The sequence below is a fragment of the Vigna unguiculata genome, chromosome 11, assembly GCF_037176805.1.
Source record: "Vigna unguiculata cultivar grain cowpea cultivar isolate G323 ecotype 2 chromosome 11, ASM3717680v1, whole genome shotgun sequence".
In the NCBI taxonomy this organism is placed as follows: domain Eukaryota; kingdom Viridiplantae; phylum Streptophyta; class Magnoliopsida; order Fabales; family Fabaceae; genus Vigna; species Vigna unguiculata.
Window position 1 is genome coordinate 18229902 of NC_140802.1, and position 55349 is coordinate 18285250.

General features: G+C 36.0%; 1 protein-coding gene across 1 annotated transcript; it reads left to right on the top strand.

Moving 5' to 3' along the window:
- Positions 1 to 21460: 21460 nt before the first annotated feature.
- On the top strand, positions 21461 to 29662 carry HGO (homogentisate 1,2-dioxygenase). The gene is made up of 9 exons (XM_028055166.2): positions 21461 to 21716; positions 22256 to 22486; positions 24232 to 24311; positions 24862 to 25029; positions 25132 to 25307; positions 25445 to 25514; positions 25621 to 25775; positions 25922 to 26005; positions 29235 to 29662. Exons 1-9 carry the CDS (start codon positions 21529 to 21531, stop codon positions 29448 to 29450), a joined length of 1368 nt encoding a protein of 455 aa, XP_027910967.1. The 5' UTR covers positions 21461 to 21528; the 3' UTR covers positions 29451 to 29662.
- The last annotated feature ends 25687 nt before the right edge of the window (positions 29663 to 55349 follow it).

Here is a 55349-nt window from a genome sequence, read left to right on the forward strand (position 1 = left end):
AGTTTGAGATATGGACGTATTTCAATTTCACATCAAAGTTTAGGAACTAAAAACATATTTAACCTTATAAAAAAATATTAGAAAAAATAACATAAATTCTAATTAAAGCTGACTTGTACTTTATAAAAAATTAAAGAAAATAAATTTTGACATATGGCCAGATTGAGCCACAAGTCAAACAAATTTTTGTCTCCTCCTTAAAATAAGTCCATTAAGGACAATTTCTGAAATAAGTGTGGGGGAGACAAATCGTAGTTAGGATTTCCTTGTTTTCAATATAACATATTGACATTGGATTTTTAGGATTTGATTCAGTAATTGGGATGATTATAATTCTGGAAAAATAGAAGTCTTGTTGATATGAGTGGTTTGTTTCTATGATTTGCTAATTTAGTTGATTTGAGAAATTACTTGATCAAATCTTTTCTAAAAGAGTTTGACCTTGTGAGTTTTGAGCCTTAATGTAAAGGATGGACTGCCATGTGTCATTCCTATTTTTCTTGAGTGACTTGCTCATGTTTTGTTTATACTCAAATATTTAGCTTGATTCTTTTTGTTTTTCATCTTTTAGGTAAATATGCATGATTTGATATGATTGAGGCAATTATTGTATCTAGCTGCTTGGCCAAAATAGTCCACCATGATATTAATCCATTGGTAGTCCCTTTGAGCTTTAAACCTCTTCTTCTTAAGCCCATTGTAAATCCTTAAAAAGAAAAGGCCATATTTTACCTTCAGATGAAAGAAAGGACCTAGTGGATTATGTTAGGAATGGTTAAGGAATAAAGTGTGTGGGTGAGTACCTCACCCACAAATTAATAAAAATGGCAAAAAGGAAGAAAAAAAAATGATGAAAGAGTTTTGAAAAAAAAAGAAGTAGAAAAATGATTCTTTTGTCAAAAAGAGCATAAAAAGAAAAAAAATGGTTGTTTTTGAATTTTAAATCCCCAAAAATCCTATAATTTTTCCTACCTTTTCCATGGCCCCATTATAACCTGTAAAAGGTCCTCATGACCTTTAAATGCATGTTTTCTGGAAGTTTGTGAATATTAGAGTCTTGTTAAATGTCTTGAGTGTTTACTTACATGAGTTTTTGAGTGAAAACACAAGCCAAAACACTTGAGCAAATATTTGTGAGAAAATACACATTTTTACTTGAGTGATCTCTTTCATATTTGATTTTCTTGTAAATTCAAAAGATTAACTCAAATGTGAAAAATAGAACTTTTCCATTTGTATATACATGATAACTTGATTTCTAGAAGATTGATGTATTCCAGTGATGTTCATTTCTTTGGTCCATTGTTGATATGCAATAAAAGAACCTAGAACAAAGTTTTGAAATTATTTAATTTTACCCAGAAGTGCAAAAGGATAAGTGTGGGGATGATGAGTTCATATTTTTTTTCCCTCATTTAATGTTTAATTCTGGATTTTTATTGGATTTCGGTTCTTAAAAGATTGATTTAATTGGGATTTCCTATAATTGAGTTTGTTGAGCATGAAATACAAAAACATGATAAAAATAGCTTTTTAGTTGCATAAATGTTCTTTGGATATTTTGAGATGTGTTAGCGCAGCTGCAACTAAGTTGAGTTCATGGACGTGTGGAAATAAATTGCTTAAAGCTTAATGACACCTTAAAGATAAATCCAAGAATAAGAAATTATCAAAATCACAAAAATGCAAGCCAAGCATTGCATGTAGATGGCAAGAAAAGCTTGAAAAAGTGAAGAAGTTTGGCTAAACCAAGAAGAGAGCAACAAAAAGTTGGACCTTGCAATTTTCTTAATCTTTATGATAGAAGATAATTTGAAAAAAAAAAATCTTTAGATATTTTATTTGATATTTTTAAATAATCATCTTATTTAATTATATCATAAAGTATCAAAAGATAATAACTATCAAATCTTTTTAAATATGACAAGATCTTCTTAAATCTTTTTAGATCCACAACAAACAAATATATCTTGATGATATTGGATTGTTTAGAAGATAATTTGAGGAGGTGGAAAAGGGATAATTTGGAAAATTAATACAAATATTAGTTGGTGATAATTTATCATATATCTTTGAGTAATTAATTTATTTAATTATATTAGATATTGATATTATCAACCAACTATATTTGTCAAATAGTCTACATCTCTCCAAATATTTTTAAATATTTATCTTTATCTTTATTTTAAAAGATATTTGAGAGATGTTAGCAACAGAAAAGCTCAGTCCAAGTCCTATATAAAGAGACCAAGGGAAAGCAGAAAAGGGAAGCTCGGCAGATCGGAATTTAGGAACCCTTAGGGGGGGACTAATTTCTTTCTCTCTCCTTTCTTCTTCTATTTTTATTTTATTTTGTGTTTCATGGAGTGCTAAATTTTTGGGTTGATTCCATTATAATTTCATTATGGATTTTGGGGTTATAATGAAATAATTCCTTTGTTCTTTTCATTATTGTTAAGGTTTTAATTCATCTATGTCTTTTATCCTTGAATCACGTGAAAAGTAGTTGTTTTTACATCATAGCGAATTAGTGAGATGTTTTAATCTATATGCATATCAATCATATGAGTTTAAGGGTTTTTAATTTGAATTGAGAATTTACTTTGATTAAATTTAGAAATTTTCATGTGATTGAATGAGTTATTGCCAATGATGGAGAATGTACTTTGATCAGAGGTGAAAACTTTAACTGGAATTAATCAAGAATGTACTTTGATTAATTAGCTTTTTACATGATTTTAGAGGTAAAAGAATGGACATGATTAAGGATAGTAATTGTACTACACCTAGGCTGCTCAACAAAACACACCAACACTTCTCATCTCATCCTTTGTTGCTATAGATACACCGACAAAGGCTGGGGGACTGGTGTACTACACCTAGGCGGCTTAGTCCGACTATAGCCATAAGACCCGTACACATAGCTGCCAAGGATGCAAATGATCAACATACATATGCCAAGCAAATGAAAGTAACTAGCCTAAATCGCTATAAGAGCAGCCCGTCTAGGCCACTAAATAAGTAGTCGGCCTAAGCCGGTATCTTAAAGAAACTAAACAAGAACTTAGCATAGCGCTACCAGCAAAACCCCTAAGGCCTGCGATAGTCGTGCTGAGTGACCTAGACTAAGGCCCAGGCCCACCTAAGGCCCAAACAGAGGTCCGGCCCATGACGTGGCCAGACGTAATTAATAACCTATAAATATGCATGCACCCCAGCAATTAAAGGTACGCATTCATTTCTCCCTTAATTACGAGATTTGACTTTCTGAGAGTTCTTTGCTGACTTGAGCGTCGAAGTCTCTTCCGCAGGTAACCCCTCTCGGGTCCAAACCGGTCCACACCAAAATACCCACATATGACATATAGCAGCCGGGAGGAAGCCTACTGAGGAGACTGCAGATTGAGGTAAGGTAACGTTTGTGTCTAACATATCTTATTTGTTCTTCGCAGGAACAGTAACATTTAATTGAGAACATACTTTGGTTAAATTTATTATGATTAATCTACAAAGTTCTTACTTTTGATTGAGAATTTACTTTGGTTAATAGTGAGAACACTAAAAAATTAATTGAGAATTTACATTGATTAATTTGCAAATCTACAAGAATAATTAATTAAGGAATAATCTTTAGATAACCGATGATGAATCTATTTTGAAAAAGCAGTGGAATCAATCTATTTTTCTTTATCATTGTTTTTTTATCTTTTTATCTTTTTAAAATTTTATTTCTTTATTCCTTATTTTATTTGATTAACCATTTTGTATAGTTTTTATAAGAACTAATTTGTTAAAAATCAATTATGTGTTCATTGGGAGACGACTTATGTAACATCCCGACCGGATATTACGAGTTTAAATAATAAAATAAAATATAAAAATAAAATCACATTTATTATAAATCCATTTCCCAAAAACGCGAGAAATTTCAAATAATTTATTTCATAATAAAAATAACTCTAAGTTCAAATCTTCTCAAAATTCAATAAAATACCAAAACAGTTTCACAATAGTTTACAACTTTATTCCAAAACAATAAATAATAAAACTTTATAAAACTATTCCCATGAGTTTTCCCTGGTTCGCTGCTAAGCCTCACCAGATCCACATGCAACATCATCTACTCCCGTGTATCGCGTACACGATCATCGCCAAACATAAGCAGATAGGGTGAGCTAACAAAATAAACATATATATGTGTGTGTGTGTGTGTGTGTGGCACAATTATATATATCACACTAACACACCAAAGGAATATTTTCTTTGATTCCATACCACATGGCCACAACCATGTCATTTGTGTTCTACGTCTTCTAGCGAGTACCTCAAGATTTCTTGTTGCCATACCTATCAGCCACAACTGATAGAGCACGTGCGAGAAACCATGCTACGAATCACACACCGTAACGCTAGGTGGAGTTCCCAAATATGAACATAGTTCGCAATGTCTCAAGACTACCAAACTCGTCAGCTAACTACTGAGGAGTGTAATCTATCTAGACCCATCCGTACTGGCCACAACCAGCACACTTACACCGAGCAACACTCGCCAACCCGAGCTTAACTCAAGGGTTCCTCATGTTCATTCGCCATCCCGAGCTCAACTCGAGGGATGTCATTTCGAGCTCAACTCGAGGAATGTCACGTGCTTAACCCCTATCCCGAGCTCAACTTAAGGGATACGTTCTGAGCCATAACTCAAGGAACACTGACAAGTCGACCTTTAAGGTATCCTAAAAACCTTGTAGATCATGCAAACAATACCAGCAAAACCAATTATGCTGCAGCAAAATCGCCTGGCGCTACTCACAAGGCGCCAGGCGCAATGGCGGGGACACGTACCGTCAGGCACCTCGCACCTTAGATGCCTCTGACCTTGCAGGTTTCGCCTGGCGGGACGATTCCTACCGCCAGGTGCCACATGTCCAGTTCCATTTTGTATTGGTCATTATCGCCTGACGATCTAACACTTCTGCCAGGCGTCGTATTAGTACTTGCGTTGTACTAGTCTAAAGTCATTCAAACTTGGCTCTATTCCTCATTCCAGACTTCCAAGCTCACCATAAGTTATTACAACTTATTTATATCACTCCTCAAGTGACTAACTCCTTATCAAAGCTCCTACTTCCATTTAATTGCAACACCCCAATATGCTAAAAGTAGGCTTCTCTTGAGTTGACCCTACTCATAGGTTCTATGCCACAATCAACTCATTTTCCAAGTACTAGCTTTGTCTCTAAATTTCCCATTCACACTTACCTAAGAGGTCTACCAACACTTCCCTCATAAGTATGAACCAATTGAAAGAGTAAGTCCTATTTTTGAGCCTGCTTCACAAAGCTTGACTAGACCCATAATTTGCACTCTACCACATTCTATGTAAGCCAAGTCTTAGAGTAACCCATACCACATCAGATCAAACAACAATTTTTCTCAGTTCTTATTCCCTGACATGATCTATACCTCCCTCTATTTTCTTTGTCACTACACCCATCAAATCTAAGTCCTAACCAATTACTTAAATTCATGCCTTGGGTATTATTATTATCCATTCAAAATATCAATCAAAACCCCTCGTTCTATTATGCTCGAGACTGGAACAGAGTCTGATTCCTCCCTGCATCCAGCAGCCACACAATTCTCCAAAGTATGCAACGGCGCCTAGCGGCACACAGCCTACCGCTAGGTAGTGCAACCAAATTCTGGAAAACCAAAATTCCTCCCTGCACCTACAGTGTTATCAGACTTGTATTTCTAACCCTTTTTATTTCTTTGTAATAATGTTGTTGGGTCAATGTTAGTCATTCTTCAACTTGCCAGTTCATAACGTGCAGGGCCCAACAAATTCAATATGGTCCTTCTACTTGCACTATCTTCTCACCGGCCAAGATAGAACTAAGCAAGCCAACCTTTTCAACACCCTCTATCTTCTCACACATCTGGAGTTGTAATGGGCCAATAATCTTATGCAACTCGATTACACCAAAACCATGACCCAATAGTGCTTGAGCGTTTTCCAACAACAACCTGAGTGTCTTCCTTGTAACACCCCCACTAGGATGATAATAAAAAAAAAAATTATCTCTCACTTATAGCAAAAATATAAGAAATATACATTGTGATGCCATTGGCTAACAATAAAAAAACATCTTCGTTCATTAAGTACTAAAAAAGTACATATCTTGTAGTTACAAAATTATAAAATTGTGAAACTAAAAATGGAAAAGAAACTTCATTAAAAGGATTGACTAATATAACTACTCCTACAATTGTTCACACCACTCTCACAAGAGTAAAGCTCACAAAAGCACACCAAGGTGTCTCTCAAATTCAATATTAATCAATCATTTTCATATGATCTAGAGGTTATGGCGGAACTTTAACAAAAACTTCAGGAGTGCCAAATTAGATTTTTCATACATAAATTTTTTTTTAATTAAAAAGAAATCTTCATTTCGTGTACTCAAAATAAACACACACAATAGTAAAATCTAAGAAAATATGACTATCATTCATTATCATATCATAAAATAACGATAATTATCACTAAATATAAAAAAAACACCTAATATAAAGTAAATTGAAGTATATGAAGTAATCTGTGAAATAAGTTATGGATAATAATATCAAAATAAATTATTTTAAAATTTAATATAATAAGATATAAAAATAATTTTAAAATATATATAAAAAATAAAATGAGAAAAGTTTGGGGGAGTCGTGGCTCCCCTATGTCATAATCAAGATCTATTTTCGACTACATGCTCCCATAAATAAGCATGGTTAGGGACCTCTTAGCAAATACAAAATGTTATGTTCTAGAAACTAGGCCAACCTAGGTAGCCCATGCTCTCTTCTTTGCTCTCCAAGAGTGCCCAAGCCATATAGAAGGTCAACAAAAGTCTCCCTTGCTCTCCAAGGCTCTTTCACACGTTTTTTACCATCTAAAAGGTCAACCAAACTCCTTTTCTCTTCAAATGCATTCCCACACGTTGGGCCAAGCTCAAAGGCTCTTCTTGATCCATCTAAGTGTGCTTGTTAGCAAAATAAGGGTGTCCAAGAGTAACCCTACAAAAACAAATGAGTAATTTATGAGTCTAGAATTTATTCTAAGACAAAAAGAAGAAAAACTAAACCAAATAAAAGAAAGAAGGTGAAAAAACTTTCCTCCTAAAAAACTTATTTTCCTTAAGCATGTGTCTCCATTCTTTGTAGGGGTTAGGGGCTCATCATCCTCCCTTTCTTGATTGAATTTAACTTCACGTGAGGAAGTAATGTCTCCTTCCTCCCATGGCATCTCATCCATCCCTAACTTTGAAAAAACTATCATTTCTCCCTTTATAAGTCTGTCTTTGTCCCTCATTTTTGGTTTGGAAAGGTAAGAGAGAATGAGAAGAAGAATGACCAACTTGCTTTGGGACTCTCTTTTTATGGCAAGTAACACTTTGGTGGAAGCTTGCTCTTTTTCTTTCTTTTCTTCTTTTTATCTTTTCTTTTTCATTTTATTTTGGTCCTCATTAACCTCTAGAGAGGATATAGGTGCTAAAGTGATCTTTCTCCCATGAAAGTGAAAAGAAAACTTGTTGGTATGAAGGTGTGTTTATCAAATTGTCATGGCCTACCAAATCATAAATGTGTGGCTCCCATGGGGACAACATCACAAAGCACCACTTTATCCATGTAGTTTCCTATGAAGAAGTTAATTAGGACTTGTTTATTGACATCTATTTCTCTGTTCTTACTTATCAAGTAACCTTGTAGGGTTTGGCATGCGGAATGGCTTATAACCAAGCTTTTCAACAACCCTTGTGCTAACCACATTTGCATTACTTCCTTCATATTTCATTATATTATAAATTGCATCCCTTTTATAGGATGAATTACGTAAGATCCTCTAAATTTCACAATGAGAAATCTCTTTTTCTATTAAATTTATATATATCATTATATTATAAAGTTCATCCTTTTATCAGATGAATTAAGCAAGATCCTCTTAATTTCACATTAATTTTCAAAATAGTCTTTAATACCCACTATCATTACGTTTAATTTCTATTATATGAATGCTTATTTTATATATTTAATTAAAAGATAAAAAATACAAAGAAAACTTAAAAGATCCTTCGATGTCAATCATTCCCTCATATCTTTTTCTTGATGTGCTTGTTCCATTTGATCAAACCTATCATGGAGATGTCATTTTGTTGTTTCATTAGTCTCTCCAAATGTTGAGTTAAAGATTACATTTGGATTTTGTGAAAGTCCAACTTGTTATAGTTCTTGCTCAAGTAAAGAAATTATAAATAACAATAATTCTTTGCCTTTGAACACTTCACGTATGATTACTGTCTACAGTCGGGTTTCACACAATAAATTCTTCTTTTCTTTTAATTCAACAATATCGTTCTTTAATTCACACAATAAATTCACACATTGTCTTTTACAATATCGTTCTCTAATTCAAGGTTCTTGAAGCATCAAATAATCAACAATCAAGAATTGATATTACCAGTAAGAATTATAAAATTTGAAAAAATATTTAACATCGACCAGAGAAGTAATAAAAAAAAATTTCACCACCAATAAACAATAAACAAGAATGACAATGAAAAAGTGTATAGAAAAAATAATAATAATAGAGAACACATTTAAAATTTAAGAATTTTAGCAAACAATATGGACAAGACGATTGGTATAATTTTCTTTTTTTTTTTCTTAAAAAAAATAATAGTAACATATGTTAGTTTTGAAATGGTTGAAAAGCCAAGAAGGGGGGGTTGAATTGGCTAGTTAAAACTTTAGGCTATTTTTGCAAGCTAAAATCCTCCTTTAATTGAATCAAATAGATCACCAAGTTAGGATGCAAACAGTACTGGACTATACACTTTCAGTCGATCAAAAACAGAGTTAACAGATTGATTTTACTAAACAGATTCTGTTCTGGTATAATCAATCAATTGAAACTGAAAAACAGTCGACTGAAATACTGGGAAAAATGCAGAAATGTGAATTTGAATTTTAAACCAGAAACAATGCTCAAGAATGATCAAGATCAGTTCCAAATGATTATACAAACATGCTCAATGCTTCAGATGCTATAAAAACATGCAAGAACATGAAAACGATGATTAAAGCACAAGTTCTTGAAACTTTAAAATGAAAATGCAAGAGAGAAAGGTTAGAGAAGAGAGGACACCACGAATTTCTATACTGGTTCACTCAAACCTGAGCTACATCCAGTTTGTCAAGGCAACCTGAGCTTGACTTTGCACTATTTCAAAAGTTTTACAAAGAATCCACCCTTACACTTCCAAAATATGCAAAAACACCACAAAAGACTCTTGAATCACACAAGAATCACACCAGCACAGCAAGAACCCTCTTGCAGACCTGGAAACCACCAGGCACACTCACAAAGCTTGAGAAAGATCAAACCTTTAGTGGTAGCACAGCCTTGCCTACCACAAACCACTTTCTCCAAGCTTCAAACCAAGCCAAAACCTTCAAGAATTGATCCAAGATCAATCTTCAACAACTGCAACACCTATGATCACGAAGGAGAGAGTTTCCACACGTTTCCAGAACCAAATCGTGCTCTAAAATGATCAACAAACCTCTCTTTCGAAAATCATAGCTTTTATAGTCAAACTGTTACGAAATTCAACAGGTTGATTTTCAAATCAATCGGTTGATTTCACTTGACTTAAGTGAAATCAGTCGATTAAAAACTAAATCAACTGATTGAATTTGTTGCAGTTTAAGACTACTGCAGCCAACCTTTTAACCTGTTAAAAAACCATTCAACAGATTAAAAGAGACATTTTAACCTGTTGAAAAACCATTCAACAGATTAAAAACACACCAAAGACCAAACTACATCTAATTAATGCTTTAAGGTCTACAACATGAATTACAAACTACAAGTACACTTTCTTCATGATGTAACTACATGGAGAGCACATGTTTCAGCCTTGATCACCATGGATATCATCAAATCTCTTTTCCTTCATCAATGTAGGCTTCATTCCAATGTTTATGGCTTCAAGATAGTTCAAAAGAGCTTCATTCAATCTTCATCAAATCTTCAAGAAGCAAACCACCTTGGCTTCTCATGTCAACAATCTCCCCCTGATTTGATGAAGCCAACCTCTATTCCATCTATCCTCTTCTATCTTCCATTGCAAAATGCTTCTTCCATTTTTTTGGAAACCAATTGATGAAGTAACACCTTAGCTTGAAGCTTGTGAACCTGAAACACATTTTACAACAGCAATACACACAAGCTAGCAAGTATACAACTGTGATCATGCTCCCCCTATCAATAATATGGGTTCAAATTTAGATTTGATTATTGATTCCAATTTTTAATGCTTAGTTTAATGTGATCAATTATCCATTTTCCAATTTTCCAATTTTTCTCCCCCTTTGGATTCATTAAACAGAACAGATGCATAAAGATAACAAGCATTGCATATCATTTGATTAATACTGGAAGGAAATACAGCCAACAAAAACTGAAAACAGAAAACAGATGCATAAAGCTGATACAATCAGCCGACTAAAATGAAAAACAACCAACTGAAACTGACAGAACTCAAAACTGAAAAATCACAAACACAAGAATGCAATGCATGATCCTAAACAACCATCACACTCAGTCATCCTGAGGGTCATTTCTGGTCTGGAATGAGTGGAGCATATCATGGATATCATGGATTTGGCCATCCAATGCATTGAACCTCTCATTGCAATAGTTGTGATGTTCATGTTGAGACACATTGAGCTCATGCAGCTGGTTCAGCACCATCCTCTCAAAATGTGAGTACACAGGGCCTCTATCTTCTGGAGGATTGTAGGGAATCAAGTCCATAGGTCCAGCAGTTGGTTCTTCCTCTTGATTTGCACCACTTGGACCGGCTTCATGGTCATGTGCACCACCAACAACAACTCCAACAGTTGTCCATCCATTTCCCACCTTGATAAAGCCCGTTTTGTGCAGATTTTGGTTGGAGGTATGGTTTAATAGTCCAGTTCCTCTAGCTCATCTTCTACATCAATACCAAAGTATTCAATGAATTTAGACACCAAAACCACATATGGAAGTCTAAAATCCGTGAGCCTCTTGGCCTTGAGCATGTGATCACGAAACACATAAATCCAATCCACTTGAATGTTGTGTTGAATGCAGTACATGAGTATCAAATCTCCCTCATTCAATGTTGAATGGTTGTTACCACGTGGAACAAGGATTTTTGTGACAATCATACTAAGTAACCTTTGATCCACCTTGAGACCACCAACATGGAAGTGTTTGATTTCAGCAATAGGATTCCTCAAGCATTGGCCATAGTATTGCATCTTGTTGAATTCTGGAACAGCCCCAGTTTCACCTTTTCTCTCTTGCACACCTCTTGGTTTGAGTCCAACCACATCTTTCCAAGCTCTCTTGTTGATCTCCATTTGAACACCCTTGATGCTGGACAGTAGGACATCATTTTTGAACTCTAAGTTGGTGAAAAACACCTTCACCAAGTCTGGATATGTTTTCCCTGAAAGTTCAAGGAAAGACTTCAACTTTTGATGCTTTAGTTGTTGGAATAGGCTCTCAAAGCCTTCAGTCCTTAGCCATGAGAACCTCAGCACCTTAGGAATGTTGATCTGCTTCCTGTTCATCTCAATGAGGAACACTTGAATGTTGTCCTCATGATCCTCAAACCATGCTTCAATTCTCCCATGGCTTTCATGATTTGGAGAACTTGGAGTAGGAGGAGTGGAGTGCTCATCATCAGATTGAGTAGCCCTTTGGGAACAACGAGGCATGATGAGTGTTGGTATGGCTGTTTCTAAGAGATGTATGATGCAAATGCAGCAACACAAGTGCAATATTTATAATTCAACAAACTGATTTTCAGAAACAGTTGATTAAATGGTGCTAATTTTTCTAATTAATTCGTTTTATGTTAACCAAATCAATTTAATGCAGTCCAAAACAGTATCTCGTGCATTCATGATGTTTTCAATGTGTTTTTATGAGAGAATCAATCAGTTCAAATCATGTGAGCTGCATGCACATTGGAATTGTACACAAGAATGCTTTTTGGTCAAAGAATTCAGTAAAAGTAACACATGGCTGATGAAATGGGCAGTTAAGAGCAGATAGTACTTGACAAAAAGATGCTTGCTTTGACTAAGTCAGCTTAACAATTCAATTCGTGAGTAAAAGCACAGTTTAAGTGAAATTAACACGTTGAAAATAGAATCAGTCGACTAAAACAACATCAGAGCATCAAAGATTACATACAGAATCTGGTTAAGTGAAATCAGCTGACTGATTTTGAAAATCAATCGATTGAAAATCGTGAAATTGAACTTCATTTTTCCAGATTCAGTTTTAATGAAATCAACATACTGAATTATGAAAATAGCAAATCAAAAATCATGGCAGATCAATTTTTCATCATCCAGTGGCAGTTTAAGTGAAATAAACATGTTGAAATATAGAAACAACAAATTGACAGATCATGAATTTTGCAAACAGAGGCAGATTTAAGTGAAATCAACACGTTGAAATGCAAAATCAACAGGTTGACTATGACAGTTTTTAATTTTTGCATACTGCAGCAGATTTTTATGAAACCAATGCATGAGTACATAAGATTAACATGCTACAAACACATCAGACCACATTCTTGATGTCTAAAATACCTAGTTCAGTTCTTAGTTTCTTAAACCTATCTCTAGCCAATGGTTTTGTAAACAAATCCGCCAATTGATTTTTCAGTTTTAACAAATTTGATTTCACAATCTCCCTTTTGAACATGATCACGAATGAAATGATGCCTAATCTCTATATGCTTGGTTTTAGAATGTTGTATTGGATTCTTAGTTAAGTTGATTGCACTAGTATTATCACAATACAAAGGTACCTTACTTAGGCTTACACCATAGTCCAAAAGTTGATGTTTCAACCATATGATTTGTGCACAACCATGTCCAGCAGCAATATATTCAACTTCAGCTGTGGAAAGTGCCACACAAGCTTGCTTTTTGCTATTCCATGAGATTAGACTTGATCCAAGCAAATGGCAAGTACCACTTGTGCTTTTCCTATCTAATTTGCACCCTGCATAGTCTGAATCTGAAAAACCACTAAGAGATATGTTAGAATCACATGGATACCATAAACCAACATTGGTTGTTCCTTTGAGGTACTTTAGAATCCTTTTTGCAGCCTTAAAGTGTGATTCCTTAGGATTTGCTTGAAATCTAACACATAAGCATACTCCAAACTGAATGTTTGGCCTACTTGCTGTAAGATAGAGCAAAGACCCAATCAACCCTCTATATTTGGTTGAATCTACTGGTTGACCAGCCTCATCTGCATCCATAAGGCAATTTGTTGCAATTGGAGTGGCAGCTTCTTTGCAATCCTCCATTTTGAACTTTTTCAACAAGTCAAAATAGTATTTTGATTGATTTAAAAATGTTCCATGCTTGAGTTGCTTGACTTGCAACCCTAGAAAGTAGGCAAGCTCACCCATCATGGACATCTCAAACTCTCCCTGCATTGCTGCAACAAACTCTTCTCACAATGTGTTATTATTTGAACCAAAGATGATATCATCAACATACACTTGAACAAGTATAACATCATTATCATGTTTTCTAATGAAGAGTGTTTTATCCACTGCTCCTCTAGCATAACCTTTTGATAAGAGAAAATTGCTTAGCCTTTCATACCATTGCCTTGGTGCTTGTTTTAAACCATATAAGGCCTTTTTCAATTTGAAAACATGGTTAGGATAGAGATGATCCTCAAATCCAGGAGGTTGTGATACATACACTTCTTCATTTAGAAAACCATTCAAGAATGCACTTTTCACATCCATTTGATGCAATTTAAAGTTACACATGCAAGCATATGCTAAGAGTAATCTCACAGCTTCTAGCCTAGCTACAGGTGCATAAGTTTCATCAAAATCAATGCCTTCTTCTTGATTATAACCTTTAGCAACTAGTCTAGCTTTGTTTCTTACTATATTACCATCTTCATCCATTTTGTTTCTAAAAACCCATTTGGTTCCAATTATATTCATATCATTAGTTTTAGGCACTAGAAACCACACATAATTTCTTTTGAATTGATTGAGTTCATCTTGCATAGCCACAATCCAATTACTATCATTCAAAGCATCATTCACATTCTTAGGTTCAATTTAAGATACAAATGCAACATGTTCACAAAATACAATCCTACGTCTAGTAGATACTCCCTGTTTGATATCACCTATGATGTTGTCCTTTGATAAACCTCTAGGCTGGATCCAATCCTTGGGCAATTTGCTGTCTGCAGCTTTTTCAGTCGACTGTTTTTCCTTTTCAGCCAACTGATTTCCTGCAACAGTGGACTTTTCTGCAGCAGAAATCTGCTCCTGCAGTATATCTTCCTCATCTGCATTCTTTGACACTTGATCTTGTAATTTTGGGTTAGTTTCATCAAATACAACATGCATAGACTCTTCAATAGTCATCAATCTCTTATTATAGACTCTATATGCACAACTTTATGTAGCATAGCCTAGAAAAACACCTTCATCCGCTTTTGCATCAAATTTGCCAAGACTTTCTTTGCCATTATTTAAGATGAAGCACTTACATCCAAATACTTTTAGGTAACTTAAAACAGGCCTTCTCCCTTTGAAAAGCTCATAAGGGGTTTTCTTCAAAATTGGCCTAATCAACACTCTATTTAAGACAAAGCAAGCAGTGTTGACTACATCAGCCCAAAAGTACTTAGGTAGTGAGTTTTCATTCAACATAGTTCTAGCTAGCTCCTCAAGTGATCTATTTTTCCTCTCAACAACACCATTTTGTTGTGGTGTTCTTGGTGTAGAAAAATTATGTTTGATACCATGCTTTTCACAAAAGTGTTCAAACTTTTCATTTTGAAATTCCCCACCATGATCACTTCGAATGGACACTATCTTGGAACTCTTTTCATTTTCAAGCATCTTGGCAAGTCTTTTGAAAGCATGAAAAGTGTCATTTTTGGCAGCTAAGAACAAAGTCCATGTGTACCTAGAGAAATCATCAACAATGACTAATGCATAAAGATTGCCACGAAGACTCATGGTTCGAGATGGACCAAATAGATCCATGTGAAGCATCTCTCAAGGTCTTTCAGTTGAAACAACATTTTTGAATTTAAAAGAGACATTAGTTTGTTTTCCTTTTTGACATGCTTCACACACTCTATCCTTCTCAAACTTGAGTTTTGGTAGTCCCTCAACCAACTGTTTTCTATTCAACCGATTGAAATGCTGCATGTGTATGTGACAAAGTCTTCTATGCCATAACCAAGTATCATCCTCTTTTGTAAGCAAACAATGGATGCTAAATGATGCATGATGCAAGTCAAGTAGATATATATTATTGACTCTCTTGCCTATCAAAACAATACTACCATGTGCATCATATATCAAACAACTATTTGGTTCAAACATGACTTTAAAGCCTTTATCACATAATTGACTTATACTTATCAAATTGTGTTTGAGTCCTTCAACCAGCAGCACATTCTTTATGTTGAAAGAGGATCCATTGCCTATGACTCCATTTCCAAGGATTCTTCCTTTGTTGTTGTCTCCATAGGTTACAAACCCTTCCTCCTTCAACTCCAACTTTGTAAATTTGGTTTTATCTCCTGTCATATGTCTTGAACAGCCACTATCAAGGTACCACAAATCTTTATTATCACCTTTCATGACCTGCAAAACAGATTTGGATTATTTGGTACCCTTTGATAGGTTGGGTCCATCATGGTTATGCCTTTCTAGATCCTTTTGGGATCCATTTCATAATCCCTTTAGGAACATCATATTTTCTAGCATGACAGTTCTTAATAACATGACCTTTTTGCATACAATAGTTGCATGAAATGAATGCCATGTCACTTGGCATGCTTTTAGAAAAGAAACTAGAGAACTTCTTGGTTTTCTTTTGAAAAGAAGGATTGAAACCAAGTCCAGCTTTGCCAAACACACAATTTTGTGAACCAAGAACAGCCTCTAAGTTTGCTTCTCCTCTTGTGAACCTTGCACGGGATTTTATAAGGTATTTCACTTGATTTTTCAAAACTGTGCAGTTTTCACAGGATCTTTCAGCTGATTGATTTCTAAAATAGTCAATTGAATTACTGTAAATAATTTCCAAATGTTCAAAATCAGTTTTTAAATCAGCTGTTTCTTTTTCCAGTTGACTAACTTTGTTTTCTAGCCAATTGTTTAAGCCTTTCAACCGATTGTTTAATGCAGAAATCTTGTTTGCTTCATTATGCAACTCTTCAAAATCATGCAACAATTGATTATAGTCATTTAAGTCTATAGAACTTACTTGGCTTGAAGAAGATGACTCATAACCAGCCATGAGACACAAGTTGGCTTCTTCACTCTCATCTTGTGAGGAGCTACTTGTTGTTGAATCATCATTGTCCTCCTATGCAATGTATGCACGTTTCTCCTTTGGCTTCTTCTCCTTTTTCCTATCAACACTCTTCTCTTTTTCTTTGTTAGCATTTGGACATTCAATCTTGATATGTCTTTGTTTTCCACAGTTATAACATGTAAAATTAGAAGAGTTTGATTCATTGTGTTTGGAAGTATACCTCTTGGGATTACCTTTGATACCTTTCCTTTTGAGATACTTACCAAACCTCTTGACAAGGAGATTCAAGTACTCACTTTCACTTGATTCAGCCACATCATCCTCAATTTCCTCATTTTTCTTGGTGCTAGTCTTCAAGGCTATGTTCTTAACCTTTTTCTCACTTGACTCAAGCTCATTAAGCCTTTGCATCTCAGTCTCATGCTCCCTAAGCTTACCAAACAATGCGGTTGTAGTCAAAGTGGATAGATCTCTTGTTTCTGAGATAGCTGTGACCTTTGGTTGCCAAGATCTATCAAGACACTTTAGCACCTTGATGTTTAACTCTTCCTTGTCAAATTCCTTACCCAAGCCTATGAGATGGTTGACTATGTGAGTGAATCTCTTTTGCACATCCGCTATGGATTCTCCTTGTTTCATCTTGAATAGCTTAAATTCTTGAATCAAGGCATGTTTTCTAGTTCTCTTAACATCATTGGTTCCTTCATGAGTCACTTCAAGAACCTCCCATATTTCCTTGGCACTCTTGCATTGTGAAACACGAAAAAACTCATCCATGTTGAGAGATGAAGTGAGGATATTCTTTGCATTGCAATCATATTGGGCTCTCCTCCTTTCTTCCTCATTCCATTAAGTCCATGGCTTATTAACCTGCACATCATCAACAATATGTTTAGGAGTATATGGTCCATTTATGATTGCATCCCATATCTCTTGATCTATTGACTCAATAAATATTTTCATCCTAATTTTCCAAAATTGGTAATTAATCCCACTAAACATAGGGGGTCTATGAATTGAGGCACCTTCACCAAAGGGTAACTTGTTTTCAGCCATTTCAAGTAGTTCAAAACAGATTTAGGACCTTACTTGATCAAATTTCAAGTACCTTGCTCTAGATACCAATTGTTAGTTTTAAAATGGTTGAAAAGCCAAGAAGGGGGGGTTGAATTGGCTAGTTAAAACTTTAGGCTATTTTTGCAAGCTAAAATCCTCCTTTAATTGAATCAAATAGATCACCAAGTTAGGATGCAAACAATACTGGACTATACACTTTCAGTCGATCAAAAACAGAGTTAACAGATTGATTTTACTAAACAGATTCTGTTATGGTATAATCAATCGATTGAAACTGAAAAACAGTCGACTAAAATACTGGGAAAAATGCAAAAATGTGAATTTGAATTTTAAACCAGAAACAATGCTCAAGAATGATCAAGATCAGTTCCAAATGATTATACAAACATGTTCAATGCTTCCGATGCTATAAAAACATGGAAGAACATGAAAACGATGATTAAAGCACAAGTTCTTGAAACTTTAAAATGAAAATACAAGAGAGAAAGGTTAGAGAAGAGAGGACACCACGAATTTTTATACTGGTTCACTCAAACCTAAGCTACATCCAGTTTGTCAAGGCAACCTGAGCTTGACTTTGCACTATTTCAAAAGTTTTACAAAGAATCCACCCTTACACTTCCAAAATATGCAAAAACACCACAAAAGACTCTTGAATCACACAAGAATCACACCAGCACAGCAAGAACCCTCTTGCAGACCTGGAAAACCACCAGACACACTCACAAAACTTGAGAAAGATCAAACCTTTAGTGGTAGCACAACCTTGCCTACCACAAACCACTTTCTCCAAGCTTCAAACCAAGCCAAAAACTTCAAGAATTGATCCAAGTTCAATCTTCAACAGCTGCAACACCTATGATCACGAAGGAGAGAGTTTCCACACGCTTCTAGAACCAAATCGTGCTCTAAAATGATCAACAGACCTCTCTTTCGAAAATCACAGCTTTTATAGTCAAACTGTTACGAAATTCAACAGGTTGATTTTCAAATCAATCGGTTGATTTCACTTGACTTAAGTGAAATCAGTCGATTAAAAACTAAATCAACTGATTGAATTTGTTGCAGTTTAAGACTACTGCAGCCAACCTTTTAACCTGTTAAAAAACCATTCAATAGATTAAAAGAGACATTTTAACCTGTTGAAAAACCATTCAACAGATTAAAAACACACCAAAGACCAAACTACATCTAATTAATGCTTTAAGGTCTACAACATGAATAACAAACTACAAGTACACTTTCTTCATGATGTAACTACATGGAGAGCACATGTTTCAGCCTTGATCACCATGGATATTATCAAATCTCTTTTCCTTCATCAATGTAGGCTTCATTCCAATGTTTATGGCTTCAAGATAGTTCAAAAGAGCTTCATTCAATCTTCATCAAATCTTCAAGAAGCAAACCACCTTGGCTTCTCATGTCAACAACATAAAGAGTGCATGAACAATAACATATAAATGTGTGAACAGTAGTACATAACAATGTCGTGAATAGTGCAGAACAGTGAGTAATTAAAATACACATATGTACCGCACCTAGTCGGCCTAAGCCGAATAATAACAAGCACCATGTAGATGCTAAGGTACCCGGACTAAACCACTAAGAAGCGACATTGATAAAACAAGCCGAAAACAACAATAGCGGCCTAAGCCGTTAAAGGGTAACCGGCTTAGGCCGACAACTCTATAAAAACAACCAAGGACTTGGCAAGAAACATAACGCTCCAATAAAAGTCACCGGTCCCCAATAATCGAACTAAGGGCCTGGGCTAAGGCCCAAGCTCACCTACGACCCAAGCAAGGGCCCAGCCCATGACGTGGCCATACATAATTAATGATCTATAAATATGCATGGACCCCACGAATTAAAGGTACGCATTCATTACTTCCGTAATCACCTGATTTGACTTTCAAAGAGATTTCGCTGACTTGAGCTTCGGAGTCCCTTCTGCAGGTAACCCCTCTTGGAAGAGCCCTACTGAGGAGATGGCGGACTATATGGGTAAGGTGATACTTGTGCCTAACTTATCTTATTTATTCTCTGTAGGAACAACATATGTTATTTTCACATTTATTAAAAAAAATATTTAATGTCTTAGTTACAATTTAAGAGATTATATTCATTTGAAATTAACGAAAAAAAATTGTTTAAAAATAAGAATATTATTTTAGTATAGGTTTTACCTATAATAATCATTTAAATTACTTATAAACAAAAAAAAATATTTATACAAATAATTTCTTTAATGTATAAACAATTTCATATAATGTATGAAGATTCACACTAAAAATGATACTTTATTTAAAATTAATTATTAAAAATATTGGTTTAGTTACTCGAATGATACCTATTTTGGTAGGGGTGCATCAATTTGGTACCTCAATTAGATCCCTTTTCGAAAACAATTATTAACGCCATTAACGGTGTACCATGTATCAATCTGTTACGTTTTTTTTTACTTTTTTGGTCACTGTCAAATCCCTAGTGTGACACATCGCAATGTCAGTGACACATGACAAGACAATTGTCTTGATTTCAATTCAATCTTCATATATATCTTTTTATTTCAATTTAGTCTCCACTTTTATGTCACTGGTTCAATTTTGTCCCAAATTTTTTTAATAATTGAAATATATTTTTTAATCCATTTTCTTATAATATTAAAACTAATTAAGTATAAATACTTTTAAAAGATTAAGTACCCTGATAGTTATATTAAAATTTAGTGGCAAAAGAAATGTTATATTAATAGAACAATATATGCACCCAATTTTTTTTTTCAAAATAGAACAATATTGTCTCTCTCCAATATGAGACCAAATCTATTATTTGTATAAATATTATATGTTAAACTAATATTTTTTTATTAAAAATGACTTTTTAAAATATTACATTATTGTATATTATTAACCCATATTTTGTTAATAATTTATTTTACCACTAAATTTTAATATAAATATCAGTAATTCATTTTGTAAAAATATTTAACTTAATTAGTTTTAATATTATAAAAAAATGGATTAAAAATTATATTTCAATTACTAAAATAAATTGGGACAAAATTGAACCAAGGACTCAAAAGTGGTGACTAAATTGAATCAAGGAGATGTATATGAGAATTAAATTGAAATCAAGAGAACTCTTTTGCCACCACGTGACACTAACATTATCACCTATCACACCATAGACTTTGACACGTGACAACAAACAATTTTTGAAAAAAAAGAAAAATTAAAATAATTTAATAAAATATAAAAAAGATAAAAAAAAAAATAGAGATTGGATGTCAAAAAAATTTGTATCCGCAAGTATCCGCGGATAAAACCTACAATGGGTAAAAAATGGATATTGTAAATGGATACCCGCGTGTAACAAGTTCGAATATTTTTAATATTTACATGTTAACGGGGCGGGTACAAATATCATATTATCCATGCTCGTGGATACCCGTACCTGCTATACTCTAATTTAAATTAAAAAAACATGATTAAAATTTTAACATATTAATTTTGAATAAGTTTTTTTTATCAATTAGTTTTAAAAAAAATCATTTCTTTGTAAACTTTCATTGAACAATATTTAAATGGATCATTTGGACTTTGTTTAAAATTTATTAATGTTATATATTATATTTTATTTGAATTTATAATTAAAACATATTATTAAATATTTATTTTTATTTATTTATAAATATTTACAAATACTCATAAATAGCCGTGATGTTAAAAAATTATACGTGTATCCATACTCTATCCACCTCTCATCTTAAAAAAAAAAAAAATGGTATAATCCCAGTAATTAAACCGAAATAAATTCTATTAAACATGCTCTAAATCGTATTCTATTACCGAAAAAGGACAAAAAATAGCTACCATGTCACCCCACCCATCACTTTCCAACTCACCTTTATCCTCTTTTTAACTTTCTCACGACTGGAGAAGCTCAATTCTTTACTCAACCTTCACTTCTCCCCTCCATCTTTCTCTCTGAGTTCCGTGAATCATGGACAACCCAATCGCCGGCGACGATTTCATCTACCTTTCTGGCTTCGGAAACCACCTGTCCTCCGAGGCTCTCGCCGGAGCTTTGCCGGCGGGACAGAATAGCCCTCTCATCTGCCCCTTCGGTCTCTACGCCGAGCAAATCTCCGGCACCTCCTTCACCTCCCCTCGCAACCGCAACCTCTTCAGGTCAATCTTAGCTCTTCTATAACTACCGTATGTATTGATTTCTGTTTATGTTTTGCTGTGTCCTTCAAAACATATGTGTAGAAATTTATCACCATTGGAAATACTAGTTTAGTACTAGTAATATCTTTTTGATAAATCCTAAACTGGAGCACACAATTGAAGTTAGTTTGCAAATTTTTATGCTGTAAATCCATAAAAACCCAATACATCCATTTCTAAAGTATGTATTAACGAAAAAGATGGGATACATATACAACAACACTTTATAGAAGATATCTTTTGTTTTTATTTGTTTCTATCATATTATTTGTTATACCAAATAATTTTGTTTTACAATCAATATTTCTCATTTAGAGCATAATACCACTTTTTGCGTACGATCTTCCCCTTACATCATTCGTTACATATGAAATTCTGTCTTTTTTCTGTTTCCTCTCTCTCTTGACTGTACAAAAGTGTTGCATAAGTATCATTTTTTTTAAATGGTTATTAACTCTTATGTCTTCTTCTGCCTGTGCTGGCTTAATTATTTGTTGTAGTTGGTTTTACCGGATCAAGCCATCAGTGACCCACCAACCGTTTAAACCTAGAGTACCTAGTAACAGGAGAATTTTGAGTGAGTTCAACAACTCCAACAGTTCAGCTAACCCAACACAGCTTAGATGGAAGCCCATGGATGCACCTGATTCACCAACGGATTTCATTGATGGGTTGTCCACCATTTGTGGTTCTGGCAGCTCTTTCATGCGCCACGGATACGCTATTCACATGTAAATAATTGGTACCCTTTGATTAATACTATTCTTGTTTATCTAATTGGTTTTGTGCTAGTCAATCCATTTTCTTTTCCGTTGACTTTTTTGGCAGGTTAGGTTTCCTAATCAGAACAACATTATTTGTGAGCTTAAGTCTCTTAAATCACAAGCACTATAAAAAGATGCATTGATGTCACAATTTATTAAGTAGGTATTGAAATAATACATGTTGTGATAAAAGTAGGGTGGTTTATCACAGTAAGAGGGTCTCCAGCAGTATAGCTGCCGCCCACAACGAAGAGATCTCAACTCTTGGTTGGACTTTACATTTGGTGTATACGAAGGTGGTGGAAAGAGATGTAACTAATTGACTAAAATCCTTCATTAACAGTGAGGTTGTGGTTGCTTGGGGAGAAATCCTTTTAAGATATAGTGCCCCTGCTATGTGGGATTGATATTCCAATTTTCGGAGTCCGAGTGATTGGCTGATGTCAAGATGGGTTGTTATCCCCTCTTTCCTTACCCCGTTCTAGGAGATACCAATGAATTATTAGGCTGCCAAAAGCCAAGGCGCCGTCATAGTTCATATGTGAATAATCTAGGTTATTCTAGGAACTTTTCGGACTCGGCTTTTTAGTTACTCATTCAAGCTGTTAAGTTAAATAACCAAACTCAAATTTTTAAGTAGGCTTGTATTTAAATGAGTTCAGTCCAAACTTTAAAACTTTGACTTTAAGAATTCATGCGTAATTCTTTTATATAAAAGTTTAGAATGGAAGCTATTGTTGTTTATGTTTCCTTTAGATGTTAGTACACTTGTTTCAAAGTTCAAGTTCTATTAACTATTATGATGTTGCATTTGTGTAAAACACTAGCTTCTGATTTTGATACATTACTTTTTCTCTAGGAAAGTATTTATGCATATTTTAATTAGTAGATTAGTATTAACATAAAGTTTAGATGCTATACTGATCAAGTTAAATAATAATTTAAGAATAGTTTCATAGAAACAAAATTGATAAAGTTATTAATGAACTAAACAAGCCAAGTTACGGCTTAATATTCTTTAAACGAACCAAATTCAAGCTCCTACTTAAGCTCAATTGAATAAACGATTCAAATTTAAACCATAAACTCTTTACTAGCCGAGTCCAGGCTTTAAGGGCTTGTCTCGATTTTGCTCGTTTACACTCCTAATAATGCAATATGAGTCTTAGTTCTCCTGCACTACTTGTGTGGCTTGAAAGGCAGAAATGAGATATGAGGTCCTAGTCTGAAACAATAACCGTGGTCTGAGCAAGGATGAGTTAAGGTAGCAATTGACACTGACTGAAAAAAATGGAATAGAACAGTTAGTTTTTTAATCACTATTCTTCTCGTTTTCACATTTTTAGTAGAACCAAATATACTGCGTTTTTAACCTTTTGATTTTATACATAAAAAACAGAACTCATTTTATATTTTGTCCTGTTCCTGTCTGTCTTCTACCTAACACTATCTAATACGAAGCAAGTATTGCTTTAACTTGTTTATTTGATATATTCTATTTTGTGTCTGCCCTAAGTTATGTCACCACCATACACTGCTTTCTTAAATTCACATCTGGGCTTTATTTTTCTTTAATTTTGGTAGCCTAAGTAAAACAATACTAATTTGGGTAGTTCATAGATAGTGATGCTAAGCTTCCAGATTTGGTATGATAAATTTAAATTTTGAAAGTAACATCATCACTTTAATAAAGGGGAAAGTATCGCTTATAGGTACGCTGCAAACAAATCAATGGAGAATTGTGCCTTTTGCAATGCTGATGGTGACTTCTTGATAGTTCCCCAACAAGGAAGTAAGTCACAATAACAATTTCCTTGATTGTTCAATATTCACTTAGAAAGTGGTCTTTGGGGTTGATTGCTTTGTACTTACGTGCATATAATCCTTTCTGGACCAATATAATTTCCCTCTTGTCTATGCTCAATGAACTCAAGGTGCTTCCTTTTCCATTTCGAACATAGAAAGTATGTTTGTTCTCTCTCTTGACTTGAATATAAAAGAAATTACTTAATTGAAGGATGCATTTAGACAATAATATTGTTTCCTTAAAATCACTGGTGCAATAATCGTGTGAATGGGTACTTAAGGTTTATATTTTCCGTGATTTCTTTCATTAGAGTTTTTTTTTTATTCTTGTGTATAATCTTATTATTATTATAAGGACAAACTGTTGTATGCATTTTTGTTAATTCTTCCTTGCATTAATTTCTGCTTTGGCATTGTGGTTAATAAAGTTTGTATGATGCTTGTTCTCTAATGCTTCCCATGTATCATGGGCTTTTCAGAAGTATACATTTCCATATATTTTATTTAGTTTTTCATATTGGCTTCTGAAATTGTAGGACTCTTAATCACTACTGAATGTGGAAGGTTAAAAGTTTCCCCGGGTGAAATTGCTATACTACCTCAAGGTTTTCGTTTTTCTGTGAATCTGCTTGATAGTCCATCGCGGGGCTATGTTGCTGAAATATTTGGTACTCATTTTCAACTTCCTGATCTGGGACCAATAGGTATCTTCCATCTTTTGCTCTTAAGAAATTTAAACTATGATATTTATTTGCTGAAAATTCAAGGTATATAGAATTAAAAGTGAGTTTTTTTTTATATTTAAGGTGCTAACGGTCTTGCTGCGCCAAGGGATTTCCTTGTTCCTACTGCATGGTTTGAAGATAAATCCTATCCTGGGTACACTATAGTGCAGAAGTTTGGTGGTGAACTCTTTGCCGCAGTTCAAGATTTCTCTCCCTTCAATGTTGTTGCTTGGCATGGTAATTATTTTCCATATAAGGTTGGTGATTTTCTCTTCCAACATTGTTTTCAGAGAATGACTTGTGATTAAAATCATATTATTCAGTTTGCTACGGGTATAATTTCTGTGAAAAAAATTATGCATCTTAATTTGGCGATTATTGTTTTTGCTTGCAGTATGATTTAAGCAAATTCTGCCCGTATAATACGGTTCTGTTTGATCATAGTGATCCATCAATCAATACTGGTATGCATCTATAAAAGTAAAAATTTCCATGACCATTGTCTCTTTTTTTTTCATGGAAATTGTTCTTTCTTTATATTTTTTTGACAACTTCTGTTTCCATGTGCAGTGTTGACAGCACCAACTGACAAACCTGGAGTGGCATTACTTGATTTTGTCATTTTTCCACCCAGATGGCTGGTTGCTGAGCACACTTTCCGGCCTCCATATTATCATCGCAACTGCATGAGTGAATTTATGGGCCTCATTCACGGTGGCTATGAGGTATGTCATCAAAATTTGACTTTTAATCACTATTTGATGGAAGAAGTAAATGGTAATATGTAGCTTTATATGGGAAAATATCAAGACTAGTTTTGTTGTCAGTTGAGTCAGAATGTAGTCTATGACTAACACGTTTGTTTGTTTAGGCCAAGGCTGATGGATTTCTTCCTGGTGGTGCAAGTCTCCATAACTGTATGACTCCCCATGGTCCTGATACCAAGTCATATGAGGTATGGTTTTTTCAAACAATCATCCACAATAAGATTACAAGTACAAAAAGTAAACCTCTATTCTAATGGGTGAGTTGGGCCCTGTAACCCATGTACCTACTCAATAGGCTAACTGCTTGGTTAAGGTTGATTTAGTGCACACCATTGGATACATCAAACTCCCCACTACACTAGATATTAAACACAACTCATGTATTCCTTCTCAAATTCTGGAAGAGTAGTACTGGTTACAGATAGATGAATAGGTGATGTCAATGGAGTAGCAACTAACTTGGCACCACTCATGCCATAATGGTCTGGGGACTTCTGAATATACTTTTCTGATCCAAAAATAACTTCTTGATATACAAATTCTTCGTCAAACAAAGTTCAAAAAGTTGTTTCTTGAAAAACAACTTACTACAGATGATGAAGGATTATCTTGTTCCTTTTTAAGATTATTGAATATGGTGTGAGTTGATTAAGAAAACTAAGTGAAATCCCCACTGGACATTAAGATAGCAAGCTATTTAGATGTGAAGGTTCCTTTCACAAAGTTCAAGAGAAGAAGATGATGGGTTGATTCAAAACAAAAAGGAAATGGAAAGCACATAGACCATAGAAAACCAAGAACAATTAAAGGAAGAAGAAAACATAAAATGGAAAGGAAAGAAATGGTAAAAATGTGAGAAGCACGCCACTACAAGGCTAGGCTATAAGCCATGGCAACCTTGAAGATGAGTGGATGTGTGCCGCCACTTGCTATGCAAGATAAGGCTTAAAAGTATTCACTCCCAAGGGAGGAAACTCTCACAAATGGTTGAGACACAAGAGTGTTTTAACTTCAAAATGTTCAACCCTTTTACATGTCTAGGAGCACCTCTTATATAGAAGAGTCTAGGGGCCTCTAAGCAAATAAAAGATACCTAAGGATGTCTCTACAAAAACCTAACCCTAGCTTCTAGAAACTAGGTCAAATAAGGTTACAAAAAATGAGAGACAAAAGAGCTAACTATGGTGTGTGCAAGGCTAATTTCGTTCTAGCACAAAAGGAGACAAAAAATGTGTCTCATATGTCTCCAAAAAGTGGCCAAAGTGTGCTAAAAACAAAGGAGACCAAAGGTACATAAGTACACTTGCTTCATGCCTTTTACTTTATGCTTTATGCCTTTGCTTTACTCTCTCCTCCACATTATTTATGCTCCCCAATCACCATGCGCCACCTAGCATTGCTTTCTTACTCCTAATTAACCTACAAAGCAAATAAACATAGATTAGCATGTTGGCTTAAGTCAAGTCAACTATAGTCAACAAGTCAAACCTAGTCAAAGGTCAACAAGTCAACTAAAGTTGATTCAACTAAGTCAACTTTGGGAATCAAAAATAACAAACACAAATGAAAGGGATGAAGGATTAGTGAACTTCCTTTCTAAACATGCTTAGTGTTCTTAAGCATGTGCCTCCATCCTTAGTTGGGGTCAATCCTTCATCAACAGACATACTAGGTCATGAAGAACCTCTTTAGCTCCAACCACAACCCAAAAGTAGATTCTTTATTTGCAATTTCATAAAGAATTTTATTGAGACAAGAGAATTAGGAAGTGAGTTTTCTCTTAAGTTCTCATAAACGAATCTTCCATGTGTTGTCCTCGCAGAGAGATGTGTCTAGACATCACGATTTTTCAACAATACATGCGTATAGATGTGTCATAGATTGAAGTTATTCTTTCCCTTTAATTTCTCAGTCTTAATTGTGTAGGCCATCTTCTTGAAGCTTTTCTTCATGACAAGATGAACAAACAAAGTTGACTGATCTTAATCACGAATCAACCACTATGGATGCAAAACGGATCAGAGAACTAAACCTCTCATACCAGTTGTTGGGTATTAGAGATCAAAATGTTTGCAAACAAAAGCACATGAAACACTGGATTTAGGGAATGCAGAATTAACATCTAAGGAAAGATAAAGAGATTAAGAAAAATGATAATGATTCTATATAAACCTGATTGATGGACACACAAGAAAGAACACGGTGATTCCAGAAATAGAGTATACAGGGATGGAACAATAAATTACATATATATATATATATATACATATATGTATACATATATGTACATACATATATACATGTATGTACATATATATACATATATGTATGTACATACATATATATATATATATATATATATATATATATATATATATATATATATTAACTAACAATAATCATCTAATAACAATCATGACCGGATGCTGACGCTTCAAATGATAGACTATATCTGCTAAATGATCCTATTAGATGCACTAACCAGACAATGCTATTAGATGATGAACTAGATGAAGATACATGACAAAACTCAACAATTAGGTTAGCTGAGTTAGAATTTGGTGTTCTGTAGTCTATGCCTATCGCATTTGTTTCTTCAAGCCAGGGCTGATGGATTTCTTCCTGGTGTTGCAAGGGTGTTAGTCTCCATAACTAATTGACTCCCCATGGTCGTTATACCAAGTTATATGGTGTATACTTTTTCCAAACAATCATACACGATAAGATCACAAGTACAAAAGGTAAACACCCTATCTAACGAGTATTCATGGGTCCTAGTAACTCAGGAATCCGGACTAAATTGACCAACCCAAACACATTGATTAAGTTGATGACCTTTGGTTTGGTACTGGGTTTTTTTATTTTAAATTTTAAAGTGCAACATACTAATTTGATATTTACTTTTTAATTACTTTTATGCATTTTTTCATTTATTTATTTATTCATTTTTATTATTTTAAATTTTAAGAAAATTCTAAACATTTTAATAGACCAACCCAAAGTATTGTAGTTGATCAAAGATAACAGTTTTACCCAGACTTGTGGACACTCTCCCCCGTTCTAGTGCATGTGTTAGTAGCCTTCGATTTCCCTAAATCTTCATTTTAATTTATTTATTTTGAAAATTTTATTTACTTTAGTGAATGGTTGAACCCACATTCCATCCTTTATAAAATCATTTCTTATATCTTTTTAAACAAAAGCTTCTTTTATAGCATCATATTTCTACATTAGACACGAAAGTTCTTACCAAAGTGACGTGGAACCCGACATGCTATTAGTACTTTATAGAGCAAAATGCCGTGTCTAATAAAGTAGAAAATGGTTTCATTATGTGCCATTTATTAAAGATGCAAAAGTTTTTACATTGGTGGATTCAGTCTTGTACTAACCTATATGTTGGGATTTAATTTACAGGCTACCATTGCTCGAGGTAATGATATAGGACCCTCCAAGATCACAAGCACAATGGCTTTTATGTTTGAATCAAGTTTGATACCCCGGATCAGTCAATGGGCCCTAGAATCACCCTTCTTGGATCAAGACTATTACCAGTGTTGGATTGGCCTGAGATCTCATTTTACAGTAACAGAGACATGTCCTGAAAACTCGAGCGTGCGGAATGGACAGTAAATGGGTGCCGCACAGCTACAACTGTATCCCCAATAACTTTGATCTTGTGCATAAAAATAGATGTAATTATAAAATATGAGAAATAATACTTGTACAACAAATTGTACAAGGACTAACTAATCTATAATCAGTTGGTTGGTTGAACACGACACGCGATTGTGTGTTATAAGACTTTGATTGCAAATTTCATTAATAAAATAATGGTTTAATTACTCGGATAGTACCCACTTTAATAGAAATGTGTCAATTTAGTATATGCTAGAAAAAAAGTGTCAACTGTGTTCCCAGTTTTTTAAAAATGTCTCAATCAGATCCATCCCCAGTTATTTCATTTTATTTTTTAAAATTTTTTAATTTTTTTAATTTTTTTGTAAAATGTTTTTGTTGACACGTGTCAAGAATTTTTGTTGTAACATGTGGCAATGTCAGTGCCACATGGTAGGACAATCCATGTGTGACAAATGTCATTGTACTAGTTCCTGCAGTGAAAAAACAAGATAAGTTAGGCACAAGCGTCACCTTATCCATGTAGTCCACTATCTCCTCAGTTGGCTTCTTTCCGGTTGATACATGTTGGCTTGGACCCAGATGGGGTTACCTGCAGAAGGAACTCCGAAGCTCAAGTAAGTCAAAGCTCTCAAAAGGTCAAATCAGTGATTAATGGAGTAATGAATGCGTACCTTTAATTATTGGGGTCCACGTGTATTTATAGAGTATTAATCATGTTTGGTTATGCCCCCAGAGGGAGGTCCAAGAAGACCCCCACCAGAGGAGTTGGCCGAGAGTAATTGGTCGACCAAAGGCGGTTATGGGTGGGTGGCTGCCGATGTCCGTAATCAATCATCTTTATTCTGGTGGTCTCGCTTGTTGAACTCTTGGCTGAATTGTACACCTGTCATCGCAAAGGGTGTAAGCGGGGGTATCCTTTCCTTGGAGAGGGTTAGCGCCATCGACCGTGTGTTTCACGGGTCAGAAGGGGCAACAGAGAAGTTCTTCTACATGTACATGTGTCACTTTTCTCAGCTACATGTGTGGTTGCCGTTAGATGATTTCACCATGGGTGTGTTGCGCGCGTTGGACGTGGCACCTACGCAGTTGCACCCGAACAATTGGGCTTACTTGCAAGCCTTCTGCATCTTGTGCCAATCCCTATACTTGAAGCCTTCACCTTACGCTTTCCTGTACTTCTATGATACTAGACCCTGCCAACCGACTACTTGGCTATCTCTGATAAGTCATCCCAGCATCAGCAGACTGGACGCATTTTCCCAGTCTTTCAAGCACTTTAAGGACGGATACTTCAAAGTTGTGGTGAAGGAAGAAGGCAAACCCTATTTCTTGAACGCAGATGGGAGTACAAAGTTCCCATTTAGCTGGACGGGTACCCCTTCTCGGTACAAGGATATGGGCACCGACGAGTTGTCGGTAGGGGAAAAGGAGGTGGTGGAGACCTTGATGAAGTTTGTTGATAAGTTGCCCACTAAGGACCTAGTTAGAGTTTATAATTCGTTGCATCCGATTATAGATATTGAAGGTATTTGTTTGTTACTTAAATTGTGTTAATGATTCTAAGTTGATTTAAACGTGGTTTAATATGTTATTGTAGGGCACATGGCACAATCAGGGAAGAAGAATTTGGCGCTCTTCCAGTCGTTGAGGAAGGAGATGGCCGCTAAAGCTAAGGAAGCTGGAAAGACTGATGTTCCCAACCTGCAAGAGTCCATGGTGGAAGTACATGTGCATGGCGGAACGAAGAGGAAAGCCGAGTTGCCGCCTCGCCCCGGCAAGGGGAAGGATGTGAAGAAAGTGAGGGCGGCCCTACTCGGGGCGGGGTCGGCCAGTGGGGCAGGGTCGGCTAGTGGGGTTAAGGGACTGGAGTCTGGCTTGATTGAGTTGCCGAAAATATCTGTGAGGAAGGATATCGCGATGAACCTCCCAGATACCATTATAAACTCTATTGATGGTATGAAGGCGGATCATATTGTGAGGACAATGGTGGAATTTGGAAGCAAAGCCTTGATATTAAGTCGCCGTGTGAGGTCTTTGTATCGGCAGGAGGTGAAGGAGGAAGGTCGGGAAAGGGTGGAAGAGTTGCAGGGGAAAGTCGACAAGTTTGAGGAAGAGAGGGCTGCGTGGAAAAAGGAAAGGGAGGGTTGGGAGGAAGAGAGAAAAAGGCTGGCAACGTGGAAGGTTCACTGTTTGGACTCAGAGGGAAAATTGAACAAGAGAATAGGGGAGTTGGAGGAAGACTATGACGAACTGAAAGACAAGTATGATGGTGCTGTAGGTGAGCTTGATGACCTGAAGAATTGCATCATACAAGAGCACATCAACGACTTTGAGAAGGGACTACGTCAAGAGGCCTTTTTCCACCAAGAGGTTGACATTGTGGACTCAAAGTTTGATGTGAACAAGGACGATATTGATGGGAAGCTCGTCAAGGAAGATGGAAGCACTCCGGATGAAGAGGCAGAGGAGAAAGCGGCTGAAGAGGAGAAGGAAACGGGTGATGCCGAGGAGGTGGCCCCTGATGCAGCAGAATAGGACCTTGATTTTTATTGATTTGAAAATATTATTTGAGCCTATGTCTGTAATAGCTGGTACATTATGTTACGTTGGTACACTTCTTTTGCATTTATGTTTAATGCGATTAATGTTCTGTATGTTATTGTGTATGATGGGTTTTGATGATATATGTTGTATGTATGGCGTGATAGATTGTATGTTAAGGGTGTTCGACCCAGGCCGCTTACTTGTGGTAAGGGTGGGGAACTTAAACGAATTAGAACGTAAGAATATAGGAGAGTCGTATAGTTGAGAACCCTTCGTTTTATTTATTGAATATAGGGTGCCTCGTTAAAACCTCCCTGGCCAAAACCCTCCTTAGGGAAAAAAGACCAGGTGAGGAAAAAGAGTACACCCAGGGTTACAAGTATTTGGTTCAATGCAGTATACACTTATCTGAAATAGAATTTAAGGTGGGACACATTCCAAGTGTTGGGTATCTCTTCCATAGATAAATGTTCAAGGCGATAAGCTCTTCCTCCTGCGTCTTCACGTATGCGGTATGGGCCGTCCCAGTTGGCGGAGAATTTGCCATCCTTCTTTCTTGCACTGCTGGCCATTCTCCATACTAAGTCCCCGATTACGAACGATCGTGGACATAGGTTTGCATTATACTTTCTGGCAGCTCTTTGTTTGGCAGCTAAGTTGCGTATCTGGGCTTTTTCTCTGAGTTCGGGTAGGAGGTCGAGATGAGTGGCCATGTTTTGGTGGTTATGGGTTGGGTCGTACAGTTCTAGGCACAGGGATGGTTCGCCAATTTTGACTGGTATCATGGCGTCTACACCATAAACTAGGCTGAAAGGGGATTCGTTTGTTGATGATTGAGGGGTGCACCTGTAAGCCCATAACACTTCTAGTAACTCTTCAGGCCATCGGCCTTTGGCGCTATCTAATCTCTTGCGCAATTCCACCAGGATAACTTTGTTGGCCGCCTCTGCTTGTCCATTTCTTTGTGGGTGCTCTACAGAACTTGTTATGATTTTGATGCCTAAACTAGTATAGAACTTGGCTAGTTCCTTATCTATGAATTGTCAGCCATTGCCGGTGATGATAGTGTGCGAAACACCATATCTACATATAATATCTTTCCAAACGAACTGCTGAACTTGCTGAGCTGTGATAGTGGTTAGCGGTTTGGCTTCTATCCATTTTGTGAAATAGTCCACGGCTACAATTAGGAATTTTACTTGCCCCTTGCCGGGGGAGAAGGGGCCGAGGATGTCCATTCCCCATTTAGCAAAGGGCCATGGGGATAGTATGGAATGGAGTTGTTCTTGTTTCTGGTGGATAAGGTTGCCATGTTTTTGACATGGTTTGCACCTTTTGACGTAGTCCTGACAGTCTGCTTCTATAGTCGGCCAGAAATAATCGACTTTAAGGATTCTAGTAGCCATGGTACGTGCGCCGAAATGGTAACCGCAAATGCCTTCGTGTAACTCTTTAATAATATACTGTGCTTGCTCTGCAGTGACACATTTGAGGAGCGGTTGGTCGTAATCGTGTTTGTAAAGGTCATCGCCTATCATGGTATACCTGGCGGCCTTAGCCAGCCAAGTTTTGTCCGCATCCTGTGGGGGGTTGCCGGTTTCTAGATATTCGATATAGAGGGTGGTCCAGTTGTGGTTGTGGAAAGGGATGATATTGTCGACTGGGGAGTTGGCTAGGTTTTGGCAAGTATTTGTGATGGAGGGTGTAGATAATGTTTGCTATAGTAGAGATCGGTGACGGCTTTTTAATTTGGTGCTGGCTAATTTGGAGAGGATGTCGGCTCTGATGTTGTCGGTTCTTGGGATATGTTCGATACGGACTCGTTCGAAAGCGGATTATATGACTGCACGGACCAGATGGTAATATTGTAGAAGGATGGGGTCTTTAATTTGGAATTCGTCGTTTAGGTGCCCTACGGTAAGTTTGGAGTCGGTTTTGCATGTTAGCGTCCTGACACCAACTTCGCGGGCAAGGGAAAGGCCGATGAGGATAGCTTCGTATTCGGCCTGGTTGTTTGATGTTTTGAAGGCAAAGTGAAGGGATTTTTTGATGAGGATGTCGTTGGGCCCTTCTAACACAATGTCGGCACCGACACCTTTTGGATTTGAGGAACCATGTACATGAAGTGTCCACTGGTCCTCTGTGGGTGTGTGCTGGAGGTCATTGACAAAATCTAAGAGACATTAGGCTTTAATGGGGCCATGAGGTTCGTAGCGAATGTTGAATTCCGACAGCTCGACGGCCCAGGATGACATCCGTCCGGCTAGATCTGGTTTTTGCAATATTTTTTGGATTGGGTAGTCGGTTTTGACGGTGATGTTGTGGTTTTGGAAGTATAGGTGTAGGCGGCGAGCTGCGTGGACTAAGGATAGGGCCAACTTCTCCACCATTTGAAATCTGGTTTTAGGATCTTAGAGCATTCTGCTAACAAAGTAGACAAGATGTTGCGTGCCTTCTATTTCTTAGTCGAGCATGGTGTTGACGGTGTGGTCGGTGGCTGTGATGTACACGAGGAGGGGTTGGCGAGTGTCCGGCTTGTGGAGGATAGGTGGTGAGGATAGGGTGGGTTGTGGAGGATTTGTTCACAATCGCCAGTCCACGTGAACCGGGTGGATTTCTTTAGGAGTTGGACTATGGGTTGGGTTTGTTCAGCCAGTTTGGGTAGGAAGCGGGAAATGGCTGTGAGGCGGCCTATGAGGCGTTGAACCTCTTTGGTGGTAGTGGGACTGCGCATCTCGATAATGGCCTTGCATTTTTCGGGATTGGCCTCTATGTCGCGTTGGGTCAACATAAACCCAAGAAATTTACCACGGTCGACGCCGAATACACACTTATCAGGGTTGAGGCGAAGGTTTTATTGGCGTAGCGCGGAGAAGACCGTCGATAGGTCCTCGGCATGTTGGTGGTGGCTTGGAGACTTGACAACCATGTCGTCAACATATACTTCGACACATTGTCCCATTAGATGACTGAAAACCTTGTCCATTAGCCGTTGGTAGGTTGCTTCAGCGTTCTTAAGACCAAAAGGCATAACTTTATAGAAGTAGTATCGTCCGTGATGAAGGCGGTCTTGTTCATGTCAGATGCGGCCATGTGGATTTGGTTGTACCCAATATATGCATCCAAAAAGCTAAGCACTTTATTCCTTGCCACGCCGTCAACAAGTCGGTCGATATTGGGTAAAGGGTAGGCATCGCGAGGGCAGGCCTTGTTCAGATCCGTGTAGTCTACACACATCCGCCATTTGCCATTGGCTTTCTTCACCAAGACTACGTTAGAAAGCCAAGTGGTGTACTGAGCTTCTTCTATGAATCCTGCATTCAGTAACTTGTCGGCCTCAACCTTAGCCGCTAGTCGGCGTTCTTCGCCAAGTTTGCGTTTCTTCTGGGAGATGTAGTAGGCTTCTTTTTAGATGGATAGTATGTGGGATGCAACTAGAGGGTCCACCCCAGGTAGGTTAGTGGCTAACCAGGCGAAAAGGTCTGTGTTGCTGATGAGGATGGGTGTGATGATGACACGCTCGTCAGAGTTCAAACTGGTGCCTAAGTTGATGGAGTGGCCGTTGGGAGGCTCTAGAGGGGAAGTCTCCTCAACTAGTTCGAGACGAACATCCCGACCTACTCTAGGGTCTAGATCTTCGCCTGATAGGGCGATGTCGGAGCCAGGTGGTCGCTCAATGTGGTTGGTTTGTTGAATTAGGAGTTGTGGGCGCAGGCTGGGCATGTAGCATTCGCGTGCCAAACACTGGTCGTAGTGGATGGTGAGGATGTCACCGGAAGGAGAAGGGAACTTCATGGCCAAGTGGGGGGTGGAGACAACAGCGCCAAGGGTGTTGAGGGAAGGACGGCCCAAGAGGACATTGTAGGATGTTGGCGCGTCGACGATAAGGAAGCGGATTGGAATGGTTTTGGTTTGGGTTCCCTCACGAAACACGGTGTGAAGGTCGATGTAGCCGCGGGTGGATACCTGTTCGCCAAGAAAGCCAAAGATTGGTTCGTCAAACGGGACCATAGTAGTGTCCGGGAGTCGGAGTTTTTGGTGGGTGGCCCAGTAGAGGTTGTCAACAGAGCTGCCCTGGTTAACAAGGACTTTCTTAACGGCGTAGTTTTCGATTTCAACGGTGATGACCATGGGGTCATCTTGTTGATGGTCGAGGCCATAAAAGTCGTCATCTGTGAAGATGATGGGAGGCATACGGCGTCTGTAGTGGGAATGAGTGATATGATTGATGGATTGGATATGGCAGAGGTGTTTCTTTCTGGCAGAAGAGGTGGATCCTCCACTAGCGAAGCCACCAAAGATAGTGTTGATAGTGCCTCGTAGGGGAGGGTCGGCGGGGGTGATGTCGGTGCGGCCCGGTTCGGGTTCCTGGTTAGCGGGTTGGGCTGGGCGTCTGTCGTGACGGGAGTCGTGTGGAGGGCGTTTGTGGTCGGATCGAGGGGGGTGGCGGGAGCGAGAGGAATGATCATCTCTATGGATGAAGCGGCGAAAGTGACCAACACGGACCAATTCTTCTATCTTATCCTGGAGTGCTTTGCAGTCTTCTGTAGTGTGGCCATGGTTGCGGTGGTAGCAACAATACTTGGTCATATCAGTATTAGGAGGTGTGGTTGTCTTGCGTGGTGAAGGGATGAGGTCAGCTTGTAGGGCCTCATCGAGGATGCGGGAGCGGGCTACGGTAAGAAGGGCATATCTGGTGAAGTGGGGTTGGCGGGGCTCGCGTGGGCGGGTATCAGGGCGGGGAGGTTGTGGGGTAGGGTTGGCGGTGGTGGCTGCATAGTCGTTGCAAAATTTGGTATGGAGGGTCTGCATCTCCTCAATGCGGACATAGTCGATAACACGCAATTTAAGTTCGTGCATAGAGGCAGGTGGGTGGAGGTAGACGTTGTTTGCGAAGGGGACGGGTTGTAGGGTAAGTGCCATGCACTGGAGGATCATCTCTTGGTTGAGGTATGGGGTGCGAAGAGCTGCCTTACTGAAGCAATCTATGAACGCTCTGAGTGGTTCGCCTTGTTCATGTCTAATGCCCAGGAGGGAGATTGTGGTAGTTTGGTATGGACGGCTGCCAGCGAAATGGGTGGAGAACATGTGGGAAAGAACATCGAAGCTGTCGATGGAGTAAGGCGGAAGGGTTGTGAACCATTCCAGAGTAGGGCCCTTGAGGGTGGTGGGGAAGGCTTTGCAGAAGACTACGTCTTGGGACGTGTATAGGGCGACATGGGTGATGTATACTTTGAGGTGTTCATCAGGGTCGATTTCGCCGGTGTAGCGGTCCAGCGTGAAGGGTTCCTACTGCGCAGGAAGGGGGGTGTTGGCGATAAAGTCGGTGAAGGGGTGGCGACGTCTGGGCTGGTGGGGAGGGAGCAGATGAGGTGGGATGGGATGGTTGAGCATAATAGGGAAGGTGGAGGTAAGGTTGTGAGGGGAGATGTGGGTTGTTGGAAGGTAATGTGGGTTGTAGGGTGGTACATGTGTAGTGTGTAGGGTGGTGGGTATGTTGTAGGGGATCTGGGTGGTGGGGAGGGTAGCAGCAGGGGTTGGGGCTATAGTATGCCCTGGTTGAGTGGATGGGAAGTGAGTGGGATGGGTGGAGGGAATGGGTGTTTGTTGGGTGGTGGTAAAGGTTTGAGGGGTGGGGTTGTATTCGCTTTCCTCTTCTGTGGGCTGGAAGGCCGGGGACCTTGCAGCCTCAGATGCTCCTTGGCTTTTTCCTTCAGGGTGGGATCAACTTCGATTTTTCGCCTAAGGCGAGAGTTCTCTTGCTGCAGCGCCTCCATCTCGTCAGCGCTGCCTTTCTTCAAATCTGCTAGTTCTTGTTGCATCTTCGCCTGGCCGTCCAAGATGGCGGCTAGGTCAGGGGTGATGCCAGCAGGTCCTGAGGGACCAGCATCCGCCTGCTTGTTCACTCCAGCTCCGCTGCGGGTGGAACCATCTTCGGAGAAAAACGGGTACTAAGGTGTTCGTCTCGTGCCCCACGGTGGGCGCCAATTGTTCCTGCAGAGAACAAACAAGATAAATTAGGAACAAGCGTCACCTTACCCATGTAGTCCGCTATCTCCTCAGTTAGCTTCTTCCCGGTGGATACATGTCGGCTTGGACCCAGAAGGGGTTACCTGCAGAAGGGACACCGAAGCTCAAGTAAGTCAAAGCTCTCAAAGGGTCAAATCAGTGATTAATGGAGTAATGAATGCGTACCTTTAATTACTGGGGTCTACGTGTATTTATAGAGTATTAATCATGTTTGGTTATGCCATGGGTCAGGCCCTGGCTTGGGCTTTAGTTTGGGCTGTAAATGGGCTTGGGCCCTAGCCTAGGCCCTTAGGAGGACCCATTGAACACTAGGGGGGCTTTAATTTTACTAATTATATTGGAGTAGTCAGCCTAGGCCGACTACTTTCCTTGGCGGTTTATGTTGGTTATGTGTTGCCTTGTGCAGGTTGTTCCTCTAGACGTTTAGGTTATCGGTTTAGTCTGGTAAGGCTTAGGCCAACTCGGCTCAGGCTGACTACTTGACTGCTTTGGCATATATGTATCGTTTTATTACTTATTTCGTTGAGTTTGGCCAGTTGTGGTACAATACTGATTTCAATTTAGTACCCATATTTATTTCAGTGTTTCAATTTAGTTCCCATTTTTGTGTCTTTGGTTCATTTTTGTCCTAATTTTTTTCAATAATTGAAGAATATTTTTTAATTCATTTTTTTATAAGATTAAAACTAATTAAGTATAAGTACTTTTACAAAATTAGATACTTATATTTATATTAAAATTTCGTGATCAAAGAATACATTGACAAGATAGGAGTTAATAATAATATACAATAATGTAATATGTTAAAAAGTCATTTTTAATAAAAAAAATATTAGTATAATATTTATAGAAATAATAGATTTGGTCTTGAATTGGACAGAGATAATATTGCTCTATTTTGAAAAAAGAAAGTGGATGATTATATTGTTCTATTAGTATAACATTTTTTACTACTAAATTTTAATATAAATATTAGTATTTAATGTTGTAAAAATATTTATATTTAATTATTTTTAATCTGATGAAAAGGTGACTTAAAAAATGTACTTCAATTATTAAAAAAAATTGGAAAAAAATTGAACCAAAGGCACAAAAGTGGGGACTAAATCGAAACAATAAGGTATATATGAATACTAAATTGAAATCAGTACAATGACATTTGTTACACGTGATATTATCCTGCCACGTGGCACTGACATTGCCACGTGTCACAATGGAGACTTGACATGTGGTAACAAAAAAATTTTGCAAAAAAAAATTAAAAAAATTAAAAAACCCAGAGAGTGGCACGTAGCATGCCGTTAACAGTGTTAATTATTTTTTCTGAAAGGGTCTTGATTGAACTTTTTCAAAAGTGGGGACGCAATTGACATTGTTTTCCTGCGGGTACCAAATTGACACAGTCCTACCAAAGTGGGTACCATCCGAGTAATTAAACCTAAAATATTGAATGGTGTTAAAATAAAAGAGAAATAGACATAGTATGAATTCCTAATATGCGTCGAGCATAATGGTTATACATTTATAAATAAATAAATAAATAAATACAAAGAGATAGATCTAAATATGTTACATTTAAAACTAACATAATATTGTAAGTAACAATATATAAATATTTAATAATATCTTAATCATATTTAACACACTCTCTCAAGTTAATGAATATAAGTTATATGTACCAAACTTATTACAAATATAATCATTTCTAGAATCTTGTAAAGATTTAGTGAAAATATATAATAGAGGATTTTTTTTCTCAAATAAAATGGTAGTAAATCTCAATGTGTTTAATCATTTCATGAAAAACAATATTAGAGCTAATATTTCTATACTTTGTTTATTATGTATTAGATCTTATCATAACACTTGTTTCTTGTTCTTCCAAAAGATCAAGTTATCGTCAATGGAGACATAATATATGCCAAAATTTCATTGTTGGACAGTGGTTTCAGCTAACTAGTATTTGTACAAATCATATTATTTAAAAATTGATCAACATCTGTAAAAGCAATTTTGTTGTTATTAATTGTAAAATTGTGCATAGTTGTTATGGTTTACTACTAATTTAATTGCCTTGTTCTTATCCTCACAATTTATTTTTTGCTAAATAACCATTGAAAATAAAATAGAGAATGAGAAAGAAGAATGAAAATTATGAATAGTGGAAAGTTAAGTTAGTGGGATGTATGGATGCATTAAGATAAGATCTTTAATGTCATATTATTCTATCAGGAAAAGGCAAAGTATACCTCACATTAGTGGCGCTATGTCCTTGTCAAGAAGAATGGAAAATTTGGTATTTTTTCATTGATATTTTTCTCTCACTTAAATTGTATTGTGATGCTCGACTTATTATTTTCATTTAAATATATAGAAACTGAAGCTTGGTGAGAATATTAGGAGAGCAAAAATGTGGAAGATAACTGATGATTGTTTCGCAACAACTATGTTCCAGCAAATGTACTAGTACGTAGTAGTATCAACAAGTGTCGTATCCACAAGGATTTAGCAAGTATATTGGTATTTTTATTTTTGGGTTTTTGGTTGATAGAGAGTGCAAGTAAATAAAATAGTAATTATTAGATAGATTGACTAGAGTAGGGGCTATGAATTGATTTCATCTCATCTTCTACTACTCCACTACCATCTATCTACTTACTTTGTAAACCATTTGATGCATGATAAGTGTCAATTTCAAATGAAAAATTTACTTATTTTTGACACTTAACAATAACCCATAAAGAAAAAAATGGCACCTATGTTAATGATGAGGCTATGGAGATTAGGGTAACTTTATTCATTTCATTAAGTTGTTGAATTTTGGGTTGTTGGATTATTGAGTTGTTGAATATAGATTTTAGAATTTGGTCTTGCACAATATAGATTCTAGAATTTGGATGACTCTAGATGACACTACATGGTATTTTAGTTCTGTTTTAGGTTTAAAAATCTCTGTTTTGCTTTGGTTAATAATGGATATGTTTTTTAGCTGACCAAAGAATTGGGGTAGTCAAATGCTCAAAGCAATTAACGCTGGGTAAATCTTGATCAAAACTGGTCAAATGGTCAAACAAGAGGGGGAAAATTAGAAATTAGACAAAAATTAAATTGTTAAATAATTAATTAAAGATTTTTAATTAATTATCTTTGATATATCTCAAATTATCAACAAAGAAAACTTCCCAATATTTTAGAAACTAATAAAATCTATTTGAGAGATATTATATAAAAAGATAAAAGATTTCAACAACAAAAAATATAAGATTCAAGACCTATATAAAGAGACCCAAGGGAGCAAAGGACACTTAACAACTCTCTAGTTTTGGCAGCTACCATCCACGACATATCTCATTTTTTCATCTTCTTATTTTTCCCTCAGTCATCATTTATCATGTATTATCCAATCCATGGAGGGCTAAGCTTTTAAGGTTGATTCCACTGTAATTTATTAACTGGATTTTGAGGATAGATGAATTAATGTGTTTGTTCTTTTGATTCTTTTTGAGATTTATTTTTATCGATGTCTTTCGGTTCTTAATCTAGTAAAAGTGATGTAGGATTATCTTGTTCCTTTTAGAAGATTAATGAATATAGTGATTGATTAAGAAAACCAAGGAAATCCCCACTAGACATTAAGATAGCAAGCTATCTAGATGTGAAGGTTCCTTTCCAAGGTTCTAGAGAAGAGAAGAATGTATTGATTCGAAACAAATAAGAGTCAACAACACATAAAAAGAGTAAAACCTAAGTCACACACACAAAGGAAGAAGAAAGCATAAAATGGAAAGGAAAAAAATGATAAAAATGTGAGAAGCACGCCACTACAAGGCTAGGCTAGAAGAAGCCATGACAACCTTGAAGATGAGTGGCTGTGTGCAAGATTCAAGATAAGGCTTAAAAGCATTCACTCCCGAGGGAGGAAGACTCTCACAATGATTGATATATAAAGGTGTTTAATTTCTCCAAAATGTTCAACCCTTGTATAAGTGTTAGAGGTCCCCTTAAACATAAGTGTTTAGTGGCCTCTTAGCAAAAACAAATAAGTTAAAAAGGATTACAATGCAAATAATAAAACCTAGAGTCTAGAAAGTAGGTCAACAAAGGTACACATGGACACATTCTAGAAGCCTTCTTGGCCAAGGCAAGGTGGATGCTCCTACTAGATGTTTCTAGACCTTTTGTTGGCCAAGGCATGTGGTCATCCTATCTAGATGTTTCTAGAAAGCTTTGCTCATTCTCTCTCCTCCAAATGTGCTCTCCAAAAGCCATCTAAATGCGCCACTTGTCCTTCCTTGTCCCACCTCTTAAAGAACTACAAAACAAGTTAATTTTGAATTAGCATGTTGGCTTTAGGTTAAGCTAATTCTTTGAGTTAACAAGTCAACCCAAAGTCAAGGTCAAAAAGTCAACTTAATGGAATTTTAAACTAAAGAAAATAAAAGCAGAGGAAGGAATCAAGGAACTCCATTTCTTCTAAGAATGTGACATGGGCCATCATCCTTGGTAGGGATCAATCCTTTATCAAAAAGTAATAATTTTTACATTGTAGTAAGTTAGCACAGTGTTAAATCTACATAACATAACAATCGTATGAGTCCAAGAGTTTTTAAATTTTAATTGAGAAGTTACTTTGATTAATTTTAGAAACTTTCATATGATTGCATGAGTTTTTGCTAATAATTGAGAAGTTACTTTGATTAGAGGTAAAACTTAGATTAGAATTAATCAAGAAGTTACTTTGATTAATTAGCTTTTTACTAAATATAAGGAGTAAAAGAATAGACATGATTAGGATTAGTAATTTTAATTGAGAAGTTGCTTTGGTTAAATTTACTATGATTAATCTATAAAGTTTTTGCTTTTGATTGAGAAGTTACTTTGGTTAAAAGTGGGGACGCTAACAAATTAATTGAGAAGTTACATTGATTAATTTGAAATCTTAGACAAGAAATCAATAACAATAATCTTTAGGATACCAATGATGAATCCTATTTTGAAAAAGTAGTGGAATTGACCTATTTACTATTATTGTGTTTACAATCTTTTATTTGTGTGTCATTTATTCTTTGCATATCAAAATCCCATCTCTTCATAGTTAATAGTTTTAAATGTATTAGGATAGATTTTTAAAAGAATCAAATATTTGAAATCAATTTCGTATTCATTGGGAGACGACTCAAGGTTAGCTTAACCCTATCTAGTTTGTTCACTACTAACTGCAATACTGAAGTTGTTATAGTTAAGTAGTGGTAATTTGATCGCTTCACGACAGTGTTATCACTATCCCATCACATATGTGTACACATGCATACCATTCATCACATGATCAAACATACCTCAACTCATCAAGAAATTTCATCATATCATGAAATATCATACCTTACTACACATATATGATCATACCAAACCCTACAAATGCATTCTAAACAAGCATAGTGCACAACCATAATTCTTACACCAAAAATCCTAAGCAAAATGTATCATCACAAAATTAAAAACATTGTAATAATGCATTACATATTTCTCAAACTACAGAACTTCAATTGACGATCCCACTAGTCAAACCAAAGAATAGCATGTTATGGAATAACTGACCAAATTTGAGCTCAATCGAACGGTTAACGAGTCAGGAAAATTAATTTTACTAAAATTGCACAGACTAGAAAAAACACACTCGCCCAAAATACGAAAAACAACGTCAGTAAGAGTTCGTGACAAATTTCTTAAACTATAGACCTCAAAACGAAGATCATGCTATTCGAACTGAAAAACAACATGTAAACAATCAATTTCAAAATTTTAGCTCAATCCAAAAGTTAATGAAACGAAAAATGCAATTTTACCAAACCTACGCAGACTAGAAAATACACACTAGCCAGAATATGAAACTAACGTGAAACACATATTCATGCACATCATTCACAATACTTCAAACATAAACATTTACAATACTTTATTCCTTACCTTTCATGATGAGGCCATCGGCGCCGTTAATCGGCGGGAACCTGCTCCAATCGACGGTGAATCGTCGATACGACCTCCTGACGTTGATTCCTTCGGTGGAATCAACTGTAATGCAGCGGAAGACTCTCGCTATGGTGTTTACGCTCAGTTCTCTCCGGCTTCTCACTGGATTGGTAAACCCTAACTAGGCTAAAACCTAATCTAGGGTTTAGGGTTTGAGCAGAGACGAAAGGGGAGTGTTCTCATCCAGATTTTATCATTCATCTCAGCTACCATTACAAAGCATTTGGTTTTACTTTTATAGATGAAGGCAACCAACAAGAAAATGAAAGAGAAGAAATGAAAACACCCTCTAATAGGATCCTAACGGTGATATGATCTTTAGAGGCTAGGCTTTGAAATCTTAATAGAAGCTTTAACAGAGATAAACCTTAACTCTAAGGTGTGAAACCCGTGTAGATGTAGATTGGCTGGTGTGAAGGTGCGAAGCATGAGAAGAACCCTAGCAGCTAAGGGGTTGAGGCAAAAATGAGTGTTGGGTGTGGTCCAATGCCTCGTAAGTGCAGGAGAGCGTGAACGTTGTTGCAAATTGGGCTTGAGCCCAATGACACTAATTCACCTTGCAAACACATGGAAGAAGAATACCCTAACACTGAATGCGGATTTCAGGTGGAGGGGAAAATAGGGTTTTCTCTCATGATGAACCCTAGCGGAATGCTTGAAGAAAGATTGGGCTGCAGTTCTGGAAAGTGAGGTCGCGTGAAGAACCCTAGCAGCGCTCCAAAAGCTAGGGAAGCAGGGGTTGGGTTCATCAAGGAAAGTTGAATAGTGAAATGGTGTGACTGCAGCGTGTTGCGTGATATTAGAAATTGGGCCACATCATTCAAAAGCCCATAACGTTGAGCCGTTTTGTAATTGGTCTGCATTTAAACAAAAGGCCCAATTAGATGTAAAATTTATTTAATTAAAAATAAAAGAAATTAAAAGGAATGGGCCTAGGCGTTGGCCCAATGCTATAAGCCTTATTGGGGTCACATCATTTCAACCTTTCATTTCATGCTCATCATTCACCGCTACAACACTACTAATTCAACCAAGACTAAATTCAACCAATTTAGAACAAAATTGCACATAATATATTCATGACACTTAGTAAAAATTACCACAATCTTTCACGGCCTACACTTCCACTGCACCATTATATTTTGCACTTACGATTTCATGATACACAATAAAGCTTACTCAATTATCCACTAACCACAATCACAATGAAGCATACAAAATTATTGGGAACATAATTTTACCACTAAACAACTCCAACATCATATTCACATCATCAAATTCGATCTTCAAATACCAAACTATACCACAACCATCGATGCACATGAACATGAACCAAAATCAATCAACTTACGTCTCATAAGTAATCTCCGCCACCAACAATTTCTCAACACAAACTTTTTGTTGTCCACACAACAATATTTATTCAATGGCATCAAAATTCATATTAATAATTAAAATGTCCCTATATCCCAACAACCATAACACCTCATCATATCAACTTAGCATTAAAAAAATATTTTATAACCACAACAATAAAATTTCCCGATACTAAAATAAATTCTTAGATCACCCATTATACACCTCAAAGATTACACATAAAAAAAATTATTTCACCTTGCAAGAGAATCCAATCTTTCCACCAACATTATCACGTCAATAACATTCTATCATCATCTCACCATAAACTCATCCATAGAATAGAAGACACATCTAAAAATAATATTATAATCATCCAGAAAATTCATCTTAGATCAAACATTTTACAGAAGAAGAACATAGCTTCCCTTACAATTCCATATTCCCACTTCAAAATATTTCTATTCAATTAACCAAAAAAAAAAGTTTAGCTTCCTTTACCTAGACTTTCTAAAAAAAGAGTTTTCTTCTTTTGAACTGAAAATTCCATTGCTCCAAAGAGACTCTCCCTCTTCTCTCGTCTACCTTAACCAAATTTCTGATTTCTCTCTCTCAAAGCTATGTTACCTCACCACTCCACAAAACCCAAAATTTAACTTAGTAGAAAATCATACTATTTTCCCGGACTTAATTCCCCTTTCTAATAATCCATTTTAAATTAATAAACTAATCCAAATAATGGCTACACCAAAGTAGAAATTATTTTGACCACATTTCAATTTTCTGCTCATAAAATAATTAAAAATTAAATTCTAAATATTTATTTCTACACTTAATTCACCTTGAGCTATTATTTCCTACGCTTGTGACTAGATAAAAAAACAATATTCATGACTTTTGCTCTAGCCAAGGTTTGAACTTCCTACCTCTATATTTCTAATCAACACACCAAATCATATGAACTATCTCATTTTTCTCGTCAACAACACACATAACAAACATTACAATAACGCCTTCACACTAAAACATGCTAAATAAATTATTATAAAATTATAAGTCACCCCAAAGGCACGTATAAACCCTTCCAAATCGATTATAAAAAAAATTAAAATATAAACACTCCAAACGCACAAATTAAGAATTGAACCCATGACAATCAATCCATAACTAAGGCTTCAACCAAATGAGCCACCGTTCATCTTTGTCTATATCATTAACTATTAACTTAATTACTACTCTTCACATCAAATTACCACTTTGAAATAATAATTATTTTTCTTGGGTCTTACAACTTTCATATGGAGCTTGTCATACCTTTACTTTTCATTAATCAACAAATAATTGGAATCAACTTTGCTTCATCTCGTGTAGCTTCGCAACATGGGGATGATAAGTTTGTGAAGATTGAAAATGAGATTGCAAATGACAAGAACCAAATGCAAACACTACTTGTCTGTATTGCATTTAAAGAAGATGTTCCGAAACATTTTACTGCAATGGTTGTTGGTTTGGCAGATCCATATGTTAATGACATATAATTTACTTTAGTAAATTTCTTAAACTTATTGTATGGATCTCTTAATTTATTTGAACGTCACCTACTCATATATACTTATTCTTTCATCATTATAGGCACAATATTGAAAGTGGTGTGTCATCTCCACATGATATACAAAGATCAAGTGGTGTAAGCAAAACAACTTAAAATTAGGACTATAACTTTAGTTTTATAATTGCCTTAGGAACTTTTAATCTTGTCTTCATTTTTTGTTTGGATTTTTGAATATTTTGTACTTTGGTACTTTGGTGTAATTATGTTATGTTGTCAATGAATGAAACAAATTTACTTTGTTATTTTCTTTTTTATAGTGTTATATATTTTTATATATTTTAGATTATCATCAAAAATAAATTTTATTGAATTATGAAAGTATAAATGCAAGTGAAAAATAATAAATGATTAAATAATAAAATTATGAAACTTGATAATGACGTAATTTATCTGAGAATTAACTATAATAGTGACAATTAAAATTGTTATAATATAATGACAATAATGTCAATTCTAAGCATAATTTTTTCCATTGATTTTTGTTTTCCGATAAATATATTACGTCAATTTTAATTGATGTTATTTACCTCTTTAGACAACTATTGTATACATGGTATAAAATGGCGGTTGTTGCGGTGGTTCATCACAAACCGCCATATTATGCTTTGTGGTGGCAAGATTTATGGCATTTTTGGAAACCGTCACTCTAGTAAGTAACGGTGGTTAAAAATGGCACAAAATGCATAAATAATTATCGCTACTTAATTTTTTTGTAGTGTAAAATAAGGTCTGCAAAAATCAGATTTTGGGTTCAGGAGTTGATTACACGTAGGGAAGGTGTTATTATTTTTAAGATGATTAGTTGTTATATCATACACCTGCATTCTAAAAATCATATTCCATTTTCATTGGTACATTTCATCAAACACTTAGTGAAAACTAGGGTTTGATGAACATTTCATAAATAATTTGCTTAATTATGTTTTCCAATGGTTATAGGAGTTGACATTCATGTATTAGTGTCCAGTAAAGCATGTTGAGCATCCATTCCATCCTATCACTCATTGAATAAGCATCTTCTAGAGTAGAGATTGTAGTTTTTAGCTTTAAGATATGCATTGCATGGTAGTTTTCAAATTTTAGTGTTTTAGTGTTATCATTATAGTGAAATTTACCCACCATAACTCACACACAAACATTGCATCTCTACTTGACCTTGTACAAGGAATAACACTCGAGTTTTCCCTATTACTTCATTTTAAAGAGGAAATTGGTTTTGTATGAACTTAATGCGGCTAAAGAAAATAAAAACTAGTAATTAACTATCTTCCTCATAGTGTGTGACAAATGTGGTGCAACGAAAATTGGATGAGTGAGTAGAGGTAAGTTTTGAAGGCACTTGCAAGCTATGGTAGGTGAAGGAGGTGATAGGATTTCCTAACCAATGCTAGCCTAAGGAAGGTGGCTATTTGTAGAGAGAGGAAATCTCTAGAAAGAGTGACTCTCAAACGCTATAGAGGGAGGAATGATCTCAACTCAATTAGCATCTATTGCATAAAATTTCAAGAGTGAGTACAATGCTGAAAAATTAAGGCTTTTATACTCAAGCCATTACACATGAGGAATCTCGGCCCTTGGATGAGAAGGAGAAAGCATCTTGGCCTTTGATGCTAGCTTGGAGAAGATGGCTTGATCTTGGCGTGAGATCCTAGCTTGAAAAGGAAGCCAAGTCTCCTAGCCTTTGGATGTGTGAGGTGTAGGATGGAATGTTGACTTCCACTTAGTCCACCTTGGACCTTTGGTAGCTCATGGAAAAATCTCCTGTTAGGCTTAGTCAAGCCCAATTTTATCAATTCAACTACACATTGTTTGACTTATTATTCTGGAAAACAAGGCCTAAACAATAGGCCAATCTTATTGTTATTTTATTGCTCTTTGATACACCTCTTCAAATCTTCACATCTTCTTTGGCCCATGAAGAGTGTAAGAAGCCCATGTGGGTTTGGGCCATCTTGAATGAAGCCCAATTGGATCTTCTTTAGCATGCCCCTTGTTATTGGGCCTCTTGATGGGCTTGGGCTTGGAGGTGCATGTGGGCCATGGATTGGGCCTTGAGCATGATTTAGGCCTAGGCATTGGCCCAAGCTATAAGCCTTGTTAGGATCACATCAAAGTGTTGGAATTTTAGGAGGTTCTAAAATTGCTCATTCTCTTAATTTTCTCTTGCTATCGCTCATCTTTATGCCTTACACTACAAGAAAAGGCTTCATTTGTAACCAATTTTAGTGACCAAAAGTTGTTAGTCACTATAGCGACTAAATTATATACCAATTTATACAGTAAAAATTTATTAGTTACTAAAATAGTCACTATTATGAATAAAAAATTATAATTGGTCACTAAATTGGTTTTTAAAATTAGCTACTATAATTTTAGCCACCAAAGGAAATTGGTCACTGAAAATTAGCTACCTAGGTTTTTTCTACCAAAATTACTTAGTTACTAAATTGGTCTCTAATTAATTAGTGACCAATTATACTTTTTTTATTTATAATAGTGATTATTTTAGTAAACAATAATTTTTAATTTTGTAAATTAGTATCTAAATTGGTCACTATAGTGACTAAGAAGTTTTGGTCACTAAAATTAGTTACTAATAAAGTATTTTCTTGTAGAGATAAGATTCTAAGTTCCTCCATATAAAATATCATAGGAGACAAAAGCAACCCAACTTGATCCATGAACAACTCCAATCATCTGACACGAGGGTAAGTGTTCCTTCTTCTAACACCTTTAAACATTTGGAAATTTCCTTGAATATTATTTGTTAACCTAACCTTGATGACTTTCCCATTGCTTTGAGGAAAGAAACTCGATCTTGTACTAAGTATCCTATTTAACATTTTGTGACTACTAAGAACCTATCTATGACCAAAATTTCCTCTCTGTCATTAATGCAATAAGAGTCCCTACTTCAGTTCAAGAAGAATTGATGGAAGAGAATTGGGTTAAAGCCATGAATGAGGATATGAGTGCCTTAAAAGAGAACCAAATATAAGAAATTGTTAAAGAACCACTAGATAAAAGGCAGTAGGACATAAATGGGTTTATAATGTAAAGTATAAATCTGACGACATATTAGAATGTTACAAAGCAAGGTTAGTTACTAAAGGACTTACTCAAACTTATTGTGTTTGAACCACTAGAAAACATACCCGATACTATCTGACACAAGAGACTGAAAATTGTTTGACAGGTTTCAGCAGTAGAAGGGAGGACTAAAGAGCAAAGTGCTCAAATGAGACAAATGCATCTCCTATTTATAGAAAATTCGTGGCGCCTCCTCGCCTCCTATGTTTTCAATCTCAACCATTAGATCTCTTCAGATCCAACGACCAAGGGTCATAATTATTGGAATTTCCAATATCACATCGATCTCTACAAACCTAACACCCATTAATCAAGCCTCTTTTTCGCTATACTTCTAAAGGTTGGGAGACTATTATACCTGTAGGACAAGACGACCAAAGAAAAACAAATTTTCTTTGCACATTTAAGCCAAAGTGATACCAACATCATGAAACCAGTTTAAAGACTCAAACACGTAGCATGTTAAGCTTGGGGGTTGGTGTATTGTATATACCCCAGAACATCTCAGTCACCTAGTTCAAAGTGTTCTCGACCTAAATATACTTAGTCAGAACGACATCATGTTGACCAGGACATAACAACAATGGTAAACTATGATTAAATTAAGGTAATGCCTAAAGCATATTAGCAGAGTATTAGGCAAAGTTAATCAGCGTGATTAAGTACATGGACACATCTAGGTAAAAGCCCATAAACATAATATAAATAGCATAGTACACAAGATAAATTAATTATGTTCCATTATTACAACATTTATTACCATCTAGTGCAGTTGGTTGACTTGAACTTGGAGTGTCTTTTGCAGACACACCTCATCTCAGTCTTAAAGAGGCTTGTACTTAGCACATCTCGATCTAAAGGTACATGATATGTTTGATCTGAAAGAATATGTACTAATAAAAAATGAAATAATAACAATTTGAATTTATTGAGAATGAACTCTTGTAGTTAATTACATGGGTAATATACGGTCTAAAAGAATAGAATGGTAAAAATATTTAAGTTAGAATATATAAGTATAAGGGTGTGTTTGGATATACGTTGGCTGAATTGATTTTAATTGATGTGAATTTGTAGAATTGATTTTGAATGAAACTGATTTTAAAGTGACATGATTCTTGTTTGGATGACATAAAATATGAACATGATTTTTTTATTGAATGTTGTTTGGAAACTTGTTTTTAAAATTGATTTTGAGTGTATAATTATTAAAATGGACATTCATTGTCAATATGGTAATTTTTGCTGGTTTGAAAACTTGAAGATATCAAGTAAAACATTGTTGTAATATGGTTGATTGCTTTAGAGTATAACCAAAGTCTTTCACCTGATAATCATTAGATTGTTTATACATAATTTATTTGACATCAAAGATTTACATATTGACAACTTGACAATGATGAATGTGAAAATGATATGAAGATGATATAATATCCAGAGTTGGGTCACGTTCTTTTTTAGTGTTTCAGTTTTACGAGCTGTGAAAAATTAATACATAAATTTTGTGTTTGGAGTTGCTAATTTGCAACTTGAGCTAAATTTCTGATTTTGTAACTTGAGAATTGTAGGTGATATATCGTTAACCTATAAGCTGAAGTGTTATAGAATTTTTTGTTCAATTCTTGCTTCCCACATGGAATGTCAAAGTTTTCAAGAATGAGAAATGATAACAGCTATGGTGACTACAATGAGATTGGAAAACCTCCTATAAATTCATAGGAGGCCAGCCATAATTGTAGATTTTCTACAGAGAAATAAATCATTAACAAAACAGTTCAACAGTGTTTTAGAATTAGTGGCCTTAATGTTTCATCTCACACGGGCAGAGTGATCAACTTCAAAGAAAAAGGAAAAACATTAGATGTACATAGTAGATTAAGACCAAATTATAAAAGAAAAAAAAAACATCTTCTACTGTCCGAAATAACATTAACTCTAACAGAAACATATGATGGATTATGGGGGTGGGAATTAATTGATATGAATTACGCATAGGTAGCCATGGTAATGGAATCATGCAACAATAAGTATCATAGTGAACATAATCTGGGTATGGACCAATTTTTGTAACATGCTTTCAATCGAGTGGATACCTTGCTCTAGCCAAATATATGAGTTCATCATCAATGTACAATAGCCTTTACTATCAATTGATTTTGAGTCACAAATATGAGGTACAATCTAGTTTTTCTGCTTGGAACGTATAATATTATCTCGAATGGTGTCTTGAATACAATCCATCTCAGTTGAAGAAATTACATTAAAAGTTTGGGAATGGTCTAAGTTAACTTCATTGTGACAAGATTGATCATCTAGGTCAAGGACAATGTCTTCATTTTCATATTGACTAAATTGTAAATCAGTTTCAGCATTCCTTCGAATAAAATTGTGAATAGTCGTTGTTGTACAAACTATATGAACTTGTGTTTCATATTTAAACTTAGGCATATGTCGCAAAATAACAAACTTGTTCTTCCATACACCAAAAGTTCTTTCAATTGTGCACCTTAAACTTGAGTGGTAGCAGTTGAAGACCTCATTATGATTTTGAAATCCACTTTTACGCCTAAAATCAGGGAGATGATAGCGTTCACATTTGTAGGGACAAAGATATCCCACTAGTGTTGGATAGCCAACATCTACCAAATAATATTTTTCTGGTAAAATAGAAAAATCAAATATAAACACAAACTTTAATTGAAATTAAAATTTAACTATAGTCATAATAAAGAAGCTATACCTGGAAGAGGATATGGAAAATTCATGCTAGCAGTTGTGAGAGCATGGTCAAAGATACAAGCATCATGAGCAGTACCTTCCAATCCAGCTAATACAAAGGTGAAACACATGTTCCAATCATATACAACACTTATATTTTGTGTTGGAACACCCTTTCTTCCAATAAATCTCGGTTGTTCACTAGGGGATACCACACAAGGAACATGTGTACCATCAACTGCTCCTATGGCGTTTTTTAAAAAAGGCCAATATCGTTGATCATTTTGAATTTTTTATGACTATCACGAAAAAAATGATCTTTTGGTTTGATATACTTCATTGACAATTTAAGGCAAGCAATTAAAACCTTATTAAAATGCCTACTTATTGTCTCCCCAGAGTGTTAAAACCTCTCTTGGAGCATCCTATTGCCAACCATGTTTAAGAATATTGCCACCATTTCTTCAACACCCAAATGATTAGTGGGCACTAATCCATGATTAGCTAAGTTTGTGCATAGTTTATGAAAAGTGAGTTTTTCCATACGAAACATCTCATAACAACGAATAAGATGACCTTGTAAGATTTCATGCACCCATGAATGACCTGTGTGATTGTTGCTTCTACATGGTTCTTTACATAAATATTTTACTATATACTCGCCCACAAGTGCACTCACATTAGATGCTTTTTCCAAAAGGTCATCATCATCATCTTCATCATCATACATGGTTCTTGCACCAATTGATATTTTTTCCATTGGATAAAGAACCTACAAGAAAATATTAGATAGAATTGAACCTAATGAGTGTGTATTTTTGCCCTCATTTAATGTTTAATAATGGGTATTTAATTGAATTTGTGTGCTTAAAGATTGATTTAATTGGGATTTCATATAATTGAGTTTATTGAGCATGAGATACAAAAACATGTCAAAAATAGCTTTTTAGTTGCATAAATGTTCTTTAGATATTTTGAGGTGTGTTAGTGCAGCTACAGCTAAGTTGAGCTCATGGAGGTGTGGAAATAAATTGCTTAAAGCTTCATGACACCTTAAAGATAAATCCAAGAATAAGAAATTATCAAAATCAAAAAAATTCAAGCCAAGCATTGCATGAAGACGGCAAGAAAAACTTGAAAAAGTGAAGAAGTTTGGCTAAACGAAGAAGAGAGCAACAAAAAAATTGGACCTTGTGGTTTTCTTTATCTTTATGATAGAAGATAATTTGGGAAACATATATCTTTAGATATTTTATTTGATATTTTTAAATAATTATCTTATTTAATTATATCATAAAATATTAAAAGATAATAACTACCAAATCTTTTTAAATATGACAAGATCTTCTTGAATCTTTTTAGATCCACAACAAACAAATATATCTTGAAGATATTGGATTATTTTGAAGATAATTTGAGGAGATTGCAAAGGGTTGATTGGGAAAATTAATACAAATATTAATTGGTGATAATTTATCATATATCTTTAATTAATTAATTAATTAAATTATATTAGATATTGATATTATCAACTAACTATATTTGTCAAATAGTCTATATCTCTCCAAATATTGTTCAAATAATTATAAAGATAAATAATATTTATCTTTATTTTATAATATATTTGAGAGGTTTTAGCAATCGAAAAGCCCAATCCAAGTCCTATATAAAGAGACCAAGGGAGAAGTAGAAAAGGCAAGCTCAGGACTTCGGAGTTTTGGAACCCTTAGGGGGGCCTAATTTCGTTTCCTTTTTCTCTATTCTTCTTTCTAATTTTATTTTATTTTTGCACTCTATGGAGTGCTAAACTTCTTGGGTTGATTCACTAGTGCAGATTTTGCTTTTTACCTCGTCTTATATGCCTCGGTTGGCCAGGAACCGAAACATATAATGGCGCGGTGGCATTTTTGCAATTCCAGGCAACTTTTATGCCTCGGTTCAACGAAAACCCGAAGCAAAAGAGGGTTATATGCTTCGGTTCAAAAAAACCGGTGCCAAAAGAGGGTTATATGCTTCGGTTCAAAAAAACCGGTGCCAAAAGAGGGTTATATGCTTCGGTTCCATAGACCCGAAGCCAAAAATGTGGCTGGATATTTCAAAAATGCCACTACCCATTACGTCTTTGGCCTCGGGTGTCACTGAACTGGGGCCAAATAGCGCTATATGCCTCGGTTATTAATTGAACCGAGGCCATATAGTTTAATTAGGGTTCAAAATTGGCGAACACCTCTTCTTCCCTGCGCTGCTTTTCTCCTCTTTCTCTCTCTCTCTCAACCTGCTACTTCAGCCACCCACCACCACCACGTTGTGCTGCCACTGCGTTGCTCTGGCCACCGTCTCCGCAAGCCGTCGCCGGTGGCTCTGGTGGACCGGGAAGCTTGCAAGGTCATACATTTCGAGGAGTTTAAGGATGAGCAAGAGAAGAGGGGTTGCGTTTCTGAAGAACATAAAGGGCGTGGCGAGTGGGTTCATTGGGGAGAGAGAGGCTGCGGCGGCTAACGCAGCGGTCGCCG

Excerpts from the sequence above, each read along its gene's own strand:
- HGO (XM_028055166.2), top strand. The coding sequence starts at position 21,529 with ATGGACAACCCAATCGCCGGCGACGATTTCATCTACCTTTCTGGCTTC. Across the intron at positions 24,312-24,861 it reads GATAGTTCCCCAACAAGGAA|GACTCTTAATCACTACTGAA; the intron begins GTAAGTCACAAT and ends CTGAAATTGTAG. Across the intron at positions 25,515-25,620 it reads TGATCCATCAATCAATACTG|TGTTGACAGCACCAACTGAC; the intron begins GTATGCATCTAT and ends TTCCATGTGCAG.